Source organism: Oreochromis niloticus, linkage group LG3 (genome assembly GCF_001858045.2).
Source record: "Oreochromis niloticus isolate F11D_XX linkage group LG3, O_niloticus_UMD_NMBU, whole genome shotgun sequence".
Lineage (NCBI taxonomy): Eukaryota > Metazoa > Chordata > Actinopteri > Cichliformes > Cichlidae > Oreochromis > Oreochromis niloticus.
In genome coordinates this window covers 78,155,124-78,226,989 of record NC_031967.2, presented here as the reverse complement: position 1 = coordinate 78,226,989, position 71,866 = coordinate 78,155,124, and the positions used below count along the sequence as shown (strand labels likewise).

Sequence of the window (71,866 nt, the reverse complement as noted above, 5' to 3'; positions counted from 1 at the left end):
AAGAACGACTTCTTTTCTTAAAAATCACAGCACGTGTATGACATTAAAGAATCATAAATAAATGATTTATCATTTTATATAAATGATAAATAACTTTCAGGGGTGTCATTAGACATGTTCATGTTTAAAGATGTATAGAATGTAACAGAGAGGACAATGTTTTGTACAAATGAGAATGGTTTACTGGTGTCTTTCAAAATACACCATACTCAAAAACAGGTTGTATTTTGCATATAATAACAGGATAAAATAACAGTTATTTCTAAAATGTTATACAAACCTCTTTACAATCAGTCTCTGTAATTGACAACTTTTCTTCTAAACCCATTAGGAACATAAAGGTTCACATTCTTGTTTCTATTAAGATTTCTGCAAACGTCTGAAATACTTTAATATAGAACATGCTTAATCAGTTGGAATATGGTATTTGTAATGGTGTTGTACTTATCTTTTCATATACAGTAGACAGCACTCAGCAATCTTCCAGCTTGTAGAACTGTTACTGTATGCTATATTGGAAATATTTGTTTCTCTTCCTGTAGTAAAAAAGTATTAGAATGTTAAAATTAGTAATTGATTTTGGCACTAGCCAAAAACACAGTAATAATGTGTGCAGCAGGAACAGATGCACTTCTACGTTTAGTGTACGGATTCCCACCAGGTGAAGCACTGAAAATATTATTTAAATATGTATATGTATTTTTCTCATTCATCAAGCAATTTGTTGCCTTATTTTGTCCCCAACACTCACTGCTGCTTCTGCAAAGTCAGAGTGCTAAGTGCTGTCTACTACAGGTAACTCCACTTCAAAAAACCTGAACATTCCCTTTAGCTTACTATTTTAATTGAGGGGAGAAACTAAGAAAGCACATACTGACCAGATGAAAAAAGGCTGCACATGAAAAAGGCACAACGGGCTACACTGTTAAGAGAACTTAACCACCCAGTCTATTGAACATTCACAATCATTCCTTCATGTTACTGTTAACTACACCCGTGTTTCTATGAACTGTTAGGGTGGAAAACCTAAAACGTGTAGGGCAGAGTGCCTTGAGGACCAAGGTTGGATAACACTGACCTACACCACATCCATCACCCACATAGAGCTTGCGAGAATGCTGTTAAATTCACTGCGAAAGTCTGGATAGCTGTGATAACCAAGGGGCAGCTTTAGTACACATCCACATGTGTGGGATTGTGGTCTGCGGAGGAAATCTGTAGTTTCGATGAACTCAATTAGTATGGCTTTATCCAACAGATTGGATCCTGTACAGAACCGCAGGAAAAGCTGAAGATAATTGAAATCAATTTCTCCAATGTACCTTTTCAGGTAACGAGAAACTGTTGACTGGGCAGCTGTCATCTCCTCTGGAAAGATTAGAAGCTCCTTCACTGTTTTTACAGTTGGCTTTTTTTCTGCAATGAAATGATGCAGTCCTTCTGGTGGGAGTAAACCAGCTACAGAACCCACAACGGGACGCCAGCACTTGATTACAAACATTGGGGCCTGAATAAGTACTTTGTGTCCTATCTGTGCCAAAACAGGGAGCAGTGTGTCCTTGGTAGGAACCTGCTTGCACTCATGTGCATCAAGTACTTCCAGCAATTCATCTGTATCCACTGAATTGAAGTCATCCAAAGCCTTCAGGAGAACAGATCGCTCTTCTTGTGAGACGTACAACAGAAAGGAATCTTTTAAACTACTGGTTGTCGAGCCGTACAATATCTCCTCCAGAAAGGGTATTGCAAGCTTCACTGGGAAGTAACCAGCTTGTTTCCACCCTACAACAAACACTCTAGCTATAGCCTGCCATTCTTCACACTGAAAGTCATGCCGGATGAATGGGACTTTCACCTCAACTCCCAATGTGCAGCTGTCATAGAAATCCATCCAAAATTCTGTCAGGCAGTCCCGCAAAACACCACTTCCTTCCCCCTGTTCAAGCTCTCCATTTGGTAACAACATTTTGATATTGACCTCAGATGAAATAATGTTTGAGTCCTTAAAGGCACTGATCAAATCAGTAAGACATGACCTCTTCTAACAGTCAGTATCACAGGACAAGATCGTGGTTCAGGGGGTGCTTGGTCAGGAATATTGGCCTCTCCTGTCAGCCCCGGTGAGAGAGACGATGTGTGATGAGGTGGATCAGACTCTTTTTCTGTAAACGGTGTTTCAGGGTTTAGTTCAACCACACTAATATCCACCCTGTTATCCCCACTAATAATAACAACTGCATCAGAATCTTCACTTTCACCTACAATTGGCAGACCATCCCATGGTAATGTGTCATTCAGTTCCAAATATCCACTTATGGAAGCTCCATCATTAATTACAAAGTGGTTTGATGGTTCTGAATTTATGTTTTCCACCAACAGATCATCAGCGGCCTGATTTTGTTCATTGTCAGTGAGATCTACCACAGAGGGCTGGGTTATTGCATGATCGGCCTCTACGTCTTGGGGCTGCTGTTGTGTTTTCTTTCTGGTACACAGATAAAGTCGCAGAATTTTGACCTTACTTTGCTTATACAACTCATCAACTGTACTGGAAGCATCCACATGCATCTGTGAGCTCTCAATATGAGTTGAATAGTGTGAAAGACTTTTTTTTTTTGAGATGCCATTGGGGAAAAAAAGATTTTCAGCCATAAGTTTGATATTTGACACTGTTTCATTTTTATCTACAGATAAATGCCTTGTTCCACCACCACTTACAGACTTCACCTGTTTGAACCCACCCTTCTCTTCATCAAAATCCATCCAGCCAAGCTCAATTCGTCTCACTGTTTGTTTTGCATTTGTATTTTCTGCCCACTGAGACAATCTCTTTTTAGGAGGCATTCCCTCAGCTCCTGTCAGTCTTTGTCGTAGCCTTGAGAGTATAGATTCTTTCCTGGATGGTGACGTCCGTGACAGTGTTGCTTGTCTGCAGAAGGCCACAGTGGAGACTCTATCGCCAACTTTGGGGATGTACTTTGCCAGGTCACTGTCTGTCATTAAGGGAATGACAGTTTCATCAATCTGAAAAATATAAACAACAAATTAATAAAATTGTCAATATTAAAAAAACAATGAATACATACAACTGCATATTTTAGAGTTGTTTTTTGCTATCTACTTTTGATAACAGATAGTTTTGGTAATGTGGTACACATTTGTCCAACATAAGATGAACAAGAATTACTTTTTAAATTACTCTTTAAACATATTATGTCATTGATTAAACAAAAATATGAAATACAATAAAAAAAATTAGAATGTGCATAGTAAATTGTGGATTGCGGCTCTCCGTTCAAAAACAAACACACAGACACACACACACAAAGCAACAGCTGCAGTGGCTTACATTCTCATCTTCAAGTTTCTTGATCACATTTTCTTCAACTTTGCGCTCTGTTAAAAATTCTCGCAGCCGAGTATCCATAGCTGACCTCTAAACCATATGAAAATGAAATTAGTATTTTTACACTCAGTTATAAATTTTATGTAGCAGATTTAAACATGATAGCCTACCTATAAAATCACTTTATCTATGGCAAATCAGAATTTGATAATGATTGTTTTATTACTTAGATATTATCTATGGTAATGAGGAATGGAGCGATTGTCTACTTGGAGTTTAAGTAGTTCAGTATGAGCAATGACAACCAGCATCAATACAAAATCATTCCGATCACTGTATGCTTTATTAGTTCCCTTGGCAACGTGATACCCGCACTGAGCTACTGTAACTGCAAGGGTTCATCCTGTGATGCATTGAAAGCTACGGCTCATTTAGCATGTATTACCTTAACAAGTGTGACTCACATGATGCTACTTTCAAAGGAGATGTTCAGCGAAAAAAAGAGGCAATTTTAAGATGCTTTCCATCTAAAACTGTTATTATTGTCCAGACCAGATTAGTTGCACCAGCTAGCATGGTGATGTGGCCAGGGCAAAAGAGAGACACCTTCGTGACACAGAGAACTAAGGTTTTATGTTGAACATACCTCATTTATTAGTGGCCTTCAGCCTTGCTCTACTTTGAAAGTGTGCTGCGGGCTGCCGCACGTCCTACAGTTAAAAATGAGTTTACGGCTACATATTAGCACAACAAAACAACGTGTAGTAACAACATGAGGATACAACGTTTGAAACGTCAGATACCATTTAGAACATAGTAACAAAGATAGGTCTGAATAAATAACTGCCAAAATGCGGGATAACAATATAAAATAAATAAAAAATATAATACACTCACCTTAGGACATCAGCAACAGCAAGGACTCCGTACTATGGCTGACGCAGGTTCTAGTGAATGTGCCCTGGGATGATATATATATATATCATCAAGTGTTTCGTGGCCACAAATAAGTATTTCGTGGGCACGTTATACCTATTTCGTGGCCTCGAAATAGTATTTCGTGCCCACAAATAAGTATTTCGTGGGCATGTTATACCTATTTCGTGGCCTCGAAATAGTATTTCGTGGCCACAATTTATTTATTTTTTGGACCATGTCATCAGAGGGGCTCCGTACTTTTTTGTTGTTGTTGTTGTGCTAAGCTAAAAGGCAGAATGCTACAGGCATGGCCCTAAAGAATGTAGCCTGATGGGCAGTGTAGTCCGTGCTGCAGGGAGAATGGACTACCATACACGTTATGTGTCTGTGAGCGAGGGAGGGAGAGAAAGGAAAAGTCCGAGCTGTCACGGAGCAAAAACGGGAGCTGGAAGCATGTAAATATAATAATAACCACAGCAGCCAAGAAGAGTGCCTGACGAGCCCAGCTGTAAGTAAGCTATTAAGACTCAACTGTACACTGTGTTCGTGTTTTCCTCCGGAAAAAATAAGTTCCGTTGGAGCAGCCTTTCAACGCCTCTCTCTGTCTCCCGCAAGCAAAGTTGACCCAGACAACAAAGTAAAGCTAGTTTTCGGCTACCAGCCCGACACGGAACCCACCGTATTAGCCAGAGGTCCCTTTACTACGGTTCGGAGCCGCGGACCTTCAGTAACAGTAATAAATCACAGCAATAGTACATTCACGTAGTTGTAAACAGCATGATAATATATTAAGTAATCCAAAGTATTCAGAATACGTTACTCTCATTGAGTAACGTAACGGAATACGTTACAGAATACATTTTGGGGCATGTATTCAGTATTCTGTAATGGAATACATTTTAAAAGTAACCTTCCCAACACTGCTTCCTGGCTTGTGTAGCCACAAGGTAACAAAAGCTCAACACTGCGCCTAGCATCCTGGAGCACTTCTGTTGTCTTTTGGAGTTTTTACGTGTTTTGGAGACTGTTCCTGTGCTACTGCGAGTGTAACTACCGCCCCTCTTCCCAGCGCAAAGCACAAGGCTCGCGTGCGGAGTGAACCGTAAAAAAAGTGCAAGAGAGTGGGTGAGAGAAAGAAGAAATCCCCACGGCTCGCGATAAGGAGATTAAAATGCACTTACCTAGCATATTTTGGTTCCTGCAACTGGTTCGTCGGGTTATTGTCTCCCCAGAAACACTTCACTTGTGCTTTCGGAAATCTGTTTTTTCCTATTTCCATTTTTTCTATTTGTTTTCGTTTTTCCTATTTCCATTGTGATTTGTGTGCTTTTGCAGCATTTGACTTATTGCTGGTGGGGTTTTTTTGTTTGTTTTTTAAAGTTGCAGTCCGTTTGGTGTCTCGGGGCCACCATCGATAACTTATTGCCATAATCAAAGTATGAAAGGACAATGTTTACAATGGTCATGGTGCAGAGGTGTGGGACACTTTGTACCCTTCCTTGAACACAAAAATGAGTTCACTGCACTCAGATTGTCTCAGCAGTGACTTTTTGCGTGGCTCACAATTATTATTTTTTGTATGTGTAGGGTTGTCAGGAAGACCGTCACAGGTTACCTGCCCGAAACTGGAAGTGACGTCATTTTCGCGAAAATGTAGTTTTTTACCATCAGGGCCTCATGAGCCTATACTGGTGTTTTTAAAAGTTATGTTTGACTTTATGACTTTCTGTGTTGTTTCTGGGATGCTTAGGACTCATATTGCACTGCTGGAAATAGTTTATTTTGATGCACAATTTGCATTAAAATATTTATTTTCGTTTTTCCTGCAGTTTATAAAAATTGGTGTATTTCAAAAATAAAACTATGAAGACACTCAAAATAAATTTCTTGTGGTGGAAAACTATTTTGTGCAACTTTTTTGTATTTACAGTTTTGAGGGATAAGCCTCTTAAATTTCTCTAACTAGAAATATATATTTAAAAAACAAATGATTTTCAATTTTTTTGTAGTTTATTGCACTTTTTTTGCAATTTATGTAATTACTATGCACTTAATGCATACATATTATTAAAATTTGGGCTATAATGGTTGTATTGATGTATAGCAACTTGAAATGCTCCCAAAAATGGCACCACAGCATGTAAAAATATAATATAAGCTCTGGCGGACTTGGTTCTATGGTAGGTCTTAAAGGGTTAAGTAAGAAAAGGTTTCCCCCAAATCTTGGACATGGAGAACTGTCAATGAAAGCGTCTGACAGACACCAACATGTTTACATGTATTCATTTGTGCAGTTTCCTGACTAATTTCAGTCAATTGCCCACAAATTTTGCTTTGTCTCAGACCATCATAGAGGTACCAATTTGTTTCTGTCCATCTTAATAGATATCAGCCAGCTTAACTATTTAAAAGGGTTTTTTCTCATGTTTGTTGCAGACTGACAGGGAAAACTTTGCTTTTACTACAAACCAGGGGCGATTCTAGGATCAGAGCTTTGGGGGTGCTGAGCACCCACAGAGTTGCCCAGCCAGGCAAGATAAACTTTACTCGTCACGATCAGACTTCTTCCCTGTCTCTGTCAGTCCCTGCATCCTTAAATGTCTCCAGTTGTCCTGAGTTCTTTCTGACTGTCTCCTTTGTGCATTTAAACCCATGTTCCTCCCTGTCCTCGTCATCTGTTGTCTTCTTCTTCGTTATCAGTCATCATAATTTTACCATCTCTGTGCAAATTATTACAAAATATTGATAAAAAAATATAAAAATGGAGGCAACTTTACCTGTGGTAAAATCGTTACTGCAGATACTAATTTTACTAATTTAATAATACTAATTTTGTGTTGTAAGATTTATGAGTTTCATGCTTTCATAGTGGTACTTGGGAGAGCTTGACATTTTTATCAGGTGGTACACACTGTAAAAAGTTTGAGAATAACTGATAAGTGTATGTGTGATTAAGACTAAGGAACTGACCTCCCAGCCCATTGTTCCTTCAGTGGGCTGGTTTCAGTCACTATGCAAATGTACTGTTTATAAGATTGGGGAAACCTGCAGTCAACTGAGACTGAAAAAGTCACTTGGATGAGTGATGAAACTTTTCTCCCACAAAACGCTACGTCCAGATGAACAGAATCAACTTTTGAAGAAGTGTGTGTGTGCTTTTGGAAAACATTTAAAGCTGCAGTACAGAATCTTTGAAACAAGCTAGCTTAAACATTTTTAGAATATAAACAGAGCACTCTGCTTTTCTTTACAGCTCCTCACTCCACCAGGGCTGTTTGGCACTTTCTGATAGTGCGCAAATGTGATGTATGTACTGCGGCATTCACACAGACAACTAGATGGTCCAAAAGTTGGCCTACCTATTACTGGCTGAGGTTTTAATAAAGTTGTGGCTGAACCACATAAAAATATATCATTAATTTTAATCTCCCCAATCAATGATAATGTTATGTTGGAATGTTGTTAAAGAGGGTCAAAAATGTTTCAACCCAGTTTGTTTTGCAGATTCTGTATAGCAGCTTTAATATAGGGAGAACGCAACTTCCAGATTGTGTGAGTAAAATCAGGTTTTTTCTCTTCGTCAGTTTAATAGTTTCTGTTTTGCCTGTCACTGTTCCCTGTCTGTTTTCTTACCTGGTTCTTCCTGACCTTGTACTTTCTCCTCACGTTCCCCTCTTTCCTCTCTCCCTCTTTGGACTGACAATCATACACAAATAGATTGTATTCAATTAGATAAAAAAAATTACATTAATATATAAAAATACTATTAAGATCACTAACAAAAAGTCCTCTCTCAGTGTACTTTCAACCAAAAGGCAAATAACCAAACCACATGAACATCTAATAAAAGATATAAATATTGAAACACTGATCCAACATTATTCTTGATTAACGGATTATTTGATTTTACACTTTTACCTGAATGTGGCTCCTTTTTTTGAAAAAACTTCCATTATGAACCTGGCTGTCTCTCTGTACACACGTACACACACACACACACACACAAGAGTTATAAGGTTAATGGGCATCCAGTCAGTTAGCTAGTTAGTATCCATTTCAAACAGGACAGTGGTAACAACAGCAGGCTACGGAAAATGTTCAGTTTTAGATTTTAAATAGGCTGTATACATTTCAATGGGAGCAACAGGACGGTCAAATGTTGCTGATTTTACTACAGAGCAGGAGGGATTGTACGGTAGCAAACATCGTAGGAAAACACGTTTCCCACACTGCAGGTTACCTGGGTGTAATGTTTTTCAGCTTAAAAAGAAACATGGTCTGACTCCTACCTAACTATATAAAGAGTAACGGAAGGTAAATGCAGCTAACATGCCCTGTTTTAAGCCAGGCACTTACAGCTCCGCTCCGCTGCGTCTCAGCCACCATCGCTCTGGCAGCAACGGAGCCAGAGCAGCGGAGAGCCGAGCTGGAACAAACCATTTTGGGAGAGGGGGGGGGGGGGGGGATATCTATACTTTTGTTGTTAAAATGTTCCGTCTCAACCAAGTACTGTATGCTTTTTATATTTTTTTAGTAGTGTGTCACACAAACAGCAAATATTGTCAAAAACAAGTAAGAAATCTTTGGGGTGCTTTGATTCATTTTGGGGGTGCTGAAGCACCCCCAAAAATGGGCTAAAATCGCCCCTGCTACAAACCACAACACTGGCATCCTGTCACAGAGGAAGAGGGGGAGGGTTCAAGTTTGAACTGGTCAAAGTGTTAATCTGATATCACTGAGAGTTGGATAAAGAACACATGCAATGATTATCTATAAAAAATCTATTGTTTCTTTATCACAAACATTCAGTTTGGTGTCAGAGTAATGTTCCCTCTAAACTGCGCGCATACGCAATTGTGCACTGCTGACATGGTCTCTGTGCACACAGAAAAAATCTAACGTGAATTGAAATTAAAATGAACACTTTAACAATTCTGTTTTGCAGTGTTAGTCAGTATGTGAATGGCTGCTCCCATATGAAATTAGAACGATGCCACCTTATCCCATAGTCCAGCCAATGATGCGATACACATTTTGTAACAGTTGCTGTTGTAATGCAGTGTATCACCACATGGTGGCGCCTGCCATTTCATGACTGGTGTGTCAACCCCTTTTTGTTCTTCTTCGCACTCTCCCTGTAATGGATGCTCCCGTGTGTACGCGGACTAGTGTTCTTGAGTAATGTGTGGTAGAGGTTATTAGAAGTTATTTTTGATATTCTAAATAAATTAGAACTTTTGGAAAGTCAGAAGCTGTTGCTCATTCGCTATCCACCTGCACACCTCCGCGGCTGGCTTCATCTCCACCGCACATTACAATTCGTATATACGCAGCTAATCAACATCGTTGACAGGCTATGACAGCGTCCTTATGTGCCGACACCGGTGTTTTAGCTAGCAAAGCGGCGTGGCTGATGTGGAGTGAAGCCACGTTAATGGTAACGTGTACAACCATTGGAGATTGTGTTGATAGGACACGTAAAACCAGAGTTATGATAAAATTATATGCAATGCTTGGTTTTCTTCCTGAATACTGTTGTTGTTTATATTTACTACGGGAAGAAATGGTAAAAACGGTGTTTTATAAGGAAAATGCTCGAAACACTCTCGGCCTTTGAGAAGAACCAAAAAAAACAAACAAAAAAAACCAAACCCGAACATGTACCATGTGGACCAATTTTAAAAAATTATATGGCAACGTGGGGTGGCACAAATAATTTGTGTGGCATCAGATTTGATGCAGAACAGCTGATTGTTCTGTAAATAGTTTGAAATGTTTGTTTTAAAAAATGCCTTGGCTGCATTTTTAGGTAAACAGCTGCACAAAACTTTGTTGTTTGCAAAACTCAGTAACTTTTTTGAAGAACTATATAATTAATTGCCCAGCATTGGTCATTATATATTGTATTTACAGGACTCTCTCCCAGACCACAGACTCATACTCATAATACAAGTCAGAGCTTTATAATTAATAAATAAATTAAAAAAAGTTGTGTTTTCGCACCGGAGTGCGCCTTATGTATGAAGTGCAGAGAATATAGTAATCATACAAAAGTAATATACCTAAAGAAATACTAACAGAAATTACTCTCCAAAATCATATAGATGATACAGGATCATAATTATTGATTTATATCAGTTTTATTTTAATGTTGCAGCTTTAGATGGTTGGAACAACTTATATACTGCTGAGTCACTTTATCTATAATAATGTAGCATTACATAGTAATTAAATAAATGGCAGGGAGTACAATGTTTGAATTCAAAATACAGTGGAGCAGAAATAGAAAACTACAAAAAAAGAAATACATCCATACGGTTTAAACATACAGTATGAATTATACTCTAAAAGTACTCAAGTACATGTACAACTTTACATTGTGTCACTGGTGGTATTAACAGATTAACAGCACTCAGATATAGAAGAATAAGCCGTTTCCTACTTTCTCCACTCATCAGTCTGTAACTCAACCAAACCCATAACGTCTGTGTTCTCCACAGCCTGGTGGTTTTCTGTTTTCTCTGCTATTTTGTTGAATGTCAAACTCAAACTAACCTCAGTGGCATTTCAATTAAGTTGTGATGTCACTGCTGAGCAGTGCAACAAATCAAGGTCAGTCAATTTAAACCTGACATGAGTTCAGACATTTGATGCTTTTTAGGCTTTGCTGTAGCATGGCATGGTAATTATTACAGTAATTGATCATTGAAGCCTAATGATGTGCCGTGTGTGTCGAAGCTCCGAAGCGTGTGTCGGGTAATTTCAGGGGAGTTTTTGTGAAGCGCGTCTCGAGGCTTGCTTTGATTACCTTTGCAGTGATGTTCGAGGCCTCGCGGGCAGTCCGTACCACGTGACTGATTCAGGAACTGAAACTGAAACTTATTTTCAGATTCAAAATAAAATGCGCAGCAAAACAGCTGATTTCCCATCACACTGTGTTGTTGAATTGGATTACATACGTGCTACATAGTTACTTGAGCTTTTCTTCTTCGATGAAACCAGCAAGGAAGAGATTTTTTTTATATTTCATCTCTTCTAATAAAGTATGCACACAGTAATAAATATCACGAATGATAAGAACCATAATATAAATAAATAAACAACACCACAGATCCTATATTCTAATTTCTGTCTTTTAGTTTATTAAAAAGTGAAGCACCACACACTAGTTTGTGTCATTATCCAGATGTACATAAGCATGATTACACAGTTAATCATACCAAAACGTTGTCCTGATAGTTTCCACTTTCTTTTGTATCAGACATACTGAGATAATATTCGGAATAAATAACCATGAAAACAATTTATTTATTTAGTTTAGAGGTTTACACATCACATCATTATAAATCACAGAGCTTGTTTCACTTGAATCGTCCACTTGATGGCGCAGCAGAGCCAATGAATCATCACAATGCTTCGAACCATGAGTCGACCAGTTGGATGGAAAGCTTCAGTTCATCACGAGGCTTCATCTCACCATCACTACTGAAGCCTGCTAAATATTTGCCCTTTAAAAGAATGAAGGAAGTATATTCACCTTTAAAAATTCCAGATTCACAAAACTGATCAGTATTTGACAGAGTTAATTTAATCACAGGTGGCAGACTGTCTGAGACTTCAGATTTGAGTGGTTCTAACAGACTATAAGAAGATAATTTATTTTGTGTACATAATTTCCCAAAACATCCTCCTCACAGCTCGTCTGACTGTGAGTCCCAGCAGCGCTCAGTTTTTTAAAATGAGACTTTGTGTCTCTGAGCTGTGAGGAGGACGACAGCTCTGCTGGATGGACTCTGAGGAGAAACACAAGCAAACAACAGAGGACTCAGTGTGGAGATGGGTGGGGAAAACTGACTAGTTGAGCTAATTCTGCCTGTAACATCAAGGTCCCATCATCAGTCTGCATTCACCTTTTATTTTGTCCATATATTCACCTGAAAAGTTGCAATTCTCTCTGCAGCTTGGCCTTTTGACTTCACTTCCCTTCACCTCATGATCACACTGGTCTGTCACCTAGTGGTGTTCTGTCCATACTTCATCTCCACTTTCCTCATGGTGTCCCTATAAAGATACAAAGGTAACACTCTGAGTATCCTTGATTATTTATCAAGCTCGATTGCTTTTGCCTCATTTAAATACATCTTATGACCTCATTTTACAGGGAATGACACCACCATCTCCTTGGTAACAGCACCCAATGCTGAGCAGAGAATATGTGAGGACTATGATAACATTGCCAAGGTGACCACTGAGCATCAGTTTTAAGCTTATGCTCCATCAGATGGTGGTTATCAGGTCACTGTGACTGAATAATGTAACCGTATAATAACTGGCTTTGTTGTTGGTTTTTTGTAATCTTTTATCATAAGTTTGATGTTAGCATCAGTGACATGCAGGCTTGATCAACAACAACATAAGTACATGTCAGCAGTTAAAATGACATTTATATCTTTAGACTGTGGTAGTAAACCCATGCAGGCTCCCATCTGCTGCCACGTATGTACGTTATTCTATAGACGTCATAGCCTGCAGACTCTCCTATGAAACTTCTCTGTGTAACTGAAACTTTGGCTCTGGCTCTATTTTAGCCATTTGTGGTGTGTTTGCTTTCAGCCATGTTTGCAGCACCACCACTTACTACACCTCTCTACCTGAAGCATCACCCAAGTCTTTGGCTTGGGCAGAAAACTGTGTCACATCATTACTAACAAATTAATATACACTATACAGGTTTTTTTTTAACTTTTTTTTTGCTATGCTAAAAAGAAAAGTTAAAGTCCAATCTAAAAAGTAGAGATAGTGTCTGTCTCCTGAATCCAAACTGGAAGCTGGTTCCACAGAAGAGGGGCCTGAAAACTGAAGGCTCTCCCTCCCATTCTACTTTTAAATACTCTAGGAACAACAAGTAGGCCTGCAGTGCGAGAGCAAAGTGCTCTAATAGGGTGATATGGTACTACAAGGTCATTAAGATAAGATGGGGCCTGATTATTTAAGACCTTGTATGTGAGGAGCAGGATTTTGAATTCAATTCTGGATTTAACAGGAAGCCAATGAAGGGAAGCCAAAACAGGAGAAATATGCTCTCTCTTTCTAGTCCCTGTCAGGACTCTTGCTGCAGCATTTTGGATTAACTGAAGGCTTTTCAGGGAGCTTTTAGGATAGTTCTAATTTTAGAGATGTTGCGCAAATGGAAGAAAGTAGTTCCACATATTTGTTTAATATGTGCATTGAAGGACATATCCTGGTCAAAAAAAGACTCTGGTAAAGAAAAATGCGGCTATATGGTTCTATTTTGACTACTACAAGGTGAATGAAGTGTCACACTTTGATGCTTACCCCATGCCCTGGGTCGACAAGGTCCTGGACTGATTAGTCACAGCTCCATTTTCACAAAACTCATATCTACCAAAGGCTTCTGGCGGAACCCCTTCTCTCCACAATCTACAGAAAAAATGTCCTTCTCCACTCCGACAGGTTGGAAAAAGTAATCACACTTCCCTTCAGCTTGGTCGGGGCCCCATCTGCTACTTATCTGGATAGCGTCATTATCCATAGTGACACCTGAGAGGACCATTGGAAGTGGGTGGCTGCAGTCCTGGAGTCCCTGAAGGAGGCGGGGCTCATGGTCAATGCAAAGAAATGTGCTGTTGAACCAAAAACATTACAGTACCTGGGGTATACTTGGAAGGCGGGCAGATGCACCCTGAAATGGACAAAACAGCTATGGGATCCTGCCTGCATTCCAAGACCAAAAAGCAGGTGAGACAGTTTTTGATGCTGACTGGTTATTACCCCGGTTCATGCCAGGCTTTGCAGAGCTGACCAGCTCCTTAACTGATTTCATCCAGAAGGGAGCTCCTGATCTGGTCATAGTGTGGTCGGTGGCTCAGCTGCATGGGAGGGATGGTGTAGTGGTTTTAGGGGGCAGTGCCAGGGACGGCTCTCCAACGCAGATGGTAGTCATCATCTAATGACGCCTTCCCTACTTCAGTAGAATGCCAGGACCTAGAAAGGAAGAGGGGAGAGCTTAGTGCAGGACGAGCAAGCTAGGTAAGGAAGCAGTGTGTACAACAGTGTTTACGGCAGCTTGAAATAAGTTGCATTAATAAGGCCACAAGCATCACAGCTAAACCACTGTGTGTGCGTTGTACTAGGTACCCCTGTAACACATCTCTTGCTAAACAGTTTTTGGACTAACTTGTGCTCTGCAGGCAGAGCTTTGTTAGACTGCTAACTGACATATTAACAGTTTTCTTTATATTGACGCAGAGCCAAAGGTAACACTATGAGTATCTTACATTATTATTATTTTGTCAACAGAGAGATTGTCTGGGGACTATGATGATATTACGCAGATAACCACTGAACATCAGTTCTGAGCCTGTGCTCCATCAGTTAGATGGTGGCTCTCAGATCACTGTAATTGAATTACGTGTGCCACTATAATATATATAAATATATATACTATAATACCTGGTTGTTTGTGTAAACTTTGTACATAAATTTTATTTGTTCTGTCAGCTCACATTCTCTACATGTCAGTCTGAGGGAAAGCGCTGATCCTGATGTTGGTGTGTCAGATTTGTATTTCACCAGTTGACATTACATGCATACCTTTAGAATGTGGTAGTAAACCCATACAAGGTCCTCTCTGCTGCCTCGTACTTGAATCAGAGTTTGATCGATGTCAAGTGATCCATCAATATCAATCACAAGATTTGATATATCAAAGATCCTTGTACATTGAATCAGAGTGTAATCAATGACAAGTGATCTATTGATATCAAATCACAAGATTTGATATATCAAAGATCCTTGGATATCGAATCAGAGTTTGATTGATGACAAGTGATCTATTGATATCAAATCACAAGATTTGATATATATAAGATCCTTGTACATCGAATCAGAGTTTGATCGATGACAAGTGATCTCCATCCATCCATCCGCTTCCGCTTATGCTTTTCAGGGTCGCGGGGGGCGCTGGAGCCTATCCCAGCTGTCATAGGGCGAGAGACAGGGTACACCCTGGACAGGTCGCCACTCTGTCGCAGGGCCAACACACAGGGACAGACAACCATTCGCACTCACACTCACTCGCACATTTACACCTAGTGGCAATTTGGATTATCCAATTAACCTATCCCCACAAGCTGCATGTCTTTGGACGGTGGGAGGAAGCCGGAGTACCCGGAGGGAACACGGGGAGAACATGCAAACTCCACACAGAAAGACCCCGGCCTGATGGTGGAAGTGAACTCAGGACCTTCTTGCTGTGCGGCAACAGTGCTAACCACCGTGCCACCGTGCTGCCCTATTGATATCAAATCACAAGATTTGATATATCAAAGATCCTTGTACATCAAATCAGAGTTTGATCGATGTTTGATGTTTTAGAGATACTTTTGATTTTATATAACACTATTTAAAAATTCTAGTAATATCAATTTGATATAGATATTGTTATGTTGTTATATGCTGTATGTGTTTTTACTTTTGTTGTCATGTTGCTAGGTCTCTCTAGGAAATATGATTTGAATCTTAATGAGATTTCTATATGGATAAATAAAGGTCTAATAATATAGTAAAGATTAAGTATAATTTAATATCAACTAGGGCTGCCACAAACGATTATTTTGATAGTCGACTAGTCACCGATTATTTTTGTGATTAGTCGACTAATCAGATCATGCATCCATTGGACATACAACGAACAGCTTATTTCACCAGCATGCATCTGCTCTTATATAACTATCATTAGCTTACAGCTTTAAGTGTTTAAGGTATGTGCTAACTAAAAATAAAGACAAGATGATAGTTTATTAAATTTTAATGAAATTTGCAGACTGTTTAGGTGAAGTTTAAAAAACTCAACCGTCTGCTCCTTCCATCCATCCATCCATCCGCTTCCACTTATCCTTTTCAGGGTCGCGGGGGGCGCTGGAGCCTATCCCAGCTGTCATAGGGCGCCGTCTGCTCCTTGCTATCTAAAATATAACAGGACACCGGAGTATACTCTCGAGCACCTCACACTTCTGATAATCAGTTGTCTGCTTGACAGCTGTGTAAACTTTAATAAATTTAACTTTAAACTGTGTAAACTCTAACCTTAACTTTAATCTCAGCCAAACCGATTTACTCAGGAACAAATAAAATAGTAAAAAAAACAAACAATAACATTTTTAAGTTATCTAAATGATTTATTCTTCGCGTTTAACCTAAATAGCGAAAGACCGCGGTAGGTTTGAAAACGATTTGTCGGGAGTCCGGTGCTCTCACCGGCTCTGGTGAGCCTTGAACCCCACTTAGCTATCGAGCTGGTGGGTAACAGAAGACATCGCAGCGCTTTTGAAAATATGTGGTGTCTTGATAAACTGAGCAGATATTTGAGGTTTACACAGCTACATTCTCGCCTGAAAATATGTTAAACGTTTCTTTTATTTTGCTTCAAATGACGCGTCGACTATTAAATTAGCCGTCGACAATTTTGATAGTCGACGTAATCGTGACTAGTTGACTAATCGTGGCAGCCCTAATATCAACACAGAGATTGTTCAGTAAACTTCATTTGCTACTTCATCAGTCGGAGGAGTAGGAAGTGGGGGATTATTTTTGTTCTTTTTTTTACAGATCAAAATAACAGCCACAAGAACTGGTACAGGAAACAAAACAAAATATATCACTTTATATCCAATGACTCCATCCTCTGTGTGTCCTCCTGGCTGACCTGCAGGTGAGAAACAGGTGTGAGGTGTCAGCTGTCAGGTAGGTGATGAGTGAAGAACAGAACAGAATCCATTTCCTCTTCAAACTGCTGTCAGACATTATCTACTGCACTCTGATCACATCACTCAGACCAGCTGCTTTCTACAAAGTCTCATCAACAACAGCTTTAGAAACAAACATTAAGTCTAATGAGCGTCTGAACTTCTTTAAGTTGCTTGAAGACATTTCACCTCTCAACCGAGAAGAGTGTCCCCCCAAAAGGGACATGGACCCCCTAATGATCCTCTACCTAATCACAATAGCCAAGGTGTAAAAACAGGTGTAGGTCACAATCAGCCAAGGTTTCAGGTGAGCTCATTGTGAAATCTAGCCCCATAAGACCGAGTCCTATTATGAGAGGTCAAAAGGCCCAGGATGTGCGTAGGCGTTAAGGTGTCTGGGAAAGGATCTCAAAACTGAATTATAGATGGCAGACAGTTGGTGACAGACAGTTTTTCACTATGGCTGAATGTTAAATTACCGTTTGAAGAGTTGAGTGAGAGATCTGATTTTTGTAGTTTTGTCCATTTTGGAAGTTTTTTGTTACTTTTCTAAGTGAATGCCAAAACGGCCTATGGGACTTCTGAATTGATTTGAATTCCTTTTAGATTATTGAACGTGTTGCACAACACATATAATTAAATGTGTGTTGGAAATATTTGATTAACTTTGGATAATGTTTATTACTCTTATTGCTAAATTACTTTACTTTGGTGGGACCCATGCAAATGGTTTTCTATAACAATGTTTTTGAATGAAATTCATTATAAGAATCAAATGTTATGACTTTGGTTATTGGTTTATTGGCTGTTGTATAAAATATGACATTAATTATTTGACTTTTCTATTTATGGATTTATTTTTCAATTGTAATGGCAGCAGAACGCTGTTCCAATTTAACTGTGAATGCTAATTTATGTTTTTAACCTTGATTAAGTCAGAGTTTTTTTTCCCCTTATCAAACCCCTGATCAGCACGGGATGGCGAGCCACCCGACCACCGCTGTATTGCGGTAGGACTGATAAATCTATATGAACTGATAAATGGACTTCAACTTCCTACCTGTTTGGAAACACGGCTTATTGCAGGTCAACTAAACTGAACCGACTATACCTTGTCCAACCTTCTCTTGGGACTAAATTAGTTGTTTTGTATTATTTTTATTATTGTTATTATTATCATTATCATTGTGTTTTTTTATAATATATATCTAGTTGGGAATGAATCATTTTTCAGTGCCTCAATAATGCTATGCTTATTTATTAAGAAGTGTTATGAAGTTATATAGTGTAGTATTAAGCCGACACAGCCCTGAAAAATAAAGGCATTAGACCATGTGTCCTTGGGGAGTAGAAAGCTGCAGACTCTCGCTCACGCTTGCCTGGGAAAATTAGACAAGAGGGGACCATCTCTAGTGGAAAGTTACTGAGACACTGTTGTTTAGACTAGAATGAGAGAGCTTCTGTAATAAAACTGTCAGGGGCACACCACCAATTTGAGATCTGCGGCAACGTGTCATGCAGGACGCATCTCCCTTCTAGAAGTAATAAAGTGTTAAATGGTCTACTGAGCAGTGTTTTGTCTTCCATCGGATGCCTCTGAGGAATCAAAAGAACTCGGTGAAGTGTTGATATTTACAATGTATGTATATTTTTCTTTTGTTTATCTGTCTATAAATTTCATCTCACCATAAGATACATAATCCATGTATATTTGGGCTCTACTTCTGTTGTTTGTATTTTATCCGCACACTCAGGCTCCGTAATCGAAGCACTTCTGACTAGCTTATTATCAAGCTGCAGTCAGGCACCCTGATCCTTTACTGCGTTACATTGTGCCATGCGTTTATGAAGTGGCTTTTTGGTTTCTCCAATTTAGAGGTCTGAGCATTCCCGGTTACATTGTACAGTATACACAATGATTTTAAGTTTGTGAGGAGTTCTGTCTTTGGGAAGAATCAGTTTTTGTCTGAGTGTGTTCCTGGGTCTAAAGTACACTGGGATGTTCTCCCATCGGGCTTAAGTCTGGGACTCTCTGCCATTTGAACCTAGAACCGAAGAAGCTTCTTGGATGAGAGTGAGACATCTTTAAGCAACGTAAAGATGTCCAGATGCTTTTCTATCCAAGCTCCTTAGATTACGATGAGCTGGATGACTGAAAACCTTCACAGACAAACAAACATCAACAACCAGGAAGCAGCTTCACCTCTGATCACACACACACTCAACTCTACTCACTCACCTGGAGGAACAACTCTCAGGTTGACAACACTGATGAGGTCACTATCCAGTTTTGCTCTCCTTCTGTGTTTTGCTCCCTTCATGAAGACACAACACTCGTATGTTCCAGTGTCATTAATTGTCACATTGTTCAGAATCAAAGACACGTCTCCATCCTCCATCTTTCTGTCCTGCAGATCCACTCGGTTCTTAAAAGATGGATGCTGGTCATCTGGAATAAACTTCTGGTCCTGGTAAAAGAAGACATGTTCTGTCCCCAGATCGGTTCTGCTCCACACTATAACAACACTGGGATTGCTGTCAAGGTTTGAAACTTGACATGGCAGAATGACTGTCTGTCCAGCTGTCGTGTTTATCTGGACTGAAGGACAGGAAACACCAGAGAGCAGAGAGGTTAAAAACATAATAGACAACATCAGCAACTAGGAAGCAGCTCGTTTTTTGATCAAAAACAATTGTAGTAACTCACCAAGAGGAAGAATCTTTAGCTCGATGGTACAGGTGTGCTCTGTTACTCTCTCCCTCTGGTTTGCTCCTCGCATGACGACATGGCATTCATATGTTCCACTATCAGCAGGCGTCACGTTGTTCAGAATCAGAGACATGTCTCCATCCTTCATCTGCTTGTCCTGAAGATCCACCCGATTCTTAAAAGACGGATGCTGATAATCTGGAACAAAGTGCCCATCCTGGAACAACAAGGCATAACCTGCCCCCAAATCAGATCTGATCCACTCTACAACTATGATGGGCTTCTGATTGTTGTGAGCTCGACATGGCAAAGTGATGTTCTGTCCAGACTCAGCTGTGATGTTTATGTTGTCTGAAAGAAGAAATAAAAGATAGCTAAAGTAAGAGAGAGAAAACAGAGATAAAGCTAATGGTATCCATTTAAAAAAAATCCAATGTTGCCTTGCTCTTGAGTTACCGCACTCACAAGATTTTTGGAAAACTTGACTTCTGACCAAGGTCTGGTCAAACTCATCTTCATTCTCACATTCACATACTTCGTTCTCCACGCCGCTGCCCACCTGCCTAACCAGTTGACAACAATACCCCATCAGCCTTTTAAAGCTGAGGTATCAGTTTGAAAGTCCTCTTTCTCGAGTTATCTTGTTCACAAGGCTGGGTGTCCCCACCAGCTGCCTTTACCAAAGTTAAAACAGATAAACCCACCCACCCTCAGACCCCACATTGTGAGGTGTGCACAAAGGTAAAGTTTATGCAGACTAGAAATAAGGAGCCTGATGCAAGAGTATAGGTAATGATCATTCCAGTGCAGTGTTTGTGTATTATCTCGAAAGTAAGAGTGACAAGGTGCAAGCAACACAAAGGTTTCTGGCTGATACAGCCCCGTATGGGCAGATTAAATGTATCAGATCAGAACAGACTTTATGGGAAAAACTTATCAGACTCTTCTTAGCAAAACTGGGAACAGACATGAGACCTAAGAACCACACACACCACATCAAAAGAGTACTGCTAAGCAAAACTGACTACAGTTTTGACGTGGCCAGATGTATGCTAATAGAGAGAGAGTTACTTAAGGAGTTTGTATGCAGTACAAACAGCAGCTGTGGTGAGGAACAGATGTTTTAACAAACTCACAAAACAGATACCGTAATTGATGCTGACAAGAAGAAAGCCAAACCTTTTCAAGATGCAAAAATTTGGAACAGCATATTATGTGTAAATGTTAGCTGGAAATGACAAAAATATTTCAGCCTACTGGGTCTTTTATCCTAACAGCGGGAAAGTGCTCAGCCACAGACTGGTCATGTCTGTGATGAAAACAACTGTGGAAAGACAAACACAAACTGACATGATGCCATGTGATAAAGATGACTTTGAGATATAAAAGAGGACTAAAAAGACAAAGTCAGAAGATGGGTGTAGACTTTGAAAAAACTTTCTCTCCCACTGCTAATCTGACCACTATCATGGTATCTATGCAAAGAGCAATTAAATATCCATACAATTAAACATGGTTTTACATCAGATGGATGTTAAAACTGCCTATCTATGTGCACCACTAAATTGTGAGACATACATGAAACAACCAGAGAGCTAAAAGGTAGCTGGATCTGATACAAATGTAAGGTTGAAATAGTAACTGTATGGGCTAAAACAATCAGGCAGAAGCTGGAATAAGATGTTACATGAACATATGAGTGGTAACAACTTTGTGCTCCTCAATTTTATGGTTACACATGAACACCAAAGAATGAAAAGGTAATCTTGATAAAATGGGTAAATGACCTGATCATTGACACCAGCAATAACAACACACTGATTGTTGTGAAGGAAATGTAGGCAGGAAAATTCTAAATGAAAGAGTTAACTGAAACATTGTATTGGTGTTGATTTTGACCAGAGAGATAACTATGTGAGGATGTCACAGAAAAAGAAATATGCAGAAAAAAAAAATCCTTGAAAGGTTTAATATGCAAGGTTACAAAGCTAGAGCGACACCTTGTGAGCAAAAACTGAACTACACTGATGGTGTAGAAAAGATGAACGATTTCCAAAGGCACAGAGTCTGATCAGTGCTGCAGAAAAACCACAGGTTCTGAGCACATAGTGATGCAGATTGTGGGGCTGATGTAACAGACAGAATGACATAGCAGAACTGGTTACTGTATAGGCCTGACTGTGAATGATCCTTTAATTTAATAGAAAACTAAAAAGCAAACCACTGTTGCATTATCCAGCTGTGAAGCTGAGTACATGGCCTTAGCTACAACTGTACAACAGAGTATGTACTCATACAGCTGTTCAAAGGTATCGATGGACCTATGCACCACCTAAGGTTTATGAAGACAACCAGGGTGTGATAGCATTGGCAATTAATCCTTTAACCAGACAGAGATGCAAGCATAGTGACATAAACTATTACTTTATATAAGGTCAACTGTAAATGAAAGGAAAATTATTTTGGATAGCTGTCCAATGTAAAAGATTTGATGACAAAACCTGCTACAAAAGTTAAGTTGTTTAAATTTGAATGGTTTATGTTCATACCATGCATTAAAAAGTTTTATATGATACTGGGTGAGAAACCTCGTGTTTTTAGGAGAATGACAAAGTGAGAGCAAGTGGAGGTGTTAGATAAAAATATGCTCTAAACTGTAAGAAGGACGTCTTTCTTTAGTATTTTCTAGACACAGACAATGTTTGAGCTGATGTAGAGAGGATATAAAGGAAAATGGAAACAGCCAATAAAAGCATTGTTTGGCACATGACGTGCATGTGGCTGTCAATAAAGTTAATAAAGTCTCTCTCTCTCACTCTCTCTCTTGGGAGCGATGTTAAGTCTAAAAATGGCGGAAGGCTGTTGTGTGTTTATTCCTCGGTAATAATCCTCGGTGCAGTCTCGATATTTACACCACAATTCCTGCGCATTTCTCCTTCACTAACACTTACAAATAAGAAAATATGAATGCTGCAGAAAATCGTTAATGTGGTGATTTATCGCACAGAGCGGTAAAACAAAGATTTTAATAACAGTTAATTATTTTATCACTGAGCGCCCTCTCAGTGCTGCTGTGAAGGTGGCGGCAGCACATCAGCGCTCTGAAACCATTTAAACATAAAAGCTGACTGTCCCACCGCCAAACATGGAAATCACTCGTTTGCAGAACAAAGTCAGATGAATGTGACTGATTGAACATATATTCTTTGTGTGTGTTCTGCGTTCTTGTAACTGCGACAGCAGTAGAGTAAGGGCGTTTCCACACCTATAGCTCGTTTACTCTGATCCCAATCCGAGTTTCTAAACTGGTGGTTTGGTTTGTATTCACACGGAAAAATCAAAGTGAACTCCACACAAAATGCGTCACTACAAACAACGTGAAAATGTTTGCAAAAGGTTCCGTCAGAACAACATTTAAATGAGATTAGATTAAAACAAACTGTCACTTACCATCGGAGCCTGAGGCGAGAGTCACGGAGAGTATGATCCACGGCACAAATCCTGCGCGGAAGATGTTACACATGTTCTCGGTGACATCTCTATAAACACCAAGCAAAGTTTCCAAAGTTTATTCCAAATACAACTCCATGTTTCAGCTTCTGTTTTACAGCGTACCAGTGGATCAATATCAGTCTGCGTATTGATACTGAAACTTTAGACTTGTAAGTTCCTGCTCTGAACTTAATTTGGATGTTCGAAACTCAATTTTTAACGTCACTGATTTGAGCTAAAGGTGTATTTTGTTATCAAAAGAGGACACAGAAGGAGACGAATACAATACGAAGAAACTCCAGTGTAAAAAATACCTGATATAGGAACTATTTATCCTTCCGCTGAGACGCCTCCTCCTGGGATCACCTCACGGCACGCAACGGAGTCCTACAAATGCTTTTGTTCGAGTTGCGTCATTAATTCTTTTTTTCTATTCCCGTGCAGTTTTCTGACTCTTTGGTGACTCACAGTTGTTTTTTTGTTTTTTGTTTTTGTTTCGTTTCGTTTTGTGTTGTTTCGTGTTGTCGAGGGGGCTGTGTCAGGAAATTATTGATCAGTGATTAGATTAGTGGTCAACATGCACGAAGTTTTTCAGCCTCAGCGGGAAGTCATAAAAGCAGAGAGGTGCAGTCGATCAAGTAGTATTCACACAACGTCTCAGCTCACTTCCTCTCAGCTACAGGAAGATGCAGGCTGTTTCCACGAATCTGCAACACGATCAACACAAGTCACGTTAAGATAAACATTAAACAAAGTCATTGGTAGTCATTCAGGTTCAAAAAGAAAAGTTTGCTCTCTAATCTCAGAGGCATCATACTGTCAGTGAAGGCATCGCACAAGTACTGACATGTTTTTATTCATGTGGATTTACTGTCTGTGGCTTCCTGAGTTAATTCAGCCACTCACAATTTGTTTTAACGGTCAATGAAGGCATCAAATTATTCCTTTATAGTTAGTTATCATTCTGTTTGAGCATTTGAACGCTTTCTCAAAGCTTTGTCAAACAGACGAACCATTGCTTTCATGATAACCACAACAACGACATCATGTCACGGAGGAAGAGGAGGAGGGTTTGAGTGACTTTGAACTGGTCAGCGCTGTTCTGATATTACCGAGCGTGGAATGAAGGAGACTGCCGCAGTCCTGTCCTCCCTGTGATGGAGGGAGATGACGCCACTCTGCTCTGTAAATCAAAGACCACGCCCTCCAACCGCACAGCTGCTTTTTATCAGTGATGGCCATTGACTGTAGAAAACAGTCAATGGTGATGGCCAAATGAGGCTTTCTGAAGCATTGAAGCTTCAAAACATTACGCGCGAAGCTTTTCAACACAGGCCTCTCTGGTGACATCTGGTGGCCAAAAATATAAAGAGCAGCTTGAATCTACAAAATAAAACGAACTGCTTCATGATGACTGACCGCTCTACAGAGTGGAGTTCTGTTTGATATTGGGCCACCGCGGTGTTGCTTTGAAACAGTTTTTTTTTTAGTCTATTTCTTTAATAAATAATTTTCCTTGTTTAAACATGCGCCATGGTGTGGTTCTTTTTTACTTGTGACTTCTTGATGAAAAATACATATAACATACATATAATTCACTGGACAGCTGGATAAGTATGTTTATAAATATGATATTAGGCCAATTTTCTTATACATATTTTTGACCTGGGGGTAGAATTGATTGTGAACTGGAAAGGGAGAATGCTTGTGAACTTGCAAAGTAAAAACTTGATGCATTTAAGGTAACACTTTTTAATTTTTCTTTAAGAAGAGAATTTGTTCTGCTGTGCGATGGCCGAGGCTGTTTCTTTTCTTGGAGATAATTTCTCCTGCCTTAGAGAAAATCCTCTTACATGACACGGAAGAGGCTGGAGGGCACAGAAACTGCAATTCAAGTTGGTAGAGATGCAGTTATACGGTCTTCCTGGGTCCCACAGACGATCACCTTAAAAGAATAAACAGATTAAATTGCTGGACATTTTGTAGAATAACATTTTAAGATTATTTAAAAAAAAAAAAATATTATTATATTAAATTCATGTCTTTCTAAATGTGTTTAAAGAAAGAGTACTTTATTGATCCCCGTGGGGAAATTCCTCTCTGCATTTAACCCATTCACTCAGTGAAGCGGTGGGTAGCCATTGGGCACCCGGGGAGCAGTGTGTAGGGATGGTACCTTGCTCAGGGGTACCTCAGGGTAGCTGTTCAGGAGAATTGAACCCCTGACCTTCTGATCATGGAGCCACCACTCTACCTACTGAGCTATCATTTTAAGTTATATAATGATAGTTATATCATGAAAAGAGGATTTTTGACATTTTAAGTTTTTCACATTTTCAGATAGAAACACGCACAAAACCAAAGTAAAGAAAAAGAACTAAAACCTGGCAAACCCACCTGATTGACCAGAATCAACTCACAACTCCTACACGACAGGACCTCCTCTCTTCTGGCTCCATATCTCTCAATAGAATGATCAGTGGTTCGCCATCTCTCACCATGAGATAAAGTGGTAGTACAAGACTTAAAGTGGCAGTTTGTACAGTTTTGCTTAAAGTAAGAGTTTTAATATTAATTAATAATTTAAAAAATGAAGTGCACAGTGCAGAGTGTAAAGTGTACTTGTAAAACTGTAAGGCAGTTTCTCTGTGCTTTCTGTGATGTGTGTTGTGTGTTCAAGTGTTTGTATGAACCTTGTGAATAAAGTTTTATTTTTTATTTCAGCTTGTTGATATCCTTATGTTATTATTTTAAAAGATTTATGTTATGACTTATGGTTTTATGGCTTGATCAACAACAACATAAGTACATGTCAGCAGTTAATCAGAATCAGAGTCAGAATCAGAATACTTTATTGACCCCTGGGGGAAATTATGTATTTCACATGCGTATCCTTAGACTGTGGTAGTAAACCCACACAGGCTCCCATCTGCTGCCTCGTCCACATTATAGCCTGCAGACTCTCAAGTGACATCTTTCTTTGAACCAAAATTTTGACTATTTTGTGACATTTAAAAATGTCTTATGACCTAATTTTGCAGGAAATGACCCCACCATCTCCTTGGCGACAGCAATCAGTGGTGAGTCAGAGACTGTGTGATGATTGTGATGAGACTGTGGCAGTGACCACTGAACATCAGTTCTAAGCTCATGCTCCATCAGATGGTGGATGTCAGGTCACTGTGACTGATTTATATGTGACATCATAATACCTGGCTTTATTTGCATTGATATTGTGAATAAGGTTTTCTTTTTTGTGAGCTTATGAACATCCTGATGTTGCTTTTTCCCATTTTTTAAATAAGTTATCTGTTAGTGTCAGTGAGAGGGAAGATATACAGGCTTGATCAACAACAACACAAGTACATGTTGTCATGGTCTGGATGAGCCACAGTAATAGTCCAGAGTCCCTGCTTTCCTCCTCTGGGCGGAGTCTTCATCACTCCTCCCAGGTACACCACCTGAGGTTAATCAGGCCGGCTGTATTTAAGACACAACCAGTCTCCGCTAGATTGTCGGGTAACAAATGCTATTGTATGGCTTCATGACTTCTATGTTTCTCATAGTTCATGTAGTCACCTCTGCTCTCTTGTGTCCTCAGTGGTTCCTTGGAAAACTCACTCACCTGAACGCTGGTCTCTCCTCACATCTCTGCAGCCAGTACCCTCTTTCCAGTCTCATGTGCCTGTCCCCACGTATTGTCTGTTTGGAATCTCAGATCATTACTCCACTGGTGTCAGCCAGGCCTCATTTCCACGCTTCTCCCCTTGTTTTAAACTCCACCTGCAAACAAGTAAGGCTGTTTCATTCTTCAACTGTGGATCTGCCTTGTCAGTTTCCCAAACCAACTCCGACTCAGCTCTCCTTCTCTTTCAGTGCCACTCCATCACCACTGTTCCCCTTGCTGAGCTGCGTCTATCACAGTTTATGTTCAAAGTTCACAGTAATCTCATAGCTTCTGTTCATAGTACATAACACTCACTTTGTCTGAGACCTCATACTTCATGTTACAGTAACTTCATTTTTACTTCATGTAAATATTATTGTCACAACATCACTGTAAATTAAATTCTTGTTCACTTCATTCTGGGCCTCCGTTTTAAGTCTGCTTTTAGGACCACCTCACGTTCTGGCTTCAGCCCTGACACATGTCACCAGTAATGACATGCATATCTTTAGACTGTGGTAGGAAACCCACACATGCTCCTGTCTGCTGTCTGGTTTTCCACAGACTCGTGTACATCACAGCCAGCAGACTCACATGTGAAACCTTTCTGTGTAACTGACACGTTGGCTGTGGCTTAACTTTAGCCATCTGTGGTGTGTTTGCGCTCAGCTTTGTCTGCAGCACGCCTCACAACGAACATCCACTACAATTGCAGTGCTATCCAGGTCTGTGGCAAAACATTTCTATTTCTCTAAATCAAAAATCAAAGCAGAAATAAAAAATAATGATGTTGCATCATTAACAACAAATTGATTAACATGAATCGCTACTTTATTGTGCGGCAGGGCCCTATTTCATTGGGCCTGGCCGGCACAGCACAAACAAGGTCCTAAAGGATGATTCCCACCCTCCTTTAGGCCCACCACCCATAGGAGGCACTATAGTTGTAGGTGCAATGCGTGTTGGGTGGTGACAAGAAGCGGGAGACCCTGGCAGACTGATCCCTGGCTACTGACACTTGCTATTGGGACAATGAATGTCACCTCTCTGGTGTGGAAGGAGCCCGAGTTTAAGCAAAGAGGTTGAGAGGTACTGGCTAGATATAGTCGGTGTGCTGAAAGGTGCTCCACCTGTGGACTCTGTTGTCCTACTGAAAGATTTCAATCTTATGTGGGAAACGATAGCGAGACCTGGAGGAAGGCTCTGCCAGATCTGAACCCGAGTGGTGTTCTGTTACCAGATCACGTGGATCACGTAGTGGGGAGGATGCTGGACAGACCTGAGGCACCCAAAAATATACTCAGGGTACACTGGGAACATCTGACAGAGGCCCTGATCTCCAAGCTCTTTAACTCCTACATTCGGTAGAGCTTCAACAGCAGTCCGAGGGAGACTGGGGATACTAAATTCAAATGGGCCACTTTCCGCACCTCCATTGCTGCTGCTGCTGTACTCAGCTATGGCCACAAGGTGGTTGGTGCTTGTTGTGGTGGTAACCCCCGAACAAATGGTGGACATCAGAGGTGAAGGGAGGGGTGAAGGGAGCAATCAGGCAAGATTCAGGAGGAGACCCCGGGGCAGAGCCAGGACACCCTCGAGAGATTATATGTCTCGGCTTGCCTGGGAACGATTTGTTGTTCCCCTGGACAAGCTGGAGGAGGTGCCCAGGGGAGAAGGAGGTCTAGGCTTCTCTGTTTAGGCTGCTGCCCCAATGTAATATTTAAGGGTGCAGTGTTGTCAGAAAGACAGTGACATCTCAACGTGCATAAAACCTTTCCTGTTTTTGTCACAGCCAGTGGTTAAAAAAAGACTTTAGAAATGTGTCTCTCCCACACTGATGACTTTGGATAACCAGAACCAATAACAATGTTGGTCTTTGTCTCAGTAATAGAAGTTTTACCTGTTTCTGACAGCAAGTCAACGGTTTAAGCAGAGAGAAGTAGTCACTCATCAGCAATCAAAACAACAGCAGGTCACTGTCTCTCAGCTGAGCTGCAGTCAGCTACAGAAAGATCCACATTGTTTCCACAAATCTGCAACACGACCAACACAGGAGATGATTAAGATCAAAGTTAATCAAATACACAGACAATAACTTTTGAGATTCTCTCATATTATATAAGAAACGTTTGCCACACAGAACACAGGGAACTGTCAATGAAGGCGTGAGGCAGGTACTGACATGTTTTCATTTATGTGTATTTATTCTTGTCTGTGGTTTCCTGATTGACTTCAGCCACTTTCAATGCTTGTTTTAACATTTAGTGATTTTTTTCTTTTCTTTTTTGCAGTCTGACAGAGAAACCATTTCACTGATGACCACAACACTGGCAACCTGTCACAGAGGAAAAGGAGGAGGGTTTGACTTTAAGTGACTGTGAGCTGGTCAAACTCTGTTATCACCAAGAGCAGGATGAAGAACAGATGTCTGCTGTGGCCGCTCTGTAAGTACACTGTAATGATCTATAAAAATCTGTTGGCACTCCAACTTAAACAGTGAGTTTGGTGTAGAATCGGAGAGGTATTAGATCAGTTATTATTATTGAGACAAGGAAGAAGGGTCAACAAGAAATCAAAGATTTTCTTTACAAATAAATACAGTGTAAAAAAAAACTGATGTGGAAACACTGAATTATCAGTTCATATGCTCCACTTATACAGATGGCTGCACAGGACTTTAAACAAAGTTAATAAGTTAAGTTTTTTGACTCTTTAGTAAAAGTCAGAATCCTTCTTGAATAATGATAAACAGGCAAAAAAAAAGTGATATATCTAAAGAAATAGTACTTATTCTTCCAAATTATAGCAGTGATACTGGATATTATTTATTTGTGCGTGTTTTGTTTTAATGTTGCAGCTTGAGATGGTTAGAACAACTTATATAATGCTGTGTAACTTTATCTATTATAAATGTTGAGGAACAAGGTGATTGAATACAAAATGCGCCGGAGCTGAAGTATAAAACTACAAAACAAAGAAATAACTCAAAAACATTCAGACATGTAGTATGAATTCTACTCTATAAGTACTTGAGTAAATGTACTACTTTCTTTGCAGGCACTGATTGCCAGCATTCTGTGTAGTATATAGAAGAATGAGCTGTTTCCTACTTTCTCCACTCATCAGTGTGTAATTCAACCAAACCCATGGCGTCTGTGTTCCAAACAGTCTGGTGGTTTTTTGTTTGTTCTTCTGTTCTGTTGAATGTCAAACTGAAACTAACCTCAGTGTCATTTCTCCTTAGTTCTGATCCCACTGCTGAGCAGCTCAACAAATCAAGGTCAGTCAATTTAAATCCATTAAATCCATTAATGGGTTATACCTTTTGTCCTTTTTATGCTTTGCTGTATCATGACATGATAATTATAACAGTAATTTATGGCTTAAGCCTGCTGATTAATTGATCTTCCAAAGAATGAAGGAATTATATTCACCCTTAAAAATTCCAGTTTCACAAAACTGATCAGTATTTATTTTAACCACAGGAGGCAGACAGTCTGAGACTCAAGTGGTTCTAACAAATTACAAGAAGATCATTTATTTTGCTTACATAATCCCAAAACATCCTCTTCACAGCTCATCTGACTGTGAGTCCCAGCAGCTCTCAGTTCTTTCAAGGAGACTTTGTGTCTCTGAGCTGTGAGGAGGACGACAGCTCTGCTGGATGGACTCTGAGGAGAAACACAAGCAAACAACAGAGGACTCAGTGTGGAGATGGGTGGGGAACATCAGTTAATTCTTCCTGTGACATCAGCTACATCGTTCAACGAGACAGTGGAGTTTACTGGTGTGAGTCCAGAGAGGGTCCCATCAGTAACATGGTTAACCTGACAGTCACTGGTAAGCTGAGTGTGTGGAGTTAGTGTTGATGAAGCTGTGTGTAAATGGATGAAATGCTGTAGTTTGTCTCTGTGTTGAGGTGGATCAGTGATCCTGCAGAGTCCTGTCCTCCCTGTGATGGAGGGAGATGACGTCACTCTGCTCTGTAAAACAAAGACCACTCCCTCCAACCTCCCAGCTGCTTTCTATAAAGATGGCTCCCTCATCAGGAAGCAGCCTACAGGTCACATGACCATCCAGCATGTTTCCAGGTCTGATGAAGGCCTCTACAAGTGTGACATCAGCAGTCATGGAGAGTCTCCATCCAGCTGGATCACTGTCACAGGTGAGCAGCTTCACTCTGATTTCACCTTTTATTTCCTCCATATATTCACTGAATAGGTGGGGTTCTCTCTGCAGGGAGGCCTACAACCGCAACCTCGCCCACCACCTCTACAAATATGCCCCCTACCTCTGCTTTGACCCCTTCCTCCACCACCCTCCATCTTGTGATGAGACTGGTCTGTCACCTGGTTGTCTTCTGTCCATATTTCATCTCCACTCTCCTCATGGTGTCGTTATATCGACTCAGAGCCAAAGGTAAGTCTCTGAGTAGCTTTGATTATTTACTACACTCGATTGATTTTGCCTGATTTAAATATGTCTGATGACCTCATGTTACAGGAAATGACCCCACCATCTCCTTGGAAACACCAACCAATGAGGAGGAGAGATGGTCTGAGGACTATGATGATATTGCCGAGGTGACCACTGAGCATCAATACTAAGCTTATTCTCCATCAGATGGTGGTTATCAGGTCAATGTGACTGAATGATGTCATAAAAGTTATCATAATACGAGGCTTTGTTTGTGTGAACTTTTAAATAAAGTTTTGATTGTTCTGTCAGCTCACATCATTTTCTTCTTTTTTAATGTGTCAGTCTGACAGAAAGAGCTCGTTGACGTTGATGTTGCTGTGTCACATTTTTATATTATAGGTTTTATGTTGGCGTCAAAGAGAAGGAAGATATGCAGGCTTGATAAACAACAACATAAGTACATGTCAGCAGTTAAGATGACGTCCTTATCTTTAGACAGTGGTAGTAAACCCAAACAGGCTCCGCTGTCTTGTATGTTTAGCAGAACAGAAATAGAAAACAGTGATGTCACATCATTAATAACAAATTGATTACCAAAGTCAGAAAAATAAATCAAATCAAAACAATATATATATATATGCAAACAATATGCAAACAGCTCCATGATGAGCACAACTTTATGTATTTATTTGTATTTTCTCTCATATTCCTTGAAAAATATCCCCAAAAAACCAAGCCTCGGTCAGGTGAGCCAAAAAAACTGACTGTGGCTGTTGTTCTTGAATCCTTCTGTTGTCATTATGATTCAAAACGGTGAAAAATAACCACGTGTGAAATAAAAGTTTTGTATTTTCTCTCATATTCCTTGAAAAATATCCCCAAAATCACAAATTCTGCCAGGGTATGTAAACTTATGAGCACAGCTGTACCTCTGCTGTCTGCACAGCCCCATGGCGGTAGGTTGAGGGTTCATATCAATATCCAAACAGCCAGTCACATGACAGCAGGTCATAGATTTTGGCACCCAGTCATTATCACGAAACCTGCTTGGTAAGAATCGAAATGGAGAAGAAAGATGATGCAAGTGATTTTAAACATAGGATGGTTGTTTGTGCCAAACAGGCTGGTCTGAGTGTTGATCTATTCACATTTTCGCATACCTATCTCTAGAATTTACAGAGAATAGTCTGAAAAAGAGAAAATATCCACTGAGCAGCTGTTCTGTCAGAGAAAATTCTTTGTTGATGTCATATATCTGAGGAGAAAGACCAGACAGCTTTCATGGCACAGTAGGGTGATAATAACTCAGATAACCACTTATTACAATCAAAGTATGCAGGAGAGCATCTCTGAAAGAACAACATTTACACCTTGAATCAGATGGGCTATAACAATGTCATGAAAGCATTGATCCTTCCTTCCTTTTATCAGCAGGTCAGGCTGCTGATGTAGTGATGTAGAGGTGTGGGCTGTATTTTCTTGGCACACTTTGTACCCTTCCTTGAACACGAAAATGAGTTCACTGCACTCAGATTGTTTCAACAGTCACCAGATCTCAATCCAACAGACGACCTTTGGAATGTAGTTGAATGGGAGGAAGACAAATCTGCAGCAACTGTGTGACGCTATCATGTCAATATGACTGAAAAATGTTTCCAACATCTTGTTGAATCAGTGTCATGAAGATTTAACACTGTTCTGAAGGCAAAAAATCAGATTCCAACCCAGTACTTGCGAAGTGTACCTAATATAACGACCTACACATAATAATTGTTGATCTTTTTGGCTGTTTACGTTCTTGCACTTTGTTGTTCTTTTTAACCCCAGCATATGATCTGGTGCACCTTATCAATTATTAATTCATTTATTCCAAATTAAGCCAGCAAGATATTAAGTGTTTAAATATAAATAAGTAATAATACTGTGCACTACCATATGGAGCACATATTTGGTATGCTTGGGCATGAAGTCTGTAGTTTACTGACATCAGCAGCTACAGAGCGTCTCCTCTGCTGCAGCATCTTCAGGACTGAAGCAGCTCCCAGTGTTGGTGAACTTCATTAGAGCAGATGATCTTCATGGTTTACCTGTATCATCTAGCAGCACAATCTCAATTGCCAGGTACAATGTCCAAAACAAACTGTGGGTAAAAGAGAAAGTGGCTCTGACAAAGGAAAGACAACTCTGGCAAAAATGACAGTCACTATAACAGATGAATTTAATTTTCTTTGGGATGTCGTCCATCATGTTCTACAGAAAATTTTGTGACCTTGTCTTGGCTCAATATCTTTTGTGTAATGTTGGCAGGAAGACCGTGACAGGTCAACCTGTTTTAAGCCCTTCCTGTTTTCTGGATAAAAAGACTTTAGAAATGTGTCTCCCACACTGATGACTAATCACAGTGTCGGCCTTTGTCTCAATAGGAGAAGTTTTATTTGTTTCTGACACCAAGTCAGTGGTTAAAGCAGCCTGATTACTGCAGTCACTCATCAGAAATCAGACCACCTCCAGCTCACTTCCTGTCAGCTGAACCACAGTCAGGTACAGAAACATGCGCGTTTTTCCACAAATCTGCAAAACGACCAACACAACAGATGGCTAAGACAATAATTAATCAAACTCTTTGATAATTAATGTTGAGATTCTCTCATAGAGGCAGGATACACCCTGGGCAGGTTCGCCAGTCTTTAACTATTTTAAAGGTTTTTTTCTAATTTTTGTTGCAGACTGACAGAGAAGCCTTTGCTTCCACTAAAAACCACAACACTGGTATCCTGTCAGAGAGGAAGAGGAGGAGGATTTGACTTTGAACTGGTCAAAGTGTTGATCTGATATCACCAAGTGTGGGATGAAGAACGTGTCTGTGCTGTGCCTGCTCTGTAAGTACACTGTAAAACGTCTATTGGTTCTTCATAACAAACATCCATTGTGGTGTACAATCAGAGGTTTAGATCAGTTTTGATTGAGGAGACTGAGACGAAGATTCGGGTCAACAGGAAATATTTAACTATAAGTAAACACAGTGCAGGTGACTGATATAGAAATATTGAATTACACCTTAATATGCAGCAATCATACAGATGGGTGGACAGGAGTTTAAACAAAGTTTGAATACAGTTTTAAAATGTGATGAATTATGTTTTTTGGTAAAAGTCAGAATCCTGCTTAAGAAATCATACAAAAGCAATATACTTAAAGAAATGGTACTTATTCAACAAAATCATATAGATGATATTATTGCATCATATTTTTTATTTAAATGTTGATTTAATTGTGTTTCAGTGTTTGAGATGGTTAGAACAACTTATATACTGCTGAGTAACTTTATAGTCATATAGCATCACATAGTAGTTAAATAAATAGCAGGAGTACACTCTTTGAATTCAAAATACAGTGGAGGAAAATAGAAACTACAAAACAAAGGTTCAAACATATGGTATGAATCATACTCTGTAAGTACTTGATAAATGTACTACTTTATATTCTGTCATGTCAACACTCTGTGTAGGTATAGGAGTATAAACTGTTTCTTCCTTTCTCCACTTATTAGTGTGTAATCAACCAAACCATGACGTCTGTGTTCTCCACAGTCTGGGGTTTCTCTGCTGTTTTGTTGAATGCAAACACAAAATTACCTGAGTGTCATTTCTCTTTAGTTCTGATATCACTGCTGAGCAGCTCAACATGTCAAGGTCAGTCAATTTAAACCATAACTGAGTTACACCAATGGTCCTTTTTATGCTTTGCTGTAGCATGACATGATAATTATTACAGTAATTGATGGCTGAAGTCTGCCGAATATTTCACCCTCAAAAAAATGAAGGAAGTATATTCACCCTTAAAAAGATTCCAGATGCGAAAAACTGATCAGTATTTGATAGAGTTAATTAATCACAGGAGGCAGACAGTCTGAGACTTGAGATTTGAGTAGTTTTAACAGACTAGAAGAAGAAATAATTTTGCTTACATAATCCCAAAACATCCTCTTCACAGCTCGTCTGACTGTGAGTCCCAGCAGCTCTCAGTTCTTTAAAGGAGACTTTGTGTCTCTGAGCTGTGAGGAGGACGACAGCTCTGCTGGATGGACTCTGAGGAGAAACACAAGCAAAAGAAACACCACTCAGTGTGGAGATGGGTGGGGAACATCAGTTAACTGTTCCTGTGACATCAGTTACATCGTTGAAGAGACAGTGGAGTTTACTGGTGTGAGTCAGAGAGGGTCCCATCAGTAACATGGTTAACCTGACAGTCACTGGTAAGCTGAGTGTGTGGAGTTAGTGTTGATGAAGCTGTGTGTAAATGGATGAAATGCTGTAGTTTGTCTCTGTGTTGAGGTGGATCAGTGATCCTGCAGAGTCCTGTCCTCCCTGTGATGGAGGGAGATGACGTCACTCTGCTCTGTAAAACAAAGACCACTCCCTCCAACCTCCCAGCTGCTTTCTATAAAGATGGCTCCCTCATCAGGAAGCAGCCTACAGGTCACATGACCATCCAGCATGTTTCCAGGTCTGATGAAGGCCTCTACAAGTGTGACATCAGCGGTCATGGAGAGTCTCCATCCAGCTGGATCACTGTCACAGGTGAGGAGCTTCACTCTGATTTCACCTTTTATTCCAGCCACATATTCATTGAACAGGTGGGATTCTTTCTGCAGGTAGGCCCTCTGGCTTCATCTCCCTCCATCTTGTGATGAGACTGGTCTATTACCTGGTGGTTTTCTGTCCATGTTTCATCTGCACTCTCCTTATGGTCTCTTTATATCAATGCAGAGCCAAAGGTAACCCTTGAGTATTCTTGATTATTTGTTAAGCTCGATTGCTTTTGACTCATTTAAATATGTCTGATGACTTCACATTACAGGAAATGACTCCACCATCTCCTTGGCAACAATTACCAATGATGAGGAAAGACTTTCTGAGGACTATGATGATATTGTGGAGGTGACCACGGAGTTCTGAGCTAATGCTCCATCAGATGGTGGCTATCATAGAAGTTATCATAATACGAGGCTTTGTTTGTTGAACTTTGTGAATAAAGTTTTGATTGTTCTGTCAGCACACAGCGTGTTTGCTACATGTTAGTATGAGAAAAAGAGCTTTTCAACACGTTTTGTGTACGTGTCAGTGAAACAGTGGAAGATATGCAGGCTTCCTTAACAGCAACATGAGTACATTTCACCAGTTAACGTGTTATACATATCTTTAGACTGTGGTTGTTAACCCACACAGGCTGTTTGGTTTTCCACAGACTCGTGTACAGCCTGCAGCCTTACGTGTGACACCCTTTTGTGCAACTGAAAATCTGACTGTGGCTGTTTTAGCCATCTGTGGTATGTTTGCTCTCAGCTAATTTAATACTCTTTTAAATACTCTAGGAACAACAAGTAAGCCTGAACTGTGAGAGCGAAGTGCTCTAATAGGGTGATATGGTACTACAAGTTCATTAAGATAAGATGGGGCCTGATTATTTAACCCTTGTATGGTGTTCGTATTTTTGTTACTCAGCCAGTGTTCATGGGTCTGGTGGACCCGCTAGAGTTTTGGCTTTCCAATTAACACTATCAAACAATTTTATGTTAAATTACTCAACAGATGTTTACTTTATCCCAATTACGAGCCATGTGAACAGCAAACATGGTTCATTTTTTCCTTTTACCTTTGTTCGATCACATTTATGAATTAATGTCCTTCTCGTTTTTTGTCAATAAAATGTTATAAAAAAAATAAAATCAGTTCTAATCAAGTGTACATATCCTTATACCATATTTTGCAGGTTTTGATGGTATATACTGCCTAAAGGGGCAACGGCCTCTAAATGGCATGGGTCTCACAGACCCGAACACCATACAAGGGTTAAGACCTTGTATGTGAGGATTTTGAATTCAATCCTGGATTTAACAGGAAGCCAATGAAGGGAAGCCATTATAGAAGAAATCTGCTGTCTCTTTCTAGTCCCTGTCAGTACTCTTGCTGCAGCATTTTGGATTAACTGAAGGCTTTTCAGGGAGTTTTAGGGCAACCTTATGATAAGAATTACAGTAGTCCAGCCAAGAAGTAATAACTGAATGCACTGAAGGGCACAATAATGGTCAGAAATTACTCCAAGATCCCTCACTGTGTGGTCATCTTCTGGTGAAGAAAGGTGGGGCTCTATGGGTCTATACCGTAAGGTTAATGAGGTCTCACAGTTTGATGCCTACCCCCTGACCTGATTCGACAACTTCCTAGATCACCCCGTCAACTTTCCAGGACCACATTTACCTCCCACATGCTGCCTATGCTGCCACCTAACTTGATGATGTCATCATCAATAGTGACATCTAGGCAGAGTATTTGTAGTGGGTGGCTGCAGTTCTGCCGTAAGCAGATGGGGCTCACACCGAACCCGAAAAAGTGTGCTGTTTGACTGAGGGCATTACATTAAGCTACAGGAGAGGGGTTTATGCAGTGGTTTCAGGGGGCAGTGTCAGACATGGCTGGCCAATGATTGATGATTCCTTGTCATCCAAAGGTCATCTCCCCACACCCGTATATGGCTTAACTTTAATGGTTTACCATTTACCAATAGGATGGCCCCTAAATGTCCAGGAGTGAACATCCTTTATCAGATAAGGAAACCAGAATCTCACATGAAATGTGCCTGCAGTTAAACACTTACAGCTATTGCATCCCCCACCTAGATGTAGGAGAGGAACAGAAAAATATCTAAACATGTAGTTCAAGGCAAGGTTTACAAATTTAAGTACAACAATGGCAACATTTAACAATTCACTCTAACAGTCAGGATCTAGAAAGGAAGAGGGGCGAGCTTAGTGCAAGCCACAGGACAAGCAAGCTGAGCAAGGAAGCAGTGTGTACAACAGTGTTTACAGTAGCTTGAAAGAAGTTGCATTAATAAAGCCCCAAGCATCAAAACCCAACCACTGTGTTCATCTTGCTGGGTACTCCTGTAACACGTCTTTTGTTAAACTGTTTTTGGACAAACTTGTGCTTTGCAGGTGGCACTTTGTTAAACTGCTAACTGACACAACGTTTGATTTATGGTCGTTTTTGTGTCAAATATAAAGAAAAATGTCAGAAATGTGTGGTTAGTATTTGAATTCTAATAACTTAATTATCAGCATTTAGGGCTGCAGCTTCTCTTTGTGATTTTCAAAAATGGTGTAACCTGCAGCTGAGCTCAGGTGGTTTGTTCCGGTCACTTTAACTGGTTTACCATGATTCAAGCGAGAGCAGGGTTTTGTGATCACAGGTAATGATCCAAATGTTGTTGTTTTTTTTTTTTTTGATATTCACTTTAACAGAAAAGGAACCACACATAAATCCAGACAAAGAAGCTGTGCAGCTCCAAAAAATTATGTTTCTTCTTGTGTTAACAGAAATTTTCTGCATCTTTAGTTTTCCACACCCGAGACTCAGTATTAGTGACTCACCTGTTTACACACCTGGTCTCTCGATGCTGGCCTACTTTGCTTCCAAGTTCATAGTGGACACTCACCTGCCTGCCCTCCTGTTCTCATCAATCCTCTGGACTTTGGAATGAACAATATTGGACATCTTGGATTCTCACTCCTCTGCTCCATCAGACACTATCCTGGATTCCTCTTTCTCAATATCACTCCTCTCCATTTTCCCAAGTAACAAAATGTGCCATGCACAATATCTTTGTAACTTAAGTCTGCATTTTATTCTACAACTTTGTTTTTTTGCATTTATGATTTTAGCCTTAGGTATCTTCAATGATTTCTTTATTCACTCTTACTGACTTCTGATTTTTTCAGTCTGTGGCTATTTAGAAGTATCGTTACTATAGTTGGAATAAAAGCCAAATATAATTTAAGATGTTTTAAACTCAGGTGTGACGGCTACTGGCCCCGCCCCTTCCAGGTTCTGCTCATGACAGAAAAGCAGAGACTGTGATATGTTGGTAGGTAGTGTTGGCTAATGAAATATAAAACTTGTGACTTCACCTTCAGGTACTTCTGAGAAAATGACTCATACATGAGGTGCTAAACTGCATGCCAGCCAAACAAAGACTGTTTCCTGGGCATGTGCGCTCATGTGTGTGAGATGATAAATGTTTGCATATGTCACCTTAAATGTTTCATCAATAGACACCCCACCCTTACACTTCTCATGTCAGTCAACTCTCTGGGATTATTTGTTGGTGACCCAGTGTTTTGTGCTTATTAATATTATCATTGTTATTATTATTATTGATTATATATTCTAGTTGAGAAGTTTTCATCCTGTGTTTCCTTGTGTGTCTAGTTATCCCTGTCGGTGTGCTTTCTCTGTGCTCTGTTTCATGTCCCTGAATCGGTAATATTATTTAAACAGAGTTTTGAGAGCCTGATTTAACTCAACACTCATTAAGCTGAGTCACTTCTGCTCACAGGTTTTTAAGTTTCCCACAACATGATGTCAGTGAAAACAACAATAATCATGAGGTGAACGAAGGATGCGAAGGAGAATCCATAACGAAACAGGAAAAAAAGAATATTGTACCACACTGACTGTTTAACATTGCAATGATGGATGCTGCTGCCATGGGTCTGCTGTAATGAAACTATAAACTCCAGAAAGACTATAGCAAGCAACTTATTTAGATAGCACTTTCAGACAACTCCCAGCTGAAAACAGTGTTGTACATTTAAGATGCCAAAAATGATAGATTTTTTAACTTTTTTGTAAAAAAAAAATAAAAAGATGTGTTCTTACTACATTGTTCCATGAAAGATGTAAAAAAAATATTCAACAATATTTATTTTTTCTTTTTATTTATTTCACAAAACATTCATGATAAAACAACAACAACCTCATTACTTATTCATGTGATGGATTTTTTTTTCATTTGGCATGCATGCAACTTATACAAAAGTGTAACAGTAGTTTTTCTCCTTTAGATGCAGTTCTGATTCATTTACATATGCAAGAACTGTATTTGCAGTCATTGCCATCCATAACTCTTTACACACTAATGACTAATACAGCAATAAAGTTCAGTATAATAATACATTTTCAAAGGTTCTGCTGCTACATCATTCAGTAAATATACAAAGATGAAAAGAATTTTGCTCATCATGCTTGGACATTGCTTGTGGTGTTCCCCAGGGTCCTGTACTGGGTCTAAAACTATTGTAAGGTATTTGATACATTAAAACTAGTTTTATTTGAAGATGACACAAATGCGTTTTTGTTCTGGGGGGAATCTAATGGAACTGCCGGACATGTTTGCTGTAGAAATGTGCAAAATGAAAAGTGAAAATAATTTGATATCAAAGATCTTTGGGTATTGATTAAGAGAGAGTTTGATGTCAAATTAGAGATCTATCAATTGCAAATATCACAGATCTGAAATATCAAAGATCCTTGTACATTGATTCAGAGTTTGGTCTACCATTGAGTGAGCTATTAATACCAATGATATAGAGTAGAAATAGATAGGTTGAGGTAAGTGAAAGAAAACAGCAAATGGTATCCATTTAGTAGATGCACATATACCTGCACACGTCCATACATATAAAATGTGCATTGTGCATGAAGTGGTGACCGTAGATGTCTACAGTGTCCAGTGACTCATGACATCATGATTGAGGAGTTATAGAGTCTAACTGCTGTTGGGATGAATGGTATGTGAAAGCGCTCCTTCCTGCAGCGAGGGTGTTTCAGTCTCTGACTAAAGGAGCTGCTCAGCTCACTCACAGAGTCATGTAGAGGGTGATGTGGGTTGTTCATGATGGATGTGGAGGTCAGCTTTACTAACATCGTCCTCTCACCCACAGACTCCAGAGCACATTTTTAACCCCAAGTTAATTATGAAAAAATAAGAAAGTAGTGAGTGGCGCTATATAAGAACCAGTTAATTTACCATTACCATTTACTAATCCACCCCTGTGACTGTCCATAAATTAAATCTGCCAGTTGGCATAAACAAGTTTTCAGTTTGTTTATAATTCTAGTGCCATCTGTCCTTTTAACACAAAGTGGATAAAACAGTAAACTCCTTCTGTTAAATTGATTAGATTTTGATGTCTCAGCTGTGTCAACTGATGTGATGTTTTTTCTGCTGTAAGTCATTTTCTCACCTAACCTCCCGCAGAGACTCAAATCTTATTAAAGTACATGAAAGTATTTCTGTGTGAGCAACAGAACATCTGTGGGAGAGATTCACATCAGAAGTCATGTAAAGGTCCATTTAACAAATCCACTCTGTGTTTGTTCACAACAAGGTGCATTTCTGCCACCTTAAATGTAGAGACTCCACACAACTGTCATCCGGCCTCATTATCTGGCAAACTTGAGCATGCAGCTTTGTTGGATAACCATTACATTACAATTTGATGTTAACATGAAAAGATATTTTCTGATAAACTGTTATAAACTTGAGTTTCTCAATGCAGCATTTTACCAAATGTGCATAGTGTGGTCTCCTTATAATGAAAGAAATTCAGCATAATGAAAATGTGCTGTAGTTTTTTTTTTGTGATTATTTACAAAAACTGAGCATAAATCGTGGAGATAACATCCCCAGGAAACAATAAACAAACACATAAATGAAGAAAATGAGAGGGAGAAGAGGAGCAGGCCTTGGGATCAACACTACAATCAGCAGCTGAGTCCCACATATTAATGTAGCCGTCTCTCCCATCTACATCTCACACTGTTAAGCTTGTGCTCATAGTAAGATTTCCCTCACAGTTCCTACTGGCTTCCTTGGACCATTGCCTGTTCCAAGCTGCCCTTGGTGACATGGAACGCTGTTTTTTGTCCCCTCTTGAAACACAATAATACCCACTGTTCCTCACTCATGTGAATGATGTTACAAAGCATTCAGATTTGTTGCTCTACCCAAACTGTCCACAACTTTCAGAAATGCCAGGTGGTCACTCCCTGTCATGCTCAGACTCCAAGCTAAGGGGTCACTTCCTCTTCTGACACCAATGTCTAGACCCCAACCTGGCAGCACACTACTGTGACTCACCTTCTGTATAATTTCCACTGAAGAGGATGTGAGATGTGGGCAGTGTGTGAAAAAAAAAGCAGTGTATGAAATGAGGAATTATTCTGCTTGGAGGAGGAGACTCTGTTATCTGAGCATTTTAAGGTTCACTTTCACTGGCATGACAAGAAGTCTGTTTTATATAAGGAAAGACGAGGAGCATGTGGACGACCTGTGTCGACATATTGTCACAGTTATTTCCAAATGACAGAACTGGAGGAAAGATTTTAAATAGGTCATAATTAAAGACCTAGTGCCTGAGGATAAAATAAATATTTTCTGGGTTTTTACAGCAGTTTTGGAGTGCAGCAGAATAGACCAACTGGAACACAGCCAGATCAGCCAAATAAACTTACACAAATCAGGTGAGCATGGATGCTTTGTTAATAGTAACATCACCAATATTTATGTTTCTAAGTATTATGTTTGGATATTTAATTGAAAATGAAAAGATGATTACTTCAGTGAAGTTTATAAAAGTGTTATTTGATTTTAACAACTACGAAATATTCACAATTAAAATGCTTTTCATGCTAAAGAGAAATGTAAGGATTTTAACGTTTGAAGTAATTAATTATGTTGTAAAATCAAGTTGCATTATTGATTGCAAAAATTACAGACAAAACCATTTCAAAATAATTTGACCCAGTCCTGATAATAATAATAATAGAATAAAATAATTTTAACTGTTGCTAACTGACTCCAGACTGTAGCTTTAAGTTTTAGACAATAATTTAGAACCAGAAGTGGCTACAGCTAGACTGTAGTTCACATAGCACACTTAGTACATGATTCTGATCACAGTAAAGGTCAACTGGAACAAGAGAACTGTGAAAAAAACTTCAAAGATCAAAAAAAGAGCATGAAAAGCACAGACAGTGGCTGCAGTGGATACTGTGCTTTTAACACAAGGTTTAATTTCAGATCTTTATGTTATAACTTTGCTGTTTTCCGCCGCTGACAGACGTAGAAAACTGATGACTTACATGGGACAAAAGTAAACATGAGTAAACCCTCACTAGGTTTTGGATAAAGTTTACACTCACAAACTTGTCAAACCTGCATTTGAAACATTAGCCACCATAGCAGTATAGTATTGCAACATGGCATTTGGGTTTTCTAACTAAAATAGGAAAATAGGAACATAAATAGTGGCATCATTGCCAGACGTGGCCCACATCTGGTTGACATACACTCTGCCATGACACCAGTCAATCAGAAGTGCCAGCTTGATGCCAGATCCCGGCCAGGCCTGTTTTCTATGAGCCTGGGCCACATACACCAAACCATAATCGGGCCAGATGTGGCATGCCATTACATAAACAGTGCCATCTACACCAGGCCTGGCCCATATCTGGATGACATATCACTTACCATGCCAGAAGTCAGCCAGCAGTGCTGGGTTAACACCAGATTCAGGCCAGAACTGTCTGCTATGTGGGATACTGCCCCAAGCTCTCTGCAGGCATATGAACAATGCCTGGAGTCGGGCAGACAGAGGACGCGATACCTTCCCGATACCATAAAACCAGCTTTAAATACTTGTTGACTCCTCTCTCCGTGTGTCTCTTCCCCACTTCCTCCACTTGTATCTCGGGTAAGAGGAACTAAGAAGGAGAAGTGAGGATGTGAAATTTGGAAAAAGAAAAAAGTGGAAAGACATACTGTCATGGTCCTGGGCCACTTGACCCAGTGTTTTGGGTTTTTGTGCATTTTTGGTCTTTCTATATTGTTTTTAGGTTCACTTGTACTCTGTGGTTATTCTGTGGTTCCTAGGTTGTTTTTTTCAGTATTGTTTATTAGATTTCCCCTCGTGTCTTTGCCCTCTGTGTCTCCCTATGTATCATATTGTGTTTGCTCTTCCCCTGTCTCATTATTATTATCCATCGCAGCTGTGCTCCAGCTTCCCTCGTTATCTTTCTGTGTATTTATGTCAGCGTCTTCCTCAGGTCTGTGTCGTGTCCTCCCTCTTAGCCGTTTGTCTCTCTCTGTGTTTCCCCCTAAGTATAGTAGTTCCCAGTTTAGTCTGTGTATCGCCTTTTTGCCGTTCAATAAAGCTGTATTTTGAGTTTGAGTTTTTGTTGCCATGAGGACTAAACTTGGGTCCTCGCCTGCCTGCACACAGCCAGTTTGTGACACATACTTTATGAATAGAAAGGAAGTAATTCAATATGCAATTCATAGCCATTACTGATTATGTATTTTTCCTATTAAAGCCTTTCTGACCTTTTTTGAATTTTCAGCATCAGATGCTTTATGAACAATGTGGAAAAGGTAGAGTTTTTTGTTGTCGCTTTAATAAGAAACACTTATTAATGCCTTAAAGTTATTAATTACATTTTGTTTTTGAATGTAAAATACTGTTGTTCTCTTTGATAACATATAAAAAAAAATATTCTACTCCTTATAATTATAGAACCAAAAAACTTTTAATAATTATATTCATAATCTTCCTTTTCCATATTCTCTGGCTCTTCACCTTTTTCCTTCTGTTCATAAAAAAATCAAAAGTTAAACGCCACACATTCACATGCAGAGGGTGTCTTGATCGTTCCTGATGTAATTTATCTGGCTTTGTCTTGCTGATCTCCTCAGAACAGCTGCTGTTAAAGCTTCATTTGGTGACTTTTTCCCTTACTTATTATTATTTAAATCCCTTAGGTGAATGCACTGTTTATAAAAGAATGCAGTGAGTTTGTAACTCTCACTTTATGTGACCCTCATGCAACTTCTTGGAGAACATTAACATTGCACTAGCACTGACAAATAGCTTCAGGCTCTGGTTGACCTGTTATAATAATCTTTCTCTTTCTTTTTGATGTATGCCAACTTCTGCTTTGTCAGCATTTAAATAAGGATCAAATTTACTTGCCTTTTTTTAACAACTGACTCACAATCTAGACACATTTTTCACCTACACTGTTTGTCTGATTTGAAGTCCTTTGCTCAAAGTCATAATCAGTATATTCTTTATAGTTATAGCGTGAACCGTTATCACTGATGGCAATATTTGGTGATGGTTTTTGAAGTCTGTTATTGTTCTGCTCTTTCCGAGCCAGGAATTACAATTTTTTGAACCTGTCAACCCAGAGTCTGTGCATTGTTCGGCTAATTCGGGCCAGCCAGACCTTTTTTGCTGCCGCCGTAGCTTCCTCCATGGTCAACCTCCAGATTTTATTCCCCACCGCTTCCCACATGGTTGTCTGCCGGATTTGATTCGCCACCGCTGCTGCGTTTCCTACGTGGTCAGCCCCCTGAACTGTTTTGTCGCCACTGCTTTCATGTGGGAGACCCCGGGAACTGTGTTTTTTCTCTGTTATCGGCTCTATTTTGCTTTCTGTTTTCATTTGATCTCACATATTGACTCTTCACTTCTGTCTCCTCTCACAGGGAGAAGATGATCTGCAGGATCCTGCTGCTCATCATCCTCACCTCATGTGTCTCTGGTTAGTTTACGGCTATGGACTCCAATTAAAGCTCAATAAGATATTTGTTACAGTTCTCAGTGTGTCTGCTCCTCTCTCTCTCTCTGTCTCCTCAACAGGATCATTTATAGTAAATGTGACACAGACCTCCTATCAGGCAGAGGAGAACCACAACATCACACTGGAGTGGACGTTCACAACCAAACCTGACCCCAAATACATTTTTATCAACTGTGACCAGAAAAGTAGTGGCAAAGTCCATGAAATTTTCAGTAACAAAATCCAGTATCATATACGTGATGTTGTTGAGGTGTCAGTGTCTCAAGATGAAAGGTTTTTAGGACGCGTCCAGAGTGACAAAGATGCCCTCAGAGAAGGACGAATTAAACTTCAACTGTCCAGACTCAGGACTGAGGACTCGGGCATGTACACGTGTCGTGTGAAAACAGATTATGGATCTGGCTCTGCCAGCAGTGAACTCGAGGTCACTAGTAAGTTGAGTTGACTTTCTTTCTCAAATCTGATTATCTTTTAAACTGTGTGGGTTATTTAACTTGACTTAATAGAGTTTTGCTGCTCAAATCACCTTTGCTGCTTTTAGCCTGTTCCAGGTCTTAGTGTGTCTGCTCTTCTCTTTCCCTCTCTGTGTCCTCAACAGAATCATTTGTAGTGAATGTGACACAGACCTTCTATCGGGCAGAGGAGAACCACAACATCACACTGGAGTGGACGTTCACCACCACACCTTACATCTCCTGGAGCTACCTTTTTATTCAATGTTTTCAAATGACTGATAGCGAAATCTCAGACTTGTATCATTTCTATGATGGTGTTGAGTTATCAGTGTCGAAAAAGTTTTCAGGACGAGTCCAGAGTGACAGAGATGCCATCAGAGAAGGACGAATCAGACTTCAACTGTCCACACTCAGGACTAATGACTCTGGTCTGTACAACTGTACAGTGAGGGTAGATAAGGGCTCTGGTTTTGCGGGTTGCAGACTCAGTGTTATTCGTAAGTTGATTTAACAGAATTTCTTTTCTAATAGTTGGTTATCTGTAACACTGACTGTCATGTGTATTTGTGTAGACTTTTTGAAGTTGAGGATTTTGTAATTTGTGTAATCTACATGCCAGCAACCATTATGATGATTAACAATGATTTTTTTGTTTTTCCTTTATAGCCATTGTTGAAAATCCTCAAACTCCACAACCATCTTTAATTCCACCTCAAGAGAGTAAAGACAGGTCTGGTCGTGTTGGACTGGGAATGGGAATATCATCGTCTGTATTGGTTGTTTGTGCTGCTCTTTGTTTTATTTTGAGAAACAACAAAAAGAGAAAAAACCTGATGTTAAATGTCTCAGAGACACAACTGATCTGCACTAACATGAAACCTTCTAGAGGACAAACTTTCTATCAAGAGTTAGTCGAACTTCAAATAAATACCTGAGTCACAAAATCAATCAAGACTTATTCAAGTCCTAAACTAAGTTATGAAATAAAACCCAATAAACAGATGTCATTATTTAGTTTTTCACTACAGTGTTAATGCACTGTAAGTCAGTGAAAAGTTTTGTATAAATGCAAGTCCAGTGCGAGGAACACACACACACACACACACACACACACATATATATTGATTGACTGATTGATTGATTGATCATACTTTATTCATGCCGAGGGAAATTGGGTTAAGGCTGCCAGCCGTGCCAGCGCCGTATATATATATATATATATATATATATATATATATACATATATATATATATATATATATATATATATATATATATATATATACACACATACACACACACACCAGAGGCCTGGGAGCTTGAGGGTCCTGCGCAGTATCTTAGCTGTTCCTAGGACTGCACTACTGGGATCTCCTGGAGCCACTCGCCTAGCTTGGGACCACCGTTACCTTCACCCTCCACATTTTCTAGAGTTCTTCTCTGAGCCCTTGGTATTTCTTGAGCTTCTTTTGTTCCTTCTTTCTGATGTTGGTGTCATTCGGAACCGCTACATCTATCACTATGGCCGTCTTTTACTGTTTGTCTACCACCACTATGTCCTGTTGGTTAGCGACCACCATTTGTCCGTCTGTATCTGGAAGTCCCACAGGAACTCAGCTTTCATTCTCCACCACCCTTGGAGGCATCTCCCAAGAAGGCATCGGTGGGCAATGTATATAGATCTAACGAAATTAACATGTTTGAACAATTAGAACATTTCAACAAAATAGAATATTGTGAATAAAGTTAATGGGGGTGGGGGTCTTGTTTTGGCAATGATGCATTTCTTGTCCTTACATTTGTGTTTTTACAACATTAGATTTTGTATGGTTTATTGTTAAACAACAACACAAAAAAATAGATAATTTTATACAAATAGAATAAAGATGGAAAAATGTCCAATGTGATGCAGACAGCTCTGTGGGTGCTGATTTGATGTATCAACTCAAGTGAAACTATAATATCTTTCAAGAAGTGAAATGTCACCATTTCTGTAGAACTGATCTCCTCATTGTTTAACTTATAACAGCCTACTGTGATTCAAAAAATATATAATAAATATATAATAAAAATGTATCATACACAACATGATATAGCAAAAAAAATTGAGGATTTTGTTATAAGGATTATTAAACATCTCAGTTCCAAAAAATCTGAATATTCTGTCTATTTTTTTAATGCTTTGGGTCTTAGAATGTTAAAATAGAATTCTTAATGTGATGTTACATTTCAGGATTTCTGCTGCCAGCTGTAGTAAATATACAAACTTCAAATAAAAATCATGATGACATGGTTTTAATGATGATTTTTTGGTTTTAATCCCATAATTGAGAACTCAAATTCGCAACAAACACTTTTCACTTTAATCTTTTTACCAAATCAAAGATTAACCATTATCAAAACAACTAATTCCTGTAGCATGTTTTCCAATTCATTCAAGATCAAAAGAATAGCAGCAGTGTGTTTAGCACTGTATACTGTATACTATATAGTGTTTGAAAAGGTAGTAATTGGGATCAATAAGTAACCTTTAATTGTGTTATGGCCAACTGTTACAAGTCCAAACATAGGGTTATTTCAGCTTGGCGCTGCTAAGTGTGCACATGGGACCCTTTCTCGGCGTTCATCTTTATTGCCCAGTGTACTGTCCAGCCCTTTCTTTGCCTATACAGTAAACAAACCGGACCACAGGGGATGCAACAGGGATTCTGTTTTCTCACCTCAGCTGCCAGAAGGTGAGGAAAACCATTTGTTAGCATAGATAGTAGTGTACTTCTGGCCAACCCACCTGACAAAACTGTCAAATTTCTTAACTGTTAACTGCTCTTGGACTCACTTAGGCCATAAAACTGACAACGGGACACAATTCAAAATGATGGATATAAGACTAGTGCTCAGGTTATGGGGTAGTTCCAGAAAGTTATGTACAGTCATGTGAGAAAATTAGGACACCCTATGAAAGCCTTTGTATTTTAAAATATATTTGGACATATGGATATTTAATATCAATTTTAATGAATTGCAATTAAGTCACTTTCATTTCCAGTAATACATAAAAAAAAAACATGATTGGAAATTGATATGTGAACAGTTCATAATAAAGAGCTGATTATTTAATGGGGTGTCCTATAAAAATAGGACAAAATAAACAAAATAGGACTCACATGACTGTATATAAAGGAGGGTCTAAAATGCCCCAAGTTTTTTTTTTGGTCTGTCATTTTGTGTGTCTTTGCTGTTTATGCTTTAAGGCTCTTCACCCCGGGGTTTGCTTTGCTTTGCTTTGCTCGCTTTCATTTTGCTGTAAAATGCACTGTTTGATGAACTCTGTTCTAACAATTGTATTCTTTTCCAGAGGATCTTTTTGAGTGATTTAATGTTAATTAGATCTGAAAAGCTGGACCCACACCGCACTGGTGTGATAATTGTTGAGTCTGTGCTTCCACAGGCCCCGCTAGTTTAGAGACTTATTCCTCATGAAGAAAACAAAACAGAACATCTTCAACCGGTCTTTTACTCGCTAACGAGGAAAGGCTTGGTCAGAACCAGGCTGTGGAGCTTAATGCTTGTTATGCCTTTTGGTCAAAAGTCAGTAGTTAGTGCATAGTCTGACTAAGTTACGTAAGCAAGGTGATAAATAAGTTCAAAGTTAAGAAATATTATGTGATTAATGCTAAAAACAGTTAAAATGTGTGGGTTTGAAATTTGCTCAGAGTGAGACGTCTTAGTCGCAAGCTATCTTTGTATTGTATGTGCGGAAATGGGAGCGAGGGAGCGCTCTGATCATTAACCTATCTTTGACGTTTTTTCTCTGTGAACGCTGTGAAAAGTGCTTCGGCAGTATTAAAAGAGTGAATAAGTTCATGTACACGTTATAAGTGCCCTACACGCTTGTACCTTGGGAAACGTTCGTCTTTGTAAGTATTAATGTGTTCAGAAATAACTTTTATATGTGTTTACCTGGAGTTAACTGTGATGCTAATGTAACGCACGTGTTAAGCTAGGCTAATCATTAAGTTGTCATTAAGATGTGTATTAGCTAGCAATTTATTTTCATATTCTGTATATTTCAGTTACAAATAAGAAATAGAAAGGAGAAGCCTTGAGAGAGGATAAGGCTTCAAAAGATCTTCATTAAAAGCAAGAAAAGCAAGCCTTGTGTGGAAGATCTCATCTATTTTGTTCGCTGGCTGTCTAGCTTCACATGGTCACATGTCGTGAGGGCAGCACAGTAAAAAGACGCCTACTCAGCGGGTTCAAGCATACAGAGCTACTTTAAGCAACATGAGTCTACGCTCAGGAAGAAATTATCTAAAAGACTACGCTGCTGAAGAGCTAGACGAAGCAGCCGGTGGTGAACAGCAACCAGACATCGCCACTCAATCAGCTACAATGCAGCAACAGTCTCAGCCATTCGACACCAAGTCGCAGAAATCCAGAACATCGACAAGGCGGTCTCAACGGACATCCTCATCAACAGCTTCTGCAGCTGCAAGGGCCTACGCCAAAGCTCAAGCAGCACGAGCTCAACTGGCCTTCGCTGAAAAGGAAGCTAATGCAATGAAACAGAGAGCTGAACTGGATGCTCATCTACATGTCCTCCAGTGCCAAAAAGCAATAGCCGCAGCTGAAGCAGAGGCTTCAGCCTATGAAGAAGCAGAGATTCAAAGCGGGGAGCTCTACGGAGAACTCTGTGAGGAAGTTGAGCCCATCAGTGCAGTGCACCGCACTAACGAATATGTTCAACAACAATGTGAGTTACTCTACCCAGACACTCAGCACGACCCAGCACAGCTTCCTAAAGGGAATGACAATGAAGTAGATGTACAAGACAGTACACAAATAACTAATCCGTTTATAACCAAACACTCAGACGAAACCACCCCCTGTAAACAGAGAAAGGAAACAGGAGCAAACAGTGAACACATGTGTAGTCGACACGTACTGGTCCAACTCCACAAAGCACACCCCCAACCTTAACAACTGCTTACCTGAAGCAAGTGAAACGCAACAGTTTGCAAAATACCTAATTCGCAAAGAACTAGTCAGCACAGGTCTTTTGCAATTTGATGACAAACCTGAAAACTATTGGGCATGGAAAACCTCATTCATCAGCGCAACCAAAGACCTAAATTTGTCTCCAAGAGAGGAATTAGACTTGCTAACAAAATGGTTGGGTCCAACATCATCCGAACAGGCTAAGCGGATTCGTGCTGTGCACACCCTCAATCCTGCTGCAGGTGCGAAGATGGTCTGGCAACGCCTTGAAGAGGGCTATGGCTCACCGGAGGCTATTGAGGACGCACTCTTAAAAAATGTAGAGGACTTTCCTAAACTCACAAATAAAGACAATGTTAAGCTGCAAGAACTTAGTGACATCTTATTGGAGCTACAGTGTGCTAAACAAGATCTCGCACTCCCAGGACTTGCTTACCTCGACACAGCCAGAGGAGTCAGGCAAATAGTGGATAAACTTCCTTTCAACCTACAGGAAAGGTGGACAACTGTAGGAACAGAGTACAAGGAGACTCATAGTGTGTCATTTCCTCCTTTCTCAGTTTTCACACAATTTGTCCAACGGCAAGCGAAAATGAGGAATGACCCAAGCTTTGCTATGTCCAAGGCCAACACCCATGTCCCTTCTCCCACAGAAAAACTGAGGTCATATAGTCGCAAACCTACTGTGTCAGCACACAAAATGGACATTATGGCAGAGCCCGACCAGAATAATCTCAGTCCAAAGAACATGGAGGAACCAGATCGCCAGTGCCCAATCCACAAAAAACCACATCCACTCAAAAAGTGTAAACTTTTTAGAGACTGTTACGGGTCCGAAATTGAGGATGAGAGTAAAACAATGATAGTCCAGAAAAGGCCGTTCAAACAATTGATTTTAATGAATGCACGCAGCGTGGAGAGGTGCAAACTGCAAAGCAGTTGTACATCTCTACCCAAAATACACTCTAGATTGCTTTTATAACATCAGGGTATTGTAACGCCCCTTCTTGCGTTTACAAGCACATAATTTGCATGTACAGAACATTTATGTATTTTAAGAATTAACTGCAACATAGAGGTTCCTCCTTGTGGCATACTCTTAAGAATATGGTGATGATCTAAGGCCTTTGAGATCACCATGGGCTGGACATCCTTCCGTCACCTGTAACTAGGCAAACTCAAATGCAACAAGAAGTTGAATACATTCAGGCCTTTGCTCAGCTACTTTTTTACTGTAACAATATACTCAGCATATGAGTTATGATATATATATATATATTTAACTCAATCATTTTAAAGTAGTTATACTGCACCTGTAATAAACATGTTAATATTTGATTATGATAACCCCTATAATATAAATTATAACATAATGCCAGCAACTTCAATAAATGCTTGGATGAAATGATAATTAATGCAATGATAAAATGATGGTTATGTAAAATAATCCCTGTAATTCCACAATTCCCCCTTTTGACGTCTTCCGAAGACGTCACTACACCATTCCCAGGTCCACTACCTTCGCTCTGACCCTCTCTAGCCGCCCCCTGACTCAGCAAATCCGACAACAACCTCATGTCCTCTAGGTGGTCCAGCAATAAAACACCAGCTCCCACTTGAAAACAGTTCATGCTTAAGTGGTCTCTGCTCCTTTTCTGGGTCCCTCTCTAGTGGAAATCTTCTCCTGTAAGGGATAGAAAACAAACAACCTTTCTCTGCTATACCTTACTAACTTACTGTGTTCATCTCAGGTTCCTGTCATTATTCAAAATTGGTTCCCAATATCATATCAGGCAAAATGATAAACCCTACTGCCACGTCTGCTTTGTTAAGCTCCTCAGCTAGACTCTGTACCGGTTTGCCAATCTGTGTGTACATGTCTCTACACTTTTAATGTCTAAATGCACATCTGGATGTATGTGCACTTGTATGTCTATCTGCATCTATGAGTCAATGATTTGTCAGATATAAGGTGTTAATGTGAGAAATGTTTCCTGACTATTAACTCCTGATACTCAAGGAACTTTCCTGTTTGCCGAACTTCCTAGGTTTGGCCTTTTACACTTTGACTAAAGAAATTTTAACAGAGCCCAAAAAGATTTTTATTTTACTCCTGTGCTTGACAGTTTAAGCGAAGTTGTTTTTTGTTTTGTTTTGAAATTTTTCCCTTCTGTGTGTGTGTGTGTACATAAGTAAGAATATAATAATCAACCTAAGATCCCTGGTTTGCAAATGATTTTCTGCCCCCGCTGCAGGGCAACATCATGTGGTGGTGAGTCTATGTTGGCTAGTTTAATGCAAATATGTAACAGTTGCTTCATTACATTGCCCACTCAGAGTTGCGCAGTTTCAAAGTATGTGGAGAGTTCAATACACATTTCTTGGCTAATTATTTTCCCAATAAAAGTGAAATCACACATTGCATTTGATTTCACTTATATATTATCATGTTCTGGGCTCTATCCATTATATTAACTTTATTCAATCTCAATACTCTTTATGTGTGTGAGCAACGCTTTTAGTCTTATTAAACACAACCCAAGTAAAATGCACACCATCCCCATGTCAGCCTAAATCTCCGCTAAAGAGCACACTTCAAAATTTTCTATCTGGATTTACGCCTCTTTTGGCCTCAAGCATATACATAACATGCCAAGGTTACTGTTAATGCCCGTTAGACAAGTTTCCATTATCTACAACATTTTGTTTCACCCGGCTCACCCTCACACATTTCCTGTTCACTTATTGCATATTTATCTTTAACACCATTTACCTCAGTAGTTGCTAAGCAGAAACAAAGCAACCTGTGGTCCACCTTTACCCTGTAAAATAAACCCCTGTTATGATTGTGTCTGTAAGCATGTTTTGCATTCATTCATTACACTCCACGCCATTCCTACAAGTTAGGAGCTGTAAAGTTGAAAGCTACCTCAAGTCCAGGCCTTTGGCCTGGCCTATATTTAAATCATGTGTGTTTGTAAGCGTGCATGCAATTCACCTGCTATGTTCTCATCTTCCCTCAACATGTATCACCTGGACACTCTCACCAGTGAAGCTTAAAACCCTCTTGGATAGAACATCAACTCTAAACAAGCACAGTTATGCATTGTGTATAAAATTAACTCAACCTCATGCTAACCTACATAAGTACCTGTCTTAAGAGAGACCTCTGCACAGCTCAGACACCAGTTGCAAGAGCTCTCTAACATTAGAATCATCAACTGTGACTGATATAGTGTTATTTCGGTACTTTATACTTCACACATTTTTGAACGTTGTTTATATGGGGAGTTCCTCTTTTTATGTCTATATTTATTAATATACCTTGTGCACTAAAGCTTCCTGTTTTTCAGTCTGGCTGAGCACTCGTTTGTGAGTATAAACTGGCCTCTACAAGCCTTCATTAGCAGATACACATTACAAATACTTCATATATACAGAGAAAAACCCAATAATCCACATTTCACTATTTTGTTCTTTGGTTCAGATTTGGATTCTGTATTGTTCTTCATTTGTTATTATTTATGTTTAGATTGTTTATTGCTAATCTTGGTTTGTTGTTGTCTGTTTGGGAGCTGACATAGTCTCTATAAATGAACTTCTTTTGGTGGAGTAGCATCAGGAGAGAAGCTCCAGAGAGGCATCTTCCATGTTAAACACTAAAATATAACAAAAGAGATCTTCTCAACGTGTTGTATATTTGTAATATTTCCTTATTATTTTGTCATAAAATAAATCAACCAAATAACTTAAGCTGTGTGACAGCACCTTGCGTTTACGCCAGGCTGTGAACTGCCCTGAAGCTACACCCCCTTTCACCCCATTTACTTTCTCAATCTTAGTTTAAACTATTCCTGACCTTCTCCTTCTCTCGTCTGATCGTCTCAAGCACATCCTGTACCAAATTTACTTCCTCTTTTCAAGTCCCACATTTAATTACAAGCTCAAACATATTTGCCCTATATTGCTGTCTCGACGTGTTTCCTGTCAACTTAACAGAGTTATTCTCAGAACTCAGAGCTTTCTAAGTCTGTATATTCTACAAGAGAGCAAGTCGGTAAACAAGTTTATCCTCACAAAGGTTATTAGATAAAGGTCACGTAGAAATTTGCTTAGTAACCCTAAAACAGCACATTTCATGTAGCTAATCGCATATATTAACTTTTTCTTACCCCCTTTTTGTGACACATCTCATGTGTTACAAACTCAAAATCCTTCACTCGGGTTAGGGAATTAAAAGAAAAGTTTAGTCCTATCATATTATGTATAAATGCTCCGGAGCTTCAAACCTGTATTTAAGGAATGAAATCAAATTAATCATCATGTCAAATCTTTTCTTGGCTCCATCCACAGCCTGCATCCTTGAAACGTCCTAGAAACAAAAACCTGTGTGTTAACCAGAACATCACCTTTTATACTCAGTTTCTCCACTTCATCCAACCTGTAATATAAAAAAAGTTAAAACAGAACAATTATCAGTCATATGTCCAACCTTAGTCCAGTCTTTTGTCAGTGTCCAGTCGGTCCAACCTATGGTCTGCCTCGTCCGTCCATTCACCTGTCCATTCCCACACATTCACTCACACGCATTACCATCAGGTATTGCTGACAGTGGAGACTATCTCGCAAATATTCAGTCTTCACTCTCAGCAACATCAACTCATTTATTTGTTTTACTTTGTTTTTAAGAAAATAGTTCTTTCTGCTTTTAGACTGGATTGGCTCGCGGCAATCCTTTTACTTTGTCAGCGCTGTTATCCACTCTTTTGCAGGCCTGCTTACAACAAAAATGAGAAAAAGAGAGCTGAGTATTAGCTCATCAAAGTACAAAACAAAATCACCTGACAGGTTTTTCTAAGTGCACTGTTATAGAAACTATGGGCCCTTATAGACATGTCCATGTTTATCAAAACTCCCTCTATTAAAAATAAACAACAACCTCAAAATCTTCAACAATCTGAAATTTCACCCGTTCGACACACTGAAAACCTCACCAAAAGCTGCACCGTTTCGTACACAACAATAACCCCGGTTAGGCACTTTACCATACTCAGATTCAGCCTAAGATCTTACAACAATGTGTCAACACTAATTTATAAACCTCCTAATCAAATTTGCACCTCTGAACAATCTACCCCTCCTTTAAGGCCTCAATCACACACACACAGCAAGCTCCTCTGTCCACATTCACACAAGCTCTCAAACTTTTTCCATACTCAGCCATATCTCAACAATTTAACTTGGCACAAGAAATACTTTTTAAACCTCATGCCACTTATTCAATTATTTTCATTTTCTTTCTATACTAATCACTTGTTTTGATCACTCAGTGCAAAAGCACTGCTAAGTCACCCTTTTAAACTAGTTTAATCCGTTTATTCAACATTCACACCATTCTCTCACTCATACAAGTAGCAAGCCGATCTTCATTGCATATGCTTATGTTCTTAGCCAGGTTTTTAATCAATATCTGTTCATTAAGCTTCAGGAGCTTGTCTTTATAAGGTTAATGCATTTTCTGTTTGTGTGTGTATGGGTATATGTTATTTTGCATCTATGACTTCACAGTCTCCCAGACTTCTTCCCAACTCTCCAGTTAAGCAGTCAGTTTTCTTTTTCCCCGAGTTACTAACCCACATTTTGATTTCCCACCTTAAATTACCGCCCTCCTGGTCTTCAGCCAGGAGCTGGGGCTTGCTTTTCAGGTTCCTGGACACATCCTGCTGTGAACAATTCAACCAGAAACTTGCCTTAACTTATCCATAGATGTTAACCTCTAACTTTCTTCCGACTGCTGCTGTGGAGAGCCGGTCCAAGTCTGCTTTACTCCTGAAAATAACAAAACTAAGACATTTTCATTATTATCACCAGTGGTTAAATAACCCATTTCTCTGTCTCTGGTCAGAAACACCAATTATGCCAGGCATGTAAGCGTGTTCTTCCCTGCATTTTATGTTAATTGGGTGTAAACTGCTTCTTCATTAAATTAATTCATTGAGTTTCTCATTGCATTTCTATGTATTCATGTTAATGTACACTACGTGTAAGCTGTTTCTTCATTGCATCCTATATATTCATATTTAATTTATGCATTTCACCACTGAGCTTTAGATTCAAACTATCTCACTTCTGATTCATTTCAAAATAATCTCACATGTAACAATTTGTATGTGTGTTTTCTATTCATTAAGGTAATAACAATTATTTCTTTCATTATTCTTACCTTTTCTAATGTTTACCTCTTTGTTATGCTGTGGTGGACATCCCTAAACAATTCATGAGTTCAGGTTTCAATTTTCAATCCAATTATATCCTATATTCTCGCAGTCAAACTCGTCCAGCTTCATCTCTCACTGGTCCTCTCTGCACAATGTCCTGTTCGGGCTTCAAAGCTCCCGCAAACACAGTCTCAACTCAGCTGTTGTCTTCTTCTCTGTTTCTTTACAGTCTTTCTTTCAGATTAAGTCCCAGCATGGCAAAATATCACTCAATGTCCAGTGCTCTTCCACAATTCTTTATCCCACTGTTCAACTGCCCAGCCTGTATTTTCACAGTACATGTTACATTACTCTTACATGCTGCTGCTGGTCGTCAGTCGTCATCAGTGTTACTGGATCAGTGGCACTGTCGTTTGCCTGCTGTATTCAAGTCCACGATGTTCTATCGGTCTTCATCAGGCGATTAACTGTCCTTTGAACTTCTTCTCCGCTTCAGGGACAAAGTGAGAGATCCAGCCGCACAATTTCGAGCCAAAAACTGGCTTATTCTCCCAATTCTCTTAATCTACTTTTCTGCTGCTGAACTCAAGGTTGCAAAGTTGAAAGACGCCCACCTGTATTGACACACTAAACCATATAATTAGTATTATATTCATTTTTTCTTAAAGGCTTCATTTGCTTCATGTGCCTAGAGTTAAATCTCTCTCTCTGTGTTCTTTCTGTACACACTCAGTTCCCATATATGGGCATGCACAGTTCCTGTTCACTATTTCCTGTCGCTGCAGCCCCGGTACATAGAGCAATATTTCCTGTTCCTCAAACTAATCTAACTCCTTTGTTTTTTGTTTTCTTGAATTAAAAACACTTTCAAACTTTAGCACATCCTACTTTTCATCACACAAGAAATATATTTCACACTCCTTTATTCCATACACACCTTTTAAATGCTCTAACCTCTTTCAGACGCCATAAATCGTCTCACACGCACTGCCTTTCTCTCTCTCAGACTTCCCCTTTTCACTTACTCAGACAAATCACCCAGTCACTCAAATCAAATACTGACAGCATTCACACAGTTAAAATCACACAAAATACGCTTTCATACGAGTATTTTGGACATGCCTTCCATGATCAGAAAGAGCAAGTCAAAAGAAAAAAGAAAAAGAAAACTGAAACCTCTCATAACATCACTGAAGGTCAAATATCTTCATAGACCCAAAAGTAAGCATATTATTTCCCTAGTCAAAAGTCAAACCGTTACTCACAGTAATTTTTAATCTCACAGCCTTTATGTTTTAAAACTAAAAAGAGGAAGGAACAACGCCCAATTTAAACTGCGCATGTTGTCACTCAACAACACACACACAGAAAATGTAACTGTATATATTATCTCAAACTGAAACAAAACCCATCTAAAAATCCTAAAACATCTTACTTCGACACCCCAAAACACACATCGCTTACAGACATCTTTATTAATTAAATTATCTCAAATTCAATTTCAGTTCTCAGAACCCAGGTAACGGTCTTAAGTATCAACAGTTTATGTATCCTATCTCAAAACCCCTCAAAAAGTCATACAGTCATGGCAAGAAATAAAACTTTACTTACATATTGTAATAAACAAAACCAGCGTCTTAAGTACGTGCATCAGCAATGTCTAGCAGTCTCTATAAACTTCCTATCAGTCTTACACAGTTTTACCTAGTACAGACACGTGTCAAGCAAACCCCATACTCATATTCTACAGTTATCATGAAATACTTATCATAATCAACAACAGTCACACAAATATAATAAACATAAACTGCATTTCTTCCCTTAAAACACAGATTGAAGTCGTCCTTAACCCTGGCTCTGCAGTCAGTCATTAGCCACTCATTAGTAAACAGGAAATGTCACTCTAAATAAGTCACAGGCATCTCATTTACATAGACACAGACACACTCTCAAAATAACCAGCCTGCTGCAGTGCCCGTGGCAGACAGAGCCTATATACAAACATAGAAATTATAACACAGAGACGTCTGATAAATTAAATAATATTTACAAGGCCTTAAATTGCACAACCTACATAATTTAGACAAAATTTGAATTAACCCTCCAAGGGACAAACTCCAAGTTTTTGATAATCAATGACCCAGTATCAGGTCCAACCTGTGTCTGGTCTAATTGCTAAAGTTCCTAAGTCAATTTAAAAGCGTCCAACGCCCAAGGTCCAACCTTTACTACCCAAAAAAGCGCAAATACCGTTCCAAACGGTCAAGTGGTCCAACCACTAGTTATTTTAGAGATTCCCAAGTCCTCCCCGGTCACCAACCGTACTAACCCTATTCATGATAGGTCAAGGATAACCGTCGTCATCCAGGAGGGAGCGTTAACTCCGAGAAAATGCGCTTCTTAGCAGTCCAACTGCCGTTCTACATAAATTTAATTATGTTTTTAAAAACATCCTATGAAACCACCAAACCAACTTTATTGATGTCCAAGCCCAGCTTTATATTCAATTATAACTGTATGACCATATACAGATTTCAAATGACCTATATCCTAAATTCAGTAGTCCAACTACTTTAAATTCTCTTTCCTTAGCAGTCCAACTGCATTTCCTTTAATCAGTACTGTCACTTAACCTTACATTATCATTACTTCAACTTCAATTCTCATGAGATTTTCACCAAAATCAAAACAGACTTTTACCAGTAATTTTCAGTGAGTAGACTTTCAATTTTGTCAGAACCAATTCAGCACTGTTTGGAAATAATTCAACAGGTAGTGCCTTACCTTTGAATAAGCCGGCTTATGTCCACTCACTTCGACCACTGACTCGTGTCTGCCTGTTTGAGCACCTTGGACCCTCTCGGTCTCAACCTCCACCTTCTCTCCCTCAACCCTCGGCCAATGCACCAAATGTTACGGGTCCGAAATTGAGGATGAGAGTAAAACAATGATAGTCCAGAAAAGGCCGTTCAAACAATTGATTTTAATGAATGCACGCAGCGTGGAGAGGTGCAAACTGCAAAGCAGTTGTACATCTCTACCCAAAATACACTCTAGATTGCTTTTATAACATCAGGGTATTGTAACGCCCCTTCTTGCGTTTACAAGCACATAATTTGCATGTACAGAACATTCATGTATTTTAAGAATTAACTGCAACATAGAGGTTCCTCCTTGTGGCATACTCTTAAGAATATGGTGATGATCTAAGGCCTTTGAGATCACCATGGGCTGGACATCCTTCCGTCACCTGTAACTAGGCAAACTCAAATGCAACAAGAAGTTGAATACATTCAGGCCTTTGCTCAGCTACTTTTTTACTGTAACAATATACTCAGCATATGAGTTATGATATATATATATATATTTAACTCAATCATTTTAAAGTAGTTATACTGCACCTGTAATAAACATGTTAATATTTGATTATGATAACCCCTATAATATAAATTATAACATAATGCCAGCAACTTCAATAAATGCTTGGATGAAATGATAATTAATGCAATGATAAAATGATGGTTATGTAAAATAATCCCTGTAATTCCACAAGACAAACCCATTGAAGAAAGACAAGCCTATCTGAAAGAGCATCACATCTGCTACAGATGCTGTGGCTCTGTCCAACACATTGCAAAAAACTGTAAAGCAGTGGTTAAGTGTATCGAGTGTGACAGCCTTAAACACTTATCTGCAATGCATCGTGGTCCTACTCCTACCCCTGAGAGTACTACACCAGGAAACAACGACAATGAAGAGCAAACTGAGAGCTCACCTTCAGTCGAGTCGAAGTGCACAGAGGTATGTGGCCAAAGTGATAGCCCACGTTCATGTTCTAAGATCAGTTTAGTCAAAGTGTATCCCGCAGGCCATAAAGAGAGAGCTATAAAAATGTATGCAGTAATAGATGATCAGTCCAACAGGTCACTGGCTAAGTCAGATTTTTTCAGCCTTTTCAAAATCAATGCCAGACCCACTCCATACACCTTAAAGACTTGCTCTGGCAGAGAACAAACCTCAGGTAGGAGAGCTGTGAACTTCTTCCTCGAGTCCTTGGATGGAGAAGTCAACATCCAGCTACCCCCTTTAATTGAATGTGACTCTGTTCCAGACAATAGATCTGAAATACCCTCTCCAGAGATTGCCCAGCATCACCCACATCTTCTTCCAGTCGCAGATAACATCCCACCTGTTGACCACCACGCCCCAATCCTTTTACTCCTAGGACGAGACGTCATCAGGGTCCATAAGGTACGTGAGCAAATCAACGGACCCAACAATGCACCATACGCCCAAAAGCTAGACCTGGGTTGGGTTATTGTGGGGGAGGTGTGTTTAGGAAAAGCGCACAGTCAGTCAGAGGTCAATGTCTACAAAACACACACCTTAGATAATGGACGTGCATCCTATTTTGAGCCTTGCCCAAACACAATTCACGTTAAAGAGAATTATGGGGTCACTATGAATGCTACCTGCGTCACAGACGATTTGGGAGACTTTGTGTTTGTTAGATCTGAGGGTGATAACAAACAAGCCATGTCTATTGACGACAAAGCATTCCTGACAATAATGGACAATGAAGTTTATCAAAACCAAGAGAACAGCTGGGTTGCACCTTTACCCTTTCGCTCACCGAGAAGGAGGCTCCCTGACAACAGAGAACAAGCCTTAAAACACCTCTGCTCTCTCCGAAAGACTTTGGAAAAGAAACCAGAAACAAAAGATTACTACATCCAACAGAGAATGTTGGATAACAATCAAGCTGACCAAGCCACTCGGTTCATTCCAGCAGCAGACCTGCAGAACAGTACCTGGTTCTCAGGTCCATCCTTTCTGTACTCTGACACACACACAGAACCACACACTGGTCCTTTCACGCTCATCGAACCTGAAAAAGACAGAGAGATACGTCCAGAAATAAAGGTCATGAAAACTACTGTAGCAGAGCCACAGTTAGGTTCGAAGCGTTTCAAAAAGTACTCAAACTGGACCACTCTTTGCAGAGTCATAGCCAGACTCATTCATGTAGTTACTTCCTTTGCACAAAAGACAAGTGGACAAAGGGGATGGAAAAGCTTCAGTGAGACACCAAATGTCCAAGAACCCACCCGAGCCAAAGTAGTCATCATTCGGGCTGTCCAACAAGAAGCTTACAAAGGGACACTTGAAAACATTAAAGAAGGAAAGAAGGACAGTGGCATATTTGACGCACTCAAAAAGCTCAATCCTGTAGTGGACAAGGACAGTCTCTTACGAGTCGGTGGACGTCTTTCCACTGCCGATCTCACAGAAAATGAAAAGCACCCTCTGATTATCCCATCTACCAGCCACATCGCCATACTACTTGTAACTCACTATCATGAACAAGTAGCTCATCAAGGAAGACACATAACTGAAGGAGCTATCCGTGGTGCTGGGTACTGGATAATTGGAGGGAAGCGGCTCGTGTCATCTGTCATTCATAGGTGTGTCACATGTCGCAAGTTGCGAGACAAAATGCAGATCCAGAAAATGGCAGACTTGCCCGCAGACCGAGTCACCCCTGAACCACCCTTTACCACTGTAGGCCTAGATGTGTTTGGGCCATGGACAATTGTGACGCGTCGTACAAGAGGTGGTTGTTCCCAGAACAAACGTTGGGCTGTGTTATTCACATGCATGTCAACTAGAGCTGTCCATATCGAACTGATAGAGACTATGTCTGCTGACAGTTTTATCAATGCATTAAGAAGGCTCTTCTCTATTCGGGGCCCAGCCAAGTTTCTGCGCTCAGACAGAGGCACCAATTTTGTGGGCGCTTGTAAGGAATTAGGGCTAAACTCAGGAAACAAAGCAGTAGGGAAGTACCTGCAAGGGAAAGGGTGTGTTTGGACATTCAACCCCCCTCATGCGTCTCACATGGGAGGCTCGTGGGAGCGCCTTATAGGGGTAGCCAGGCGCATTCCGGATGCAATGTTGTTACGAACTGAACAAACACGTCTTACTCATGAAGTGTTGTGCACCTTCATGGCCGAGGTGATGGCAATTATTGATGCAAGGCCTCTTGTCCCCATATCCACTGACCCTGACAGTCCTGCAGTACTCAGTCCAGGAATGTTACTAACGCAGAAGATGAGTGCTGTGTCTGCTCCACTCGGGAACTTTTCATCAGGGCAGTTGTTTGGGAGACAATGGAAACATGTTCAACACCTTGCTGATACCTTTTGGAAAAGGTGGAAAGGAGAATATTTGTCCACCTTACAAAGTCGTGCAAAATGGATAGAGACTAGACCTAATGTCAAAGAAGGAGATGTGGTCCTGCTGAAGGACTCCCAAGCCAGCAGGAATGAATGGCCCATGGGACTAGTGGTAAAAACATTCCCCAGCAGCGACAAGAAGGTCCGAAAAGTGGAAGTGCTGACTGTAAAAGATGGGACTGTTAAAATGTTTCTCAGACCAGTTTCAGAGATTGTTGTTTTGCTTGCAGAGACTGAATGAATATTCTTCGATGCTAAATGATGTTTGAATATGTTGTATTGATGTTTATAGTGATATAATGTGTTATATCAAGCGGGGAGTGTTATGCCTTTTGGTCAAAAGTCAGTAGTTAGTGCATAGTCTGACTAAGTTACGTAAGCAAGGTGATAAATAAGTTCAAAGTTAAGAAATATTATGTGATTAATGCTAAAAACAGTTAAAATGTGTGGGTTTGAAATTTGCTCAGAGTGAGACGTCTTAGTCGCAAGCTATCTTTGTATTGTATGTGCGGAAATGGGAGCGAGGGAGCGCTCTGATCATTAACCTATCTTTGACGTTTTTTCTCTGTGAACGCTGTGAAAAGTGCTTCGGCAGTATTAAAAGAGTGAATAAGTTCATGTACACGCTATAAGTGCCCTACACGCTTGTACCTTGGGAAACGTTCGTCTTTGTAAGTATTAATGTGTTCAGAAATAACTTTTATATGTGTTTACCTGGAGTTAACTGTGATGCTAATGTAACGCACGTGTTAAGCTAGGCTAATCATTAAGTTGTCATTAAGATGTGTATTAGCTAGCAATTTATTTTCATATTCTGTATATTTCAGTTACAAATAAGAAATAGAAAGGAGAAGCCTTGAGAGAGGATAAGGCTTCAAAAGATCTTCATTAAAAGCAAGAAAAGCAAGCCTTGTGTGGAAGATCTCATCTATTTTGTTCGCTGGCTGTCTAGCTTCACATGGTCACGTGTCGTGAGGGCAGCACAATGCTCCTCACCTGTCTCCAGCCCAACTCCTTCAAAGAGCAGCTGTCCTCGTAGCCTTTTTATTCCCATGACAGTTACAGTTTACACAATACAACACAAGCACCTCCCACCGTAAAACCCCCCAATGGTTACAAAAGACAAGGCACTATGTGTGTGTATGTGTAAGCACCTGTATGCATGTGCAAGAACGTGTGTGTGTGTGTCATGGGGGTGTGTTTGTGTGACCTCCTGCTCACCAAAAGGATCATAAAAGCAGGAAGCTTACAACACAAGAAACAGATCTTTCAGATAGGATGTATCTACAATAAAACCACGTCAGCCTCCCCCAGCACCAAATTGGTTGGAGAGGTGGTCAGAGACAAAGGAATGTCTTTGATCATACAGTTTGAACCAAGACATTACAAATTTAAGAAACATAATGACAACATTCAACAATTTGACTCTAACAATAATGTTATCATGTTGGCTTCAAAATTTGCAACCCAAGAGCTGGGGGTGGTGTGGAGGGTGCAGGATGTCATCTGACTGTCGTTATTTTCTAGGGTTAAAATGTTAAGTGCCTTGAGATGACTTTTGTTGTGATTTGCTGCTATATTACTAAAATTTGATTGAACTGAATTTCACATATTTTAACAGCATTGACTTTTAAAAAATATTTACTATTGTTTAAAGATAAAAAAAAAAAATTAAAAGCTTACAGCAGTTTGACCATTCAGACATTTTGCAGTGCAAACACCAATCAGTTGATCAGTTACTGTCTTGTTAAAAAACATCATTTTCAATTTTCATTTTTTTCCACCCACCTATGTCAGAATAGGTTGGAAGAAAAAAAACAACTACAACAACTAAATAGCACACAGAGCAACAGGCGGGGATTAATTTTCTCATGTCCTCAGACTGTAAATGAAAAGGGCTCACATCACCGAGAGGAACGATGGAGGGAACATCTCTGCAATGTTTGTTCAGTAAGTAAAAAGCCTTCTTAAGCTACATAAAGCTTTTTTTACACAAGTTTTGGTGGCTGATCAATGACCGATGTAAGAAAATGACATAAAAGACAAGTGAACCAGAATTTAAAGCAACTTTAAAACACAAAGAAGACACATTTCGGCTGTGAAGAGGAAGTCTGAGTGTCTTACCACAAAAAACAGGTTGTGAAAAATTTAATTTAGCAATTTAGTGATTTTAAAAACCAAACAGTACAGTGAAAATACAGTTACTTTTACTTTCTGTCTTTTAGACAGCACAAACCAAAAGATAACAATGTTTAAGTTCTGCTTGATTGATTGCTCAGAAGCAGACAAATTAATTGTCTACATACAACATAAACAGCAATCATGAAGGAGAAAAATGTTTTTTTGTTCGTTTATTTTCTTATGAGATGACTTTGATTTGTTGAGTATCTGAGGCTGAGACCACGGGACTGTAAAACATGATTGTTGGGCTTTATGTCTGTACTGAACAGTCATTTTAAGATTAGTAAGAGAATGACAATTAACTTAAGTTGTTAATGAGACTAAAGTCATCTCATGTTGGTAATGTAAATAATGTAATATGGCCAATATTATATTTATTATTACATTATTATTATATATTACAGCAGTGAGCTTGAACTCTGTGTCATTCTCTGGGCTTCAGTAAAGACTCAAGTTGCAGTTATTTATATTTCCTATCACCTTAAATCTTCACTCAAAGACAAGTTTCTTTGACAGTGTATATATAGGTGTATTATATATAAGAGACAAATATTGTTCGTTTAATATGTTGACATTACTAAATTTGGCTCAATGCTTACATATATGTGTAAAAAGGAAAATGTACGAGCTGTACATAGCGTGTAACTTGAAGGCCCTGAGTACTTTCTCCCACACTGAAAACACTGGGATAATAACATTATTTGAACATTACCTAATAAGACTGATTCAGGACAGACAATTAGTTATGTTAAACTTTTCTAGCAGTCCTTCACAAACAGGGAACAGTCTGTCTATTCTCTCCATCTGTCAGCTGCTGCTGGCTCTTCCTCCTCCTCTTCCTCACACACTGCTGAGTTTGTCCTGGTGGATCATCAGGGGTGCAAAGCCTCACAGATGATGTGCAGCAGTGGGTCCCTCAGTCTGTCCTCACTCTGGACACTTGCAGTCGTCACACATGGAAATCAAATGTGTGATAAGCTGCAGGATTCAAACACAAGTGTAACTTATAAATACATGTTCATACTTTTATTCCACAATCAGAGAGAAAGAAACAGAGAGAGAGTGCAGGACAGACAGACAGGTGACAGTCTCAGGTGTACACACTGCTACAAAACAGCACAAGAGAAGGAGGATTTAGTGTTTGTGTTATTACGAGTGCTAAACAAGAAGAGTTCCCAGATGGTCCAGTTGACACATGTGTGACTCCTGTGATTAAAGCATCTTTCTTTCAGCTTAACGAGTGAACCGTCAGCTCGTTCAAACACACGTTAAAGTCCGTTTGGCTTGACACCACTGAACAGAGGCAGCAATATAACATAGCTAACATTAACAGTGCAGTGAATCCTGCTTGTGCCGTCATATTCAGGACCTCAAACTGAGCAGCATCACTGACTTTCAGCTTGTTGTGTTTGTGGATATATGACTGACTGTAATTATCGATGAAATCATCACATTCTCTGTAAGATTAAGGTCGACTATTGAACGGCGTATATTTTTAATATAAAGGTTAGCCATCCACCATTTTTTTCGGAAAAAATATCCACACCCACTGCCGCACTATGAATTGTGGGATATGTGGGGCCACAAAATCTGCACTGGACCCAGCCTTCAAATTTGGGGAAATGAAGGGCGCATTTGTCAACTGTATTTGGAGTACACTTTGAATTAGGACACCCTTCGTCGCGTCGCTGTGACGTAATTGGTCTACAAATGCGCACTATGAAGCGTGCGGTCGCTGGATTAGGACACAGCTATTGTTTTTGTTTAACTTTCCCCTGTGGTGTTGTCCTGCCAATTTGTATCAGCTGTGTCCCCATGTGTTTCCCTTCCCCTCGTCACCTCCTGTGTATTTATTTTGTGTGTCTCCATTTGTTCCTCATCATGTGTATCTTCCCTTAAGTTATCATAGTTACTCATAGTCAACATAGTGTTTGTTGATTCATAGTTTTCAAGCAATAGTTTCACAGTCTAGTAGTTTCTCTAGTTTTTTTTTTGCCTTGATATATGTTCCATGTGTATCAGTCAAAATAAAAGCTTGCCTTTTGTTGGAATTAATTCTGTCTACTCGCCTGTGTTCGCACCTGGGTCCTCCACACGCACTCCACAGCAAGACTACAATAACTGATCTCTGACACATTGTTATAAAAATTTATGTTAAAGACTTTGCCTAATCTTGAAAATGAAACATGTTTTATGTAGAGTTTATTTCAGTCAGTGTTCTGTGTTTAGGTCTGTGGACGTGATTCATGTCTGGTTGCAGTCATCGTATTTGACAAATCACAATTTTTACATTTTGACATGAATCATAAACCAGACTTTAGAGGGACATTTTAATCAACACTAACACCAAAGAATCTCCTCTCTTTATCGGGCACAGTAGTACAGAAGAAAATATGACTAATCACTTGACTGACTCATTGATGAAGTATTGATTTGTGAAAACTCAAACCAACCTTTTCTCTTTAGTTCTGATCTCACTGCTGAGCTGCACAACATACCAAGGTCAGTAACCTTTTTCTGTCTGTTTAAATGCTTTAAATGTTTAGTGATGTTTCCCATCAGGACCGAAGCATTCATGCTACCATAGGGTGAGACGCAGGTCACAAGGCTAAAACATAGGTGAGAATGGTTGTCTATCTCTATGAGAAATATAGAATCACTACTTAACTGCATGTCTTTTGGTTGTGGGACCCACAGAAAACTGAGACAAACACGGGGAGAATGTGCAACTCCACAAAGAAAGGTTGCGGCCAGATGGTGGATTTGAATTAAGGACTTTCTTGGTTTGAAGCAACAGTGCAAACTACTGTGTTGCCATGGATAGATAGATACATAAATAAATAAATAATAGCAGCATTTGTAGTTGAGACAATTCCAGCAGACTTTCTAAAACAGGATGTTGTTGATGAAATTTGTCCCATTTTTGTGTCTCTTTGTCACATCTTTAGTTTGAGACATCATTCCTCATAAATTGAAGTACCTGCTCGTCATCTGTTGAAATTTTGTCAACTTTACATTAGCTGTCAGAAAAACAATCACAGAATTAGTTTCAGGTTTAGTAATTTTGAAAAAAAATGTAATGTATGGGTTTGTAATTATGTAGGTTTCGATAACAATAAAAACAGTAATCGGTTTTGCATTTTAACCCTCACAGCTCGTCTGACTGTGAGTCCCAGCAGCTCTCAGTTCTTTAAAGGAGACTTTGTGTCTCTGAGCTGTGAGGAGGACGACAGCTCTGCTGGATGGACTCTGAGGAGAAACACAAGCAAACAACAGAGGACTCAGTGTGGAGATGGGTGGGGAGAAGGTGCTGGTTCTTCCTGTAACATCAATGTTTTCCAATCAGACAGTGAATAGAATAGAATAGAATAGAATTCAACTTTATTGTCATTGCACATGTCACAGGTACAGGGCAACGAAATGCAGTGGAGTTTACTGGTGTGAGTCCAGAGAGTGTCCCATCAGTAACATGGTTAACCTGACAGTCACTGGTAAGCAGGGTTTTAATAGTTTTGCAATTTTCATTAGTTTTTATTTTTATTTAGTTTTGACTTCAGATTTTCAATTTTATATCAGTTTTAATTAGTTTTTACCAATTGTTTGCTAGTTTAGTTTAGTTTTTATTTTTTTGAAAATCCTTAGTTTCAGTTTAGTTTTGATTAGTTTCAGTTATAGTTTTAGTTGTGTTTGCAATAAAGTGTAACAAAATCCCAGTTTCATCATATCAGTCATGCTCTTCTGCTTATCCTTGGGTATGTTGTTATTCCAGCTACCATACCCTGCACCCTGCACAGGTCGCCTGTCTGTCGCAGGGCTAACACGCAGAGACAGACAACTCACATTCCCACCTATGGGTTCTTTAAATAAATAAATAAAGGCAGACGAACAACCATTGATACCAGGCAACTATAAAATGTATATCTTGGCCCCAATGAGACTATTAACTCTTGCAGCACCGGGTGTTAAGGCAATTGACTCACACAGTTATGTAGATATCCCAGTCCTGTTGTCTCGGGATGCATCACGCTGCCTTGCCTGGGGTTAGCTTCTGTTTCTGGGGATGAGGGTTGGGTGTGCTCCCTTACCTTCTCAAGGTAAGCTAGGTTAGCCTTCTTGTGTGAGCTTTTCAAGTGCACTTTAAGGTTTGTGGGATTTTTTTCCCTTTAGAAATGTCCCTCATAATTTGTCTCTTTCCACTACAAGACACTTGCTTTATCCAAAACACAGTCATATTCAAAGAAATCCCAAATTGGACTCTGGCGCTTTCTCCAGACTTTTCCTGACGTGATTCTGCGCGTGGACAGAGCAGCAACACAGACGACTCGACTAACATACTTGCCACCTGCTGGCATAATGAGACACAGCAAGAAAAAAATGTGGAAACCAAACTTCATTTTCACCCTTGACTATTGTATGACACGCACACATCAACGAAAACTAAACACATTTTTGCTATAAATTCAGTTAATTTTAGTTAGTTTTGTGAACACTCATTACAGTTTTAGTTAGTTTTCCTTTTTTTGTTTTTATTTTTATTTCCGTTAACGAAAATGTTTTTTCACTTCTAGTTTTCGTTATTTCGTTAGTTTTCGTTAACGATAATAACCTTGCTGGTAAGCTGAGTGTGTGGAGTTAGTAAGATAAGATAAGATAACCTTTATTAGTCCCACACGTGGGAAATTTGTTTTGTTACAGCAGAAAGTGGACAGTGCAAAGATACAGCAAAAATTAGAGAACACTGGAATAGAATAAGAATAAGATACTGTACACAACTGTACAGAATAGAATAGAATAAAATAAAAAACTATATACAATAGGATAAAAATTGAATAGAAATGCTGTATACAACTGAGTAAAAATACAGCTTTGTCAGAAAAAGAATATTGCACTTAGTCTTATTGGACGTGTGGGTTTGTGTGTGTGATCAGCTGCAAAGTCTTTGTTGTGCAGTCTGACAGCAGTGGGGAGGAAAGACTTGCGAAATCTCTCCGTCCCACACATTGGGTGCCACAGCCTGCCACTGAAGGAGCTGCTCAGTGCTGTCACAGTCTCATGCATGGGGGGGAAGATGTTGTCCAACAGTGATGACAGCTTAGCCACCATTCTCCTGTCACTCACCACCTCCACTGGGTCCAGAGGACCTCCCAGAACAGAGCTGGCCCTTCTGATCAGCCTGTTCAGTCTCTTCCTGTCCCCAGCAGAGATGCTGCCTCCCCAGCAGACCACACCATAAAAGATGGCTGAGGCCACCACAGAGTCATAGAAGGTCTTCAGGAGTGGGCCCTCCACTCCAAAAGACCTGAGTCTCCGCAGCAGGTACAGCCTGCTCTGCCCTTTCCTTTAGAGGGCGTCTGAGTTATGAGTCCAGTCCAGTTTGTTGTTCAAATGAACACCAAGGTACCTGTAGCTGTCCACAGCCTCGATGTCCATACCTTGGATGTTCAGTGGTTGCAGTGGAGGATGTTTGTGCCTGCGGAAGTCTACCACCAGCTCCTTAGTTTTACTGGCATTGATCTGGAGGTAGTTCAGCTGGCACCAGTCCACAAAGTCCTGAGTCAGTCCTCTGTACTCCTTGTCGTCCCCATCAGTGATGAGACCGACTATTGCAGAGTCATCAGAGAACTTCTGCAGGAAGCACTGGGTGGAGTTGTGGGAGAAGTCTGCAGTGTAGATGGTGAAGAGGAACGGAGCCAGAACCGTTCCCTGTGGGGCCCCCGTACTGCAGACACAGGGCTGTGTGCTGAGCCCCCTCCTGTATTCTCTCTACACCCACGACTGCAGTCCGACCCACAACAACACTCTCATCATCAAGTTTGCTGATGACACCACGGTAGTCGGACTCATCTCAAAGGGAGACGAAGCAGAGTACAGAGAGGAAGTCCTGAAGTTGGCAGCATGGTGTTCAGAAAACAACCTGGCACTGAACACCAAGAAAACCAAAGAGCTCATTGCTGACTTCAGGAGACACAACAC

At 39.7% G+C, this 71,866-nt stretch overlaps 3 protein-coding genes and 1 long non-coding RNA gene across 13 annotated transcripts; 2 read left to right on the top strand and 2 right to left on the bottom strand.

Moving 5' to 3' along the window:
* Window positions 1-2,828: 2,828 nt before the first annotated feature.
* Window positions 2,829-3,928, bottom strand: LOC112846131 (uncharacterized). Its single transcript, XR_003218972.1, has 3 exons — window positions 3,517-3,928; window positions 3,350-3,436; window positions 2,829-3,024 (listed from the first exon to the last, which is right to left on the bottom strand). It is a non-coding gene; the product is annotated as an uncharacterized LOC112846131 (long non-coding RNA).
* Window positions 3,929-11,376: 7,448 nt separating this feature from the next.
* LOC102079754 (uncharacterized) lies at window positions 11,377-23,703 on the bottom strand. Of its 8 annotated transcripts, none has more exons than XM_013266696.3 (8): window positions 23,548-23,703; window positions 23,192-23,280; window positions 19,739-20,092; window positions 19,271-19,630; window positions 16,948-16,991; window positions 13,601-14,269; window positions 12,175-12,325; window positions 11,377-12,057 (listed from the first exon to the last, which is right to left on the bottom strand). In XM_013266696.3, exons 2-6 carry the CDS (start codon window positions 23,262-23,264, stop codon window positions 14,252-14,254), a joined length of 849 nt encoding a protein of 282 aa, XP_013122150.2. In that variant the 5' UTR covers window positions 23,265-23,280; window positions 23,548-23,703; the 3' UTR covers window positions 11,377-12,057; window positions 12,175-12,325; window positions 13,601-14,251. The 8 variants fall into 8 exon arrangements, with proteins under 8 accessions (XP_013122150.2, XP_025761156.1, XP_025761155.1 ...); XM_025905371.1 differs by lacking the exon at window positions 23,548-23,703 and having other exon boundaries at window positions 13,601-13,967; window positions 14,057-14,269; window positions 23,192-23,527; XM_025905370.1 differs by lacking the exon at window positions 23,548-23,703 and having other exon boundaries at window positions 13,601-13,868; window positions 14,057-14,269; window positions 23,192-23,527.
* Window positions 23,704-42,473: 18,770 nt separating this feature from the next.
* Window positions 42,474-47,330, top strand: LOC102080154 (uncharacterized). 2 transcript variants are annotated; one of them, XM_025905364.1, is made up of 5 exons: window positions 42,474-42,685; window positions 45,711-45,766; window positions 45,865-46,236; window positions 46,404-46,757; window positions 46,927-47,330. In XM_025905364.1, exons 2-5 carry the CDS (start codon window positions 45,718-45,720, stop codon window positions 47,193-47,195), a joined length of 1,044 nt encoding a protein of 347 aa, XP_025761149.1. In that variant the 5' UTR covers window positions 42,474-42,685; window positions 45,711-45,717; the 3' UTR covers window positions 47,196-47,330. The 2 variants fall into 2 exon arrangements, with proteins under 2 accessions (XP_025761149.1, XP_025761148.1); XM_025905363.1 differs by lacking the exon at window positions 42,474-42,685 and having other exon boundaries at window positions 45,688-45,766.
* Window positions 47,331-61,035: 13,705 nt separating this feature from the next.
* Window positions 61,036-64,703, top strand: LOC106097955 (uncharacterized). Of its 2 annotated transcripts, none has more exons than XR_002061478.2 (2): window positions 61,036-64,383; window positions 64,540-64,632. XR_002061478.2 is itself a non-coding variant. In XM_019357067.2 (2 exons), the coding sequence occupies exons 1-2, from the start codon at window positions 61,173-61,175 to the stop codon at window positions 63,951-63,953; spliced, it is 2,691 nt and encodes an 896-aa protein (XP_019212612.1). In that variant the 5' UTR covers window positions 61,036-61,172; the 3' UTR covers window positions 63,954-64,703. The 2 variants fall into 2 exon arrangements, 1 of the variants encoding a protein (XP_019212612.1); XM_019357067.2 differs by having other exon boundaries at window positions 61,036-61,497; window positions 61,588-64,703.
* The last annotated feature ends 7,163 nt before the right edge of the window (window positions 64,704-71,866 follow it).

Bases quoted from the DNA above. Each gene is read 5' to 3' on its own strand.
- LOC102080154 (XM_025905364.1), top strand. From the start codon at position 45,718: ATGATCTGCAGGATCCTGCTGCTCATCATCCTCACCTCATGTGTCTCT. The intron at 45,767-45,864 runs GTTAGTTTACGG...TCTCCTCAACAG, and splicing joins CCTCACCTCATGTGTCTCTG to GATCATTTATAGTAAATGTG. The intron at 46,758-46,926 runs GTAAGTTGATTT...TTTCCTTTATAG, and splicing joins TTGCAGACTCAGTGTTATTC to CCATTGTTGAAAATCCTCAA.
- LOC106097955 (XM_019357067.2), top strand. From the start codon at position 61,173: ATGCATCGTGGTCCTACTCCTACCCCTGAGAGTACTACACCAGGAAAC. The intron at 61,498-61,587 runs GTAGGAGAGCTG...ACTCTGTTCCAG, and splicing joins TGGCAGAGAACAAACCTCAG to ACAATAGATCTGAAATACCC.
- LOC102079754 (XM_013266696.3), bottom strand. From the start codon at position 23,264: ATGTGTAACATCTTCCGCGCAGGATTTGTGCCGTGGATCATACTCTCC. The intron at 20,093-23,191 runs GTAAGTGACAGT...TTCTTCTTTCAG, and splicing joins TCTCGCCTCAGGCTCCGATG to ACAACATAAACATCACAGCT. The intron at 16,992-19,270 runs GTGAGTGAGTAG...TCTCACCTGCAG, and splicing joins CCTGAGAGTTGTTCCTCCAG to GTCAGCCAGGAGGACACACA.